This window comes from Falco punctatus (assembly GCF_963210335.1).
Source record: "Falco punctatus genome assembly, contig: scaffold_128, whole genome shotgun sequence".
Lineage (NCBI taxonomy): Eukaryota > Metazoa > Chordata > Aves > Falconiformes > Falconidae > Falco > Falco punctatus.
In genome coordinates, this window is record NW_027660213.1 from 42,599 (window position 1) to 113,883 (window position 71,285).

Consider the following 71,285-nt stretch of genomic DNA (forward strand, 5'->3'; position numbering starts at 1 on the left):
AAAGACAAGACTTTCTAAAAAATAACAGAAACAGATCAGAAGAAAATACGTATAGTCTTAAAGAGGACAGATCGACTCAAATCATGCATTTAGTTTTGACGGGGGGGCAGGCGGACACATGATAGGGACTCAGAAGAATTTACCACAACTTCTGGGCGCAACATTTTTTCCTGAAAAACATGTTGCACAATTCAGCTTCTCAAAGGGTAGCATTGCATACCTTGGAGCCAACTTAATAGCTCAGGTCCACTAAAGGATGAAGAATCAGCTCCTCTTCAAAACCTGAACCCCTCCTTCCTCCCCATGCACCAACTTCTAGTTCCGCATTAAGCCATTTTTGGTGCTCTTTAGCCCTTGTGCTAAGCTGATCCAGCTCCACAATCTGGCAAAGAACTGTTCTTTTGTCTAATAGTTTAGCGAGCTGCAGCATCTTAGAGCATTCGGAATGAAGCTTATACAAGGGGAGGTGGAAGGCACACCGGCAGAAAAGAGGAAGATTTTTGTTTGGCACTGTTGAGCTGTTAAATCAGCTCAGCTATCAGTGCAACTTCACCTACACATTTCAAGCTACTCTTTGGCAATATTTTATTAACAAGTGTAACAAACAGTGCCATCTAAGTAAGATTCCTAACAAACTCGGCAGGCAGGTTGTTCAAAAAGACCATACTCAAATGCAGCAATAAAAAACTCCCTGCACTTTGATTCTTTCCTGCCCACTAACAGGGAAAAGGGGAAAAAACCCAACAAAACACCACAGCTCATTTCTGTAAATCACATTCAACTGTAGTACTTTGAGAAAAAAATATTACTTACCATAAAAATTGCTACCATTTTCACAAATGCAGTAACAGTAATGTTTTTCATCTCTTAGCCACAGTATTATTTGGTTTACATTTTTTTTTATCCTGACTTCCCCCTTGAAGTCAGTATGCCTAACTATTTAAGTTCTTGCTTGTAAAGCTATATGTAACTCTACAGTTCCTGTTAACCTTTTATTCTGGATTACTGACAAAGAAAAAAAGATAAAATGGAGTTTCATGGAAGTCTGTAAGAAAGAAGCTGCTTGCGTAAGACAACAGCCTTTGAGCCCCCTCCCCACAAACGTTTCGTGTGGGAGAAACGCCAGCTCTATTCCTGAAAACAGGAGAAGTCTTGTGTGGGCAGCACCGAATGAGGACACAAAGCTATTACAAGGAAAGGAGAGAGTTTGTATAAAGCAGCTTAAACTGAATTAGGTTGAAACAGCAATTTAAATGCGGAAGAACTCTATAGGCAAAAACAAACCAGATGGTGTCACTGCACAGCTTGCTTTGAGACTGGAACAAAGTTCAGCAGAGGCATAGAGTCTCACAGGCTCTAGAGGAATTACTAGACAAGTTGACCATGATATCTGTGTAAACATTATTATAAAGCAACTTTAGAAAAGAAGCCCAATAGTACCATGTACAGTTTTGGGCTCTATCCTTTAAGAAAGTTCTGAGAAATATGGAGGTAGGGGAAATACCAGGAGTGGTGATCACAGTTTCTAGCTTTAGGAAAAGATAGATAAATTGAATTTAACCAGTTTATCTGAAGAAAGGAAAAAATTGGAGAGAGATGTGATGTGCAAATGTGTACCACATGTGCAAAAGGTTGCTGCATAAAGCGAGAGCAATTTTCATGTCCACAGTGGATAGGACAACTAATAAGCTTAAGGGAAATTTGTATTAGCTACTAAAGACATCAAAAGAAGATACTCAGCCTTATGAAATCCTTTTTAGTAGTAAGGACAGTAAAGTATTACAAGTGGTGTTGACCGGGGCTGTTTTAAGACCTTAATCATAGAGGTTTTAACAGAAAATATTGGCACCCATGTAGAGAGATAAGCCTGTCCTTAGGCTGGTGTATAGAGCAGGTGACCTCTTGTCGTCCCTTCTCCTCCTGTTCTCCAAATCTACATACACTGTTCTAGAAACACACATAAGTGTTATAAGTAAAAGAAATAAAACTGTACTTGAACCAAAAAATGAGAGTTTTTATGAAATGACAGAAGTTCCTTTGGTAAAAATAAGCAGACAGAGGAGTCCCCAAGTTTCCCACTCAGCTGCCTGTTTTGATGGAAATGAAGACAGTGAGAGATTCTGAGCAAGAAAACGCAGCTAATGAGCAGATGAAATCAGGTATGATTTAGGTGATAATGGTGACTTCTAGGTTACATCACAGGCTAGCATATTTGAAAACATACATTTTTAGTCATACTGATTTTTAGACTCTAGGCAAACATCAGTAAGTGAAAAATCTCTATTGCAGGCGTGCTGGAGGTTAGCAGCTGCATCACTTGCATATGCTGAATTTACACCTGACAGAGACTGAGTACATGCCAGTCTCTGTATAATGGCTGAAGAGTTCCAGGAATTCTAGTTAATACAAGCTCTTGAACTGATCATCATTAAAAAGCACACCTAATACCTTTCACCCTCAAAAGAAGCATATGCATCCAAGTACATTGATCACACACCACCAGGTTTCCTTTCTTTAAAGAAAATAACCTAATGTGTGTTTACACATGTGTATAATCTCACGCATACACTCTGCTGTATGTTTATCTCTTTAAGAAATAAAGGTCAACAGATTGGGAGTGTTGGACCAGGCGCTGAAGAATTCTCAAGTGGTTTCTGGAAGAGATGTTCTCTAGACTCCACACAGATGGAGATAGATCATCATTTCTGTATAGATACCCAGTGTGCTAGAGCAGGACACCTATGACAGAACCGACGTTTCTTTAATGCTGGTAACTTCATGCCACATACACTGAACTGCCACAGTTAAGCTGAGAAGCGATGAAGTAGGAATGAGAGGATCGCTATGACCTAACACAACTCTCCCCAGTCAACTAGATATGATCTTACATATGTCACTAGATCAGATAAATTAATCCAAGAATATGTTTTGTTCATAGTGTAAGTAACTAGTTGTGGACTTGTAACCTCCAGAGGAGACAAATTTAGGACACTGTTCTTCAAAATTCCTCCATTGACCACAGCGTCACTTTTTACTTGCAAAATGTGTTTCAGTCGTATTTCAGTTGTCTCTGATGGTACCAAATAACCAAGTCATGTTGCTGGATGGCTCCATAAGAGACTCTTTTCCTTCAACAGCCCCTTAAAAGGGTTCTACAATCATCAAACTGAAAAGGGAAAGCAAGAGAATAGAGCCCATACAACTGCTATTTACATATGGAAGGAGTAAGGAAATGAGTAGCATTGGAAGCTGAAAGACTACACTCAGCGTCCAGCTGCAGACATCAAATGGGAACAGAAGCCAGGCTGTGCAGCATTTGAGGAGAGTTAAGCATCACACTAGTCTACCATTCCCAAACCAGTTTGGGCAGTTTGAATACGGTACCAAGGAAGAGCTACTTTTCTTTTAAGATAAAATAAGGCAGAGTATGTAGTCCTCTGACAAACCCTTTCCCAACTTGGCCAGGGAACACTGCACAGCTGATAAACCTTGTAGTATAACACTTCTTAACCAAGAAACCTTCAGTACTTTGAAGGCTGTTGAAGGAACTGCAAGGGCAACAAACAGTAGTTGTGCTTATTTGGTATTCTCTCAGCAGTTCTTTTCCTCTACAAAAAACCCCAGAAGTATGATTCAGAAAAAAAGAACAGAGAGACCAGAAGAATGCAAATATGGATAGGAACTCCAGGAAATATGATTGCGGGGTGGGGATGAGAGAGGGAAAAGTAAGTTTGAAGAGTTATGGGATGGGATTTGGCTTTCGGTGCTCTGTTCCTTCAAGCCCTCTGTTTCCTGCAACAAATGAAGCTGACATGTTTCAGTATTATCATATGGAAAAAGATCAGGACACAAGAACATATGGTTTGATGACTTTATGCCTGTGTATTTCCTAAAGATAACATCGAATCCATGAGTGCTGTTTTAAAAATTTTAATATAGAATTGTTCCAGATAAAACTGACTTACTTCCATTTGTAAAAATTGCTTTACTGAAGACATTCCAAAACACAATTGTACATACACATATAAATCAGCAGTCCCACACAGCATGCGTTTAAAATATCCCTCTTCACCTCCACAAAGCAATCTGAAGGAGGAACAAAAGTTTAATTCAAATATATTGCTTGCAATCTTGAAAAAGGTTAGTACCCTGTAAAAATCTGAGTCACTGCAGTACAATTTTTCTTTCTTTACTGTAGAAAAATTTCACTTGCAAATTTTATATCCGAGTCTGAATTGCAACACTTGTTCAACATACTGCAACACATCTTCAGGTTACATACAAACAACAAAAAAGCAGACATCACATTCATGCTTAAATGATTTAGTTCTACATGTAAAGTCATTATACAAAACCTTAATCCATGAAAAAATTTCCTCAGAAGGTTTTTTGTTTTGTTTCTTTTGTTTTAACACTTTTTTGTTAGCAGCAAACACAAGACAATCCTGTGAAGTGTAACAAGGAACTTAAATGTATTCACATTTTAAATGTGTTTAAATGCTAGAAGCATTCTGAAGACATTGTATAGAAAGAAACTTAAAATACAAAGGAAGACTAAGTACAAAACTGTTCTAAGCAGAGACAGGAGTAAACAGGAACACTCTCATACTTTACACCTTGGACATTAATGTTGCCCCTTTATTATGAGTGGCACATGTTCAAGGTGATTTTCAGCGAATGTGTCACTTGCAAATTGTCATGGAAAACCATTATTCAGGAAGAACCACAAAGATACATTTGTTCTGTACCTAACTTACTTTAACCTTCCTACCCACAATACTTCAGGAGCTTTATACTTTAAAAGCACTTTCTACCACCCCTCTTCTACTTTAAATAGCTTTTGAAGATCCTTAAACAATTTTGGGGCGGGCCATAAAAAGACAGATCACTTCATATCACGTTTGAATATACTTAATGAAAAATACAGAAGCAAGTTTGTCGATATTTCTGAGAACTAAGCACAGTATTTCTCTGCTTTAAAACCTAAATCTTGCTGTTAATTTCTAGATACAACATAGCAGCACATGCTTTTAATTTTAACTTCTAAAACCATATCTGGTAACTTTCATACTAGAACATTGAACCTGCAGCGTTCCTGAGGCAGGGAAGGGCAGGCTAAGAATGGCACAGAAAGGGACAGAACTTTAGGTGACTAGTCAGAGAAACAGATACGCTGTTGTAAAACTGCTATCCACTTACTCCTGGAGCGTGTTACTGATAATAGTCAGTATCAACTCCTTCACAAGAAGGAAAAGATGAATAACAGACAATTAGAACTACTGTACAGCTACAGGTTTTGTTGGAAATGTCTGTATTAGGGTATAAAATTAAGAGGTAAAAAAAAATCTACCTATAATGTGAGCATTGGTGTGGAGTAGAAAGACAAGTAACAAGCGGCGCCATAAACAAGCTCAGAAAACCCGTATGATTTGCCTTCTCCTAACGCTTGATGATAAGGCCAATAATTCTTTAAATATAAAAATGAGCCTAAGTGTAGATTTAATCCAACCTTAAGGAATAAATCTTGCTTGAATAAAGAAGCCATGCAATGTAAATAAACAAAGCTAAGTGCCTGTTAGTTGAGTAATACTGACGTGCGGAATTAGACTCTATAACTCGAAAGTTATATGAAGTAGGTATGTTTATTGCGCACAGATGCACGGGGGATCGCTCCTCCACAAGCGTGCATACCCGAAGTGACGAACCATCCCACATTTATACAATGAAACAAATGAATATTCAATTAGCGCCTATACATATTTGTTACCTAAACCCCGCTTCGTATGTTAATTAGCTTATCAGTCCGTTTCCTGGAATGTGGTGGTCTTGCAGGTTTGTAGGTGATTCATGTCCTTGTGACCATCCCATCTAATCCAGCAAGGAGACTTAGCACTCCCTCCCTCTAGATAGCATTGGAATATCTCTCATCCTTTTCTCATTCTTTTTTAAATAGCCCCTTTGTTAGAGGAAGAAGGGCAGGCGTCTCCTCAAAAACTGTAGTTGTCTCCTCAAAGCTGTGTGCCTATGTGACCAGACACCGCACCCATGACTAGTCACCATACCCACATTCCTTGAGCAGACATATACAATCACAGTCGGTGTCCATCGTCCCCATTTCACACTATTTCTCCATATCAATCCCCCCTTTTCTATCAAACTAAGTAAATTCTTTTACTTAAGCAGCCTTCCCGAATGATATAAAGCATCATACTTAAGTGTTACCCTTTTAAACATTCTCCAAACCCACAAATATAACATAATGGTTAGTATTAAGGAAATTCCTAAACTGATCAATAAGATCACAATGGGGTGTACCATAGTGTTAAGAATTCCTGTTGCAGAAGGTGACCAGCCAAAGAAAGTATCCCACCAATTATGGTTTCCATCCTGTTCTACCTTTTTTAAAACTTTCTTGATCCCCTCTACATCATGATGGATCATAAGAAGAGTTTCATGTCCCTTTTCTTTGGTTTCTTTCAGTATACGTTGTAAATCTGCATGTTTTAATAGTTCTTTTATACTACTTATATTTAGTTGTATGGGGGTAGGAATTATCATCTGTGATAGGGTAAAGTTGGATTTTAAGAACTGATGAGACACTACTGGGGCTGAGTAACTAAAATCGCATCCTGTTATAGTAGTAAAATTACAAATACAATAATTTGAATATTGTGCAGTCTCCTTTACCTCCCCATCTACGGTTATTGTGTTACACTTAGTTCTCAAACACGCACATCCTTTCCCTGCATATGTAATTACTGTTTTCAAGTTTGCATTTGGTCTGGCCTCGAAATGACATATTTTCTGATCTGTATCTAAACAAGTATCCTGGGCCATTATAGTATTGCTTTCACAGAGGAAGCCCTGCTGTTCTCGCATAATACAAGATTCTAAATCTACTGTTTGCCACTTGTTGCCTATCTTTCTGGCCCATGTTCTATGTTCAAAAGGGTACAGGAGCACCCCATTATGGTTAATTCCAAGGGCTACAGTGGGGTGTATGGTAATTATTACTGCATTATGTATGGTTAATACAAAAGCTGTGATTGTGTGTGTGTTGGCGTCGTAGGTAAAGTTCACCATATTCCACCATGACTGGAGTTTTCTTTCTACTTCCGTACCATTGTCCCAAACCATCTTTCAAATTTCCGTAGGAAATATGCCTTCCTCTCCTTCTCTTATTATGGATGCAGCTATTGATTGCATCCACATTTGGGCTTGGATACAACTTAGAGCCAGGGCGACGTCATCCTGTAAACCACCTAACGCCTTAGTGATGAGTTGATGATATTCCATGTTTATTTGTTCCCACCTGGGGAGTACCTTTGATATCAACCATTGGTGCGCCCCTAATGCCAATAATGAAGATTTTAGTGGTTGTTGTAGTTTTGATAGATCGGCTGGATTTGGTTTAGTTAACTTAAGAGCAAGCGTTAATGGGGTTGTTGTAACTGTGGTGGTGGTAGGAACAGTGGTTAGCATGATTGTTATTTTGATCTTATAAGTCAGAGCTGGTTTTGGGGATTCCTTTCCTAGGCATATTATAAAGATGGGCTCGGTTAAGGTAAAATTGTGCCAACATTCCCGTGAATTAAAGCACATGGCTGTATTTAGAAGGGTAAATTCCTTATCTACCTTTCTGACATTAATCAGGGTGTCTCCTGAAATCTTGGTGTTATCTTTTTCATTATACGTTTGACACCCTACTTTTATCCTATCTCCTAATTTTCCCCATAATCGGTCGACTTTGTGTACATCCTCCCGATCCCATTGATTTCTTTGGTACACCTCATTTTCAGAAAAAACCACCATAGCTAGTTTCGTCTTTGAGTCCACCTTTCCCATTATTCCAGTGTGTTTTTTCTGGGCATGATTCCAAGGCCAGTTATCAGGCTCTTGGTTGTAGGCAAGAGAGAGGGTACAAAAAACCACAAATGGTTTAAACCCACTATTGATCATTTTAAGAATCTAAACGTTCCTCATATATACATATAAAATCTGTTTTGATCAAAAATATCTTTGTTTGAGTTGGGGCTTACTGATAACAAGTTGGGCAAGACTGGCCACTGGCTCAGTCCCAGACTCTTTTGTTCTATATTGTTTGTTGTGGTGCCCTTCCCATATGGTGGATCCACAACTGCTCAGGTTCACTTACTTGCCACCCACATTGTTCCCATTTGTCCGAGTAAATTTGAGTTTCAGTTCTTTCTTATCTGGGGTTACTCTCCACGAAGTTGCAGGGGCTTTCTTGATCCGGGTATGGTGAATCCAAGAATTCTGTCCCTCAACCTTGATTGCAGTGTAGGTGGTGAGTAGGACTTGAAAAGGTCCGGTCCACTGTGGTTCCAGGGTTTTATCTGCAAAACACTTAACGTATACATAGTCCCCTGGTCGTATATCATGAACAGGTCCATCCAGACCCCTACTGCGTGTTCCCATCACATGCTTCTCAATTCTCATTAATTGTTTGTTTAGTGCCACCATATAGGAGGTCATTGTTTCTTCACCAATCTGTGAAGATGTCCCCTTTTGTACCCCATAGGGTCGTCCATACGAAATTTCAAATGGGCTAAGCCCCTCTTTTGCTCTTGGTCTAGTTCGAATTCGTGTAAGAGCTAATGGCAAAGACTGGGGCCAAGTTAGATTTGTTTCTTGACCTAGCTTGACGATCTGTTGTTTGATTAGATGATTCATCTTTTCTACCTGGCCACTCGACTGTGGTCGGTATGGGGTATGTAATTGCCAATCTATTCCTAGATGGTGGCTGATCTGTTGCGCTATTCTGGACACAAAATGTGGTCCTCTATCCGAGGACATTACCGCTGGGACTCCAAACCTAGGTATTATCTCTTGGAGCAGTATTTTGGTCACTTCCCGGGCTTTAGCAGTTCTGCACGGGAAGGCTTCTGGCCAACCTGAAAAGGTATCTGTTAGTACCAATAAATATCGATACCCCCCTTTTTTAGGAAGTTCCGAGAAATCAATCTGCCAATGTTGCCCTGGAACATTTCCTTTCCCAATTTTTCCCAACTTTGGCCCCTTGGTAATCTTGGGATTAGTCTGGAGACAAAGATCACATTGTTGGGTTACTTGTCTAATAGGAGTATACAAATTTCGTGCTATTATGTTTTTAGTGAGATCCTTATAGAGAGCTTCTGCCCCCCAGTGCCTTTTTCTATGTTCTTCCCGAACTACTGACCATACCATGTAGGAAGGAATCACTATTCTCCCATGTGAGATTACAGCCCACCCTTCCTCATTATATGATCCCTCTAGGTCAGAAATCAGTTTGCGATCTTCTTTAGTATAGTCTGGTTTACCTTCTAGAGATATTTGTCCATCGGGTATTAGCGCACCCTCTACCTTGATTGCTTTTCTGGCTGCCTGTTTTGCTTCCCTGTCCGCCAGTTCATTTCCTCTTTCTAATTCTGTGCTCACTTTCTGGTGTGCCTTGATGTGCATAATTGCCACCCTTTCAGGAAGCTGGACCGCATTTAGGAGTTTCAAAATTTCTTCTGCATGTTTGATGATTTTTCCTTGGGAGTTTAACAGTCCCCTTTCTTTCCATATTGCTCCATGAGCATGTACCACTCCAAAGGCATATTTAGAATCAGTCCAAATATTTATAGGTTTTCCCTGAGCTCTCTCCAGAGCTCGAGTAAGGGTTATGATTTCAGCCTTCTGTGCCAAAGTGTCCGCTGGTAGCGGTCCCGATTCTATCACTTCTTCAGAGGTTGTAACAGCATATCCGGAATGTCGCTTTCCATTCAGCATATAGCTGCTCCCATCCATGAACCAATGTTCAGCTCCATTAATAGGAACATCCTTGAGATCTGTCCTACTAGAATAAGTGGCTTCGATTGTTTCTAGACAGTCATGATCGACTGATTCGCCAACATTCCCATTAAGAAATGAGGCCGGATTGACGATGTTTGTAGTCACGATCTCAACATCATCTTGTTCCACCATTATGGCCTGGTATTTTAGGAATCTCTGTGGGGAGAGCCAATGCCCCCCTTTTGTTTCAAGGACTGCAGACACTGTGTGGGATACTAAGACAGTCATTTTCTGGCCCAAGGTAAACTTCCGGGCCTCCTGGATGTTTAGGACGACAGCTGCTACTGCTCTCAGGCAACCAGGCCACCCTTTTGCAGTGGCATCCAGCTGTTTAGAGAAGTATGCCACTGCCCGTCTGTATGGTCCCAAATCTTGTGCCAGTATTCCTAATGCCATTCCCTGTTTCTCACGGGAAAATAGGAAAAATGGCTTACTCACATCAGGAAGTCCTAGTGCTGGTGCCGACATCAAGGCTTTCTTCAGTTCATGGAAAGCTCTGTCTGATTCAGCATCCCACTGAAGATCCTTCTGATTAGCTGCTATCAGGGAATATAATGGTTTAACAAGCAAGCCATAATTACATATCCAAAGCCTGCACCATCCTGTCATTCCCAGAAATGTCTGCAGTTCCTTTACAGTTCGTGGTCGGGGCGCTTGGCATATGGCTTCTTTTCGGGCCTTCCCTAGGACCCGTTGTCCGGCACTGATCTCGTACCCTAGGTATGTGACTTGTTGTAACACCACCTGTGCCTTCTTCTTAGAAACCCGATATCCTTGTAGTCCCAGAAAGTTCAGCAGGCTCACAGTCCAAATAATACAAGATTCTTCGGTTCTGGTTGCAATAAGAAGATCGTCTACATATTGTAACACTTTCCCTTCTCCTGAAGGTGGTTCCCATAAGTCCAAATCCTTTGCTAATTGGTTTCCAAAAATTGTGGGGCTATTCTTAAACCCCTGTGGCAACACCGTCCATGTGAGCTATTGTTTTCCCTTGATTACTGCGCCATTTAGTATTTTCTTGATGTCGGCGTTCAGGGCATTCGTTTTTCCAGTGTCCTGTCCTTTTGCATATTGCACACTGATTCCTACCCAGGGGTGTTAGCCCACGCCTTGATTTAACTTTAGATTTTTGATTCTCATTTTCTCTTACTACTGCTAGTATTTTCTTTTGGTCCTGCTTGTAACCTTCTTCTCGATTACTAAATATTCTCCATGCTTCCTCTACTAATTTTTCCAAGTCTCTATTTTCAGGAGGTCTCAATTTTTGCAGCTTGCGCCTAATATCCCCCTGTGATTGTCCTAAAAAGAGGGATATTAGTTGCTGTGCGCCCACCTCCGAATTTGGGTCCAGAGACGTGTGCCGGCGCATTGCATCTCTTATTCTGTCTAAGAATTCTGAAGGTGTTTCAGAGGGACCCTGTCTAACCTCATATAACGCTGCCCAATTTATTGTTCTAGGAATTGCTTTCTCCATTCCTCTGAATACCCATTCCTGGTATGCCTGTAATCTTCCCATTTCAGCGGCGTGGTTTGGGTCCCATTCCGGGTCCAACAAAGGAAACCATTCTCTATAATTATCTCCCTTTATATTATAGTGTTCCTTTGCGAGATCCCCCGCTGTTTTTATGACCAATTGCTTTTCAGTTTCAGTCAAACAATCTAATAATAATTGTATATCACTCCAGTCAGGATTGTGCTGTTTTATTAGAAATTTAAAATTCTGTGCCGTCTTTATTGGATCATTACGGTATTCTCGGGCAGCCTCTTTCCATTCTCTCAGATCAGCACCCGTGAATGGAACTTTTATTTTCATTTTTCCTCCGTCCGGATTCACGGCTTCTCGGAGGGGTGCCTGTAAAACAGACTTCTGTCTGGTGCGTGAAGACACCGGACTATTTGGAGCCGTAATGGCAGTTTTTGTGTTTCCTTGTGTGGCAGCGGGTGTTTGGCTTTCTTTATAAATAACTTGTGGAATTTCTTCCTCTTGTTCGCCTGGGGGTGGACTGGGAGCCCCGGCCGAACCTTGTCTCTCCACTCTATAAGGTGGATTAAATAAATCATTTAATTCGGGCTCTTGTTCTCCGTTTAATTTGATACACCTTTGTCCAATACTACATGCTGAGCAACATCTTTTCAACTTTCCTTTACGCTCCCTCCTATCCTCTCTTTCTAGTGCTAGTACCATAGGATCCCGAGGGGGTACTAAGCCGCAGTCCTTTTGCCACTCGGGTTTGTCCCGGAGGACGAAGAACATGTCTGCATACGATACTTCATCCCACTTTCCCTCTCTCCTCAGAAACAACATTAATTGCAGGAGAGTGTTATAATCTAACATTCCTCCTTCCTGAGGCCATTTCGCATCACTCTCCAATTTATACAAAGGCCACCACTGATTACAATATTTAATCCATTTCCTTCTATTTTCGGTACCACCATGTCCTACGATATCACTCCAAAGTTTTAATATACAACCCAAGGGCGATTTTTCACAGGGCTTACTCCTTCCATTTCCCATTTTGCAATTTTAATTACTTTTTCTCCGGCCGCCTTAGCCACCCAAGGTCGGAAACACAGACAGAGCTCCTTACTTGTTTTGCACTCAAACGCGCGTCTCAAGCACTCTAGCACTCACACTCAGTCAAAATAATTAAGCTATACATGGAAAATCAAAATGCGCATCTCAATCACACCATTCACACTCTCCGGGCAGCCCGCAGTCACACAAGCAGTATGTTATACGGTACCGTGCACTTATGTACAACTTTTAGGAACACTGACAGTTCACAAAGTATGCATTTCAATGAACAATTACCAACAAACAAAAAACAATTTTTCCTGGTCTTAAGCAGAGTGTTAAGTTTTCCGCTATTTGCCACGAATTACCAGAATATTAATATTTTTCAACATACATTTCATAACACCAAGTTTTGAACATGTAACAAGACAACACATAGAACAAACAAGACACAGAGCGCTATTTCAGTTGTTACATTCTAGGAATTCCCCAATTCTTAAGACAATCCAATGGAAGTTTTTAGCTTCCTTTTTTCCTATGCAAAAGTTTCCCTTTTACTTTTGCTATGAGGTCCCTCTTGTTCCTGTGAGATTCCGCCTTATTCCGTCCCGCCCCCCGCTTTCCGTCACGAGGCCTCCGGGCTTTTAGGAATGGCAGTAACCTCGGGTTTGCTCGATCTGCCCTCAAGATCGCTAGCGGCCACCCCTTGGTCAGCAAACCCCCTCCCAAGGTACCTTTCCTCCTGGGGACTACGCTGCGCACCGGACGTCTCTGTGCGTCTCACCAGCCGCCCCGTTACTAAACATACCGTTTTATCCGTGGATCCAGGGGTTTCTCTTCTGCTCCCGGGTGAACAGCTGAGAAGAGGAGGCTCCTCCGAGGAAATCTCCCGGGACACGCCTAGGAGCGTCCGCTCCGCAGCTGGTCCCTCAGCCGAGCAGAAATCCTCCTGCCTGGCTCACCAAACTGACGTGCGGAATTAGACTCTATAACTCGAAAGTTATAAAGTAGGTATGTTTATTGCGCGCAGATGCACGGGGGATCGCTCCTCCACAAGCGTGCATACCCGAAGTGACGAACCATCCCACATTTATACAATGAAACAAATGAATATTCAATTAACGCCTATACATATTCGTTACCTAAACCCCGCTTCGTATGTTAATTTAGCTTATCAGTCCGTTTCCTGGAATGCGGTGGTCTTGCAGGTTTGTAGGTGATTCATGTTCTTGTGACCATCTGATCTTCTTCAGCAAGGAAAGGTGATTCATGTCCTTGTGACCATCCAATCTTCTCCAGCAAGGAGACTTAGCACTCCCTCCCTCTAGACAGCATTGGAATGTCTCTCATCCTTTTCTCATTCTCTTTTAAATAGCCCCTTTGTTAGAGGAAGAAGGGCAGGCGTCTCCCCGTCTCCCCTTTGTTAGAGGAAGAGGGGCAGGCGTCTCCTCAAAAACTGTAGTTGTCTCCTCAGAGCTGTGTGCCTATGTGACCAGACACTGCACCCATGACCAGTCACCATACCCACATTCCTTGAGCAGACATATACAATCACGATCGATGTCCATTGTCCCCATTTCACACTATTACTCCATATCAATAGAATCCCTCAGGCTGAAGGAGAACTCAAGGCATTTCATAACAAGAACATTGAACCTCTAGAACAAGTGAACCTTTAAATATTATTACTGCACCGTGAGTTTACAAGAGTGGATTAGGACTATTTCTCCAGAAAAATGTGTCTATTTTATGTCTGTTTCACTTCAGGATTAGCCTTTATTAGTACTACTCTGCAACTGCTAGCACTAAGAATTTAACCCAGTTTTTGTGCCAACAGGTTGTTTTAGCCTAACTTTCACTACAGGTTTTCAGTTTAGTATAAAGTGGTTACAGGGGAAACTGTTTCTGAGTTTGGCCATTTGACCAGCAGCCTCTGATATGGAGAAATAGTGTGAAATGGGGACAATGGGCATCGATTGTGATTGTATATGTCTGCTCAAGGAATGTGGGTATGGTGACTGGTCATGGGTGCGGTGTCTGGTCACATAGGCACACAGCTCTGAGGAGACAACTACAGTTTTGAGGAGACGCCTGCCCTTCTTCCTCTAACAAAGGGGAGACGGGGAGACGCCTGCCCCTCTTCCTCTAACAAAAGTGGGGATGGGGAGACACCTGCCCTACTTCCTCTAACAAAGGGGCTATTTAAAAAAGAATGAGAAAAGGATGAGAGATATTCCAATGCTATCTAGAGGGAGGGAGTGCTAAGTCTCCTTGCTGGAGAAGATGGGATGGTCACAAGGACATGAATCATCACTCCTTGCTGGAGAAGATCAGATGGTCACGGATGGTCACAAGAACATGAATCACCTACAAACCTGCAAGACCACCACATTCCAGGAAACGGACTGATAAGCTAAATTAACATACGAAGCGGGGTTTAGGTAACGAATATGTATAGGCGTTAATTGAATATTCATTTGTTTCATTGTATAAATGTGGGATGGTTCATCACTTCGGGTATGCACGCTTGTGGAGGAGCGATCCCCCATGCATCTGCGCGCAATAAACATACCTACTTTATAACTTTCGAGTTATAGAGTCTAATTCCGCACGTCAGCCTCAAAAAGACTGACTGAATTTTGCTTTTTACAACTGAGAAAATTAGGAACAGGAACCAGTTTGTTCTCACACCCCCACCCCCACCCCCCTTTCATCCCATGATACATTGACACTTTGCAGCGTTGGACCAACATTTTTGGAGACCTTTAGCGTTAATACATTGGGGACAGTATTGGGCTACTGGACAACCAATGCAAATATTAATAAACCAAGAGAAATCCTTAGATTTGATTTGTTGAGGGTCATTTGTACATACGAGCTACATCTCCAAAATGTGCTTTATTCTACCAGACAGCTTCCCTGCAGTTAGTGAAACCCTTGCCTAGACTGGTTGCTTTACATAACTGATCTATTAAAACATGGAATGTGCGGCGAATGAAGAGACGGGACGCAGCTTGATGCAAGCAAGTTGCCGATTTATTGTACACAATCATGAGTTTATATATGTTTTCAGAAGCTGCGTGCTTTAAACAGATTGGTTCTTTAAGCTAAGAATTACATACTAGGCAATCCCCGATTGGTGGTTAACTAGCACCAATTAACAGCAAGGTGTTACCTTTCCTTGGCGCCATCCTTGGTGCCATCCGTCTCCCACTCCCCTGTGCTCTGCAAACATGCCTCATCATGTTAATTGTTGTCCAGACAAGCTCGAGCACATTCCCCTCAGCTAACTGATTGCCACGCATAGTCCTAGTTTCCAGCCCGCTCCTGCAGGAATGCCTGTAGAGTTGTGGCACTGCATGACATCTACACGGGACGTGCTTCAAAAGCTACGACCAGGGAGCCTCTTGGCTTCTCAGCAGTGCAAGCTCGGGTCAGGTCCTCTGGCCCATTTGCTTGGCATTCATGCTTTATGCCTTAAAAAAGAGGCAAAACACTCAATGTGGTATTCCAGCATGCTAGTAATCAATCAAATGTACTTGGTAGTAACATTAGAAGAGGCAATCGGGTCACCAAGCAGGTAAGCCCTGCCTTGGCTTAGGCATTTGGATGGTTTTCTCTGATGTGTGTCAGAGCAGACATCTGGCTACACGCCAAATAGCAATGCAGAAATACCGGGGAGAACGTTTTCACTACATCCGTGCTCAGACTGTTCCCCTTTTCACTGCAGGCTCTCTCAGGAGCGCATCTCTCCTTTCTAGGGCTACCCTGGGTATGGCGGGTGAGGAAGCTACACGCAGGCAGGCTCCAATGGCTGACTCAGCTCCCGCTGGCTCTGGAGAGGTGGGTGGAAGAATCAGAGTGAGAATCTGGGCTGTAGAGACCAGAAAGGCTTTGCTGCTCCAAGGGATCAACAATGGATTCTTTTTTTGGAGATCAGGGAGCCCAACCCAAGCCCATCTGATGTGGAGAAAAGCTGAATTTCTTCAGGATTTCTTTTTTTTTTTAACTTCCACCTGTGCAGCGCAGCCTCCCTGGCTAGTTCGAGTCCACTGGCCAGCTGTCGTGTGAAGGCTGGCACTGCTGCACAACGATCCTGTCTGTCTTGCAGGCTGCAAGATTTTGGCCCAGTGCAGCAGGAGGAACTGAAGGGGGTCAGCGCTCTCTGGCTACAAGCCACGCCGACTGAGCATGAAATCTCTGAATGCTGCAGCAAGATGTTTACTCCTTGGTTAACGGTGTCTGACAGGCTGAACAGAACTTTGCTTCTCCACGTGGAGATGCAATGCCCTTTGAAATGAGTAATCACAACCACATCTCTAAATCAAGCGCATTGTTAATTACTACTGTTGCACAGGATGTTTGAGATCATGTCTTTCAACAGACACAGGCTTGAACGTCCTCTGCCACAGCAGCAGCTCTAGAAGGAATCTAATGGTTTCTAGCCTGTATGGTGCAGATGTGCTGCTCTGCATGGTACAGCTATGGTGTCACAGACACTGCAAAACCTGCTCTTGTCCTGCGCACAGATCTAATGCCTCTAAAATTCAGTCAGACAGTGTAAGTTTTAGCCAGAGCTCATTTGAGCTGCATCACGGGGCATTTCACTTGTGAAGTTCTCATCTCTCACTAGTATCTCAAAAAACCCAGCCATCCACAACCAAAAACCAAAGGCCAATCCAGCATCCAGCTGCCTTGGGAGGTGGCGGGAGCAGCTGACGGGGCTGGAGAGCATTTGCCAGCCGTCAGTGACGCCCTTGCCCTAAGCTGGAGTGGCAAATTTTGATCTAAGTCTGACGTGGTGGCAGTGTGAGGTCAGCAGCTCTGTTGGTACCAGCGCATTGTTGGGGTTGCTAGGTGAGGAATGCAGGGCGCTCAGCTCCGCCCCGGTCAGCTCCGGGGCACATTGGTCTGGCCCTAAAGCCAGCAGAAGGACGTGGGTACATGTTCTCTGGACCCTCGTTTCTGTTTCCTGCCAGGAAGAGGAAATCCATCCCTTTTCACCCTGCAGGTTAGGAATAATCCCTCTGTCCCGATGGGGACCATCCCAAAGTGATGCTGCGTTGTCAGGAGGGAGGGGGCTGGCACCAGCTGTGCTGGGATGGAGCCGGCTGAGGCCGCTGAAATCCCAAACGACCGGGACGGACCAGGGTAGCGATGCCTGTAGTATCAGCTGGGATCTCGCGCGGTGCCCTGGTGTAGAAAGTTGGTCCTGCCGGGGGGGAGGCTGGTTCCAGCTGGCGTTGGCAGCCTGCCCGCCTGCCGGCTCTCTGCTGCTTTGTCTGGGATGCTTGGTGAGGCGGGCAGGGAGAGCTGGGCTGCTGATTGAAACAGCCCTCAACAACCCCCCTGGGGGCTGGAGACGACGTTTCCATTGCACTGTCACCCCCTGGCTGCACCAGTGCAGATTCGGCTGTGAGTGAGTTCGCAGCTGTCGGCTGTGAGAAAGGGAAAGGCTCTGGGGTCTCTCCCTGTGAGCACTGAGGTTTTGAAAAGATGCTGATCTCCTTAGTTTTATTCTTATTTTTGCCTCCTCCCTTTCCAGCCACTCCCTCCGTCCCCAGCCCACAACCTCTTAAAGAGGAAATTCAATGATGTTTACAGTTAAGCGCGGGGATGGGAACTTCTGACAGCCGAGGGCTTGATGCATTGATCACGAGAAAGCGCAGCCTGGCACCTCCTGGGGAGTGCCCCTGCGCAGATGAACTGCCTGACTGCAGCATCGGGGGGGTTGTGAGCCACGTGGAGGTGATGCTGCCCATGGGGGAAACACAGGAGTGGGACAGCGGGGAAGAGACTGGCTTCCAGACTCGGGACGGGGTTCGGTTAGCGATTAAGAAGAGTGGAGGCAGCAGCATCTTCCTCCGCATGGGGCTGCACCCTGCCTGCCAGGTCTCAGACCAGGCAGTACAGTCTCCGTTGTGGCTCCGTGTGTTATGGGTGGAGAACCTGAGCGTGGAGAGGAGGGTGGGAACGGATGCCCGCCAGTTAACAGCAGAGGTGGAAAGAGAAGCACCACATCCAGTGCTCCCTTTGCAAGTCTCGTTTCTTCCTGTGGGCATCTGCTGGGGAGATGAGATGGTTAATGACCACGCTTTTGCTTTTTTTTGGCTTGAACTTAGGCCTTTTCCTGGTGTTTGCATTGCAAGGAGATGGTAGCGTCTTGGTTCTCTGTGTGGCGTCTGTAGCATCATTGCTGGGGTGGTTCTCATCACTGGAGGCTGGGAGCAGTGACCCAGTGGGATGTGGTCGCTGTGTGTCCTCCCTGCCAGGCTGGGCAGAGGCCAGCAGTGCCGCAGGGTGCGGGTGGCAAAGGGAGGCGGCCAGGGCTGTTGCAAAGCTTGGGAAAGCTCTCCCGTGCATGCTTTCCCCTTCCAGGGGGGTGTTTTATTCCAAAGCTGAGACCCTGGATGCACTTCCACCTGCGCCTGGGTGCAGAGATAAGGCCAGGTGGCCCAGGGAGAGCCCAGGGCTTGGCCAAACTGCACCAGGCAGTCTGGAAACGGGCTCTCTTACTGCCACAGGGCTGCAGGTATTGCCCAGGGTTGTGCAAAAGCGTCCCATTGGACATGGCATGGGCACTTTGCTCGTGGCTGTCTCTGATTGCATCCCTGCTTTTTTCTTCCCCCTCTTTGGTTCTTCTGGAGCTTGCTGCAGCCAGTGCAAGCAGCCCCTCCGGAGTGGCTGGAGCACCGTGCGCAGGCAGCGCAGTGGAGGAGCGCAAACCTGGGAGGGGGCGGGGGGTGTCAGCAGGTTGCCCACACAACACAGATGGACATAGGAAACTCGCTGCTCACAGAGAGGCCGTTGCGCCTCTTTGTTTTCCCCACTAACTGTTGTTCTGGTGTCTTGCAGGCACAGAAGAATAAGGCAGGATGGATGTCTATGACCCTCAGATGCTGAAGGTTGTGCTCTTTGGAGGTTTGATGGTGGTATCGGCCATCGGGATCTTCCTGGTGTTCACCTTCATGGAGAAGGTCCTCCGTCCTTCTGAGGAAGCCTTGGCCAAGCAAGGCAAAGGGCTTAAGAAGACTCAGCAGAAGGAAAAAGAGAAAAAGAAGAAAGAGGAAGCTGTTGAGAAAAAAGGAAAAGGAAAGAAAAATCAAGAGAAACCTAATGGACAGGTCCCAGAGGCGCACCAAAGTGCTCCAGTGGTCAGCTCTGTCACCATAAAGAAAAGCAATGTTCTTCCAGCCCATGAGGAGCAGAAGCATAATGGACCTGTCAAGAAGGTGGCTGCATCCAAGAAGAAGAGCGAGCCAGGTAAGGCCAAGTTCCTCTGCATATATCCCCGTCGGGTAAGCCGGCAGAGGGATCGGAGAAGGGCTGGAGTCATCTCGTTCCCTTAGCAAAGAGCTGGAACGAACCTGCCTGGTGAAAGGCAGGAGATGACCTTGCTGCTCTGCATCACTGGCACCGCTGCGTGGAGCGACAGTCCCCCAGCGAGGCTGTGTCACGATGGAGTCCAGCTTCTGATGCCCACCATGTCTCAGCTCCCTGGCATTAGCAAAGCGTGCCCAGCTCCGTCTGGAATCGCTCAGTGTGATGGAGGGTGGTGGCAGGGCGGCAGGAGCAGTAGCAGAGCCAGGCAGAGGTGGCAGCTGGCTCAGGGAACACTTGTCTGTGGTGGGCGCCGTCCCCAGCACTCGTCACGTTGCTTTCAGTTAGAGAGGTATCAAACTTGGCTGTGGAAATCTGGGCGGTTGCTGGCGTGAAATGGCAGTTATGGGGTTGAAGTCAACTGAGGTGATGCTACTCAGCCCTGCCGTTGGCTCGAGCGCTCCCAACCCCTCCTCTCTCCTCCCCAGCACCTGCGGACTCGGATGGGCCCCTCTACCTGCCCTACAAGACGCTTGTGTCCACTGTCAGCAGCACGGTGTTCAGTGAGGGGGAGGCCCAGAGGCTCATCGAGATCCTGACGGAGAAAGCGGGCATCGTCCAGGACACCTGGCACGCGGTAGGGCTGCCAGCAGCGTCGTGTCCACCAGGGCTGGGCCAAGCCTCCGGGGGTGCGGAGGGGCGAAGGCAGCCCGTTTTCGGACAAGCTGTCCCCCGAGGGTCAGCCTTAGAGACGGGAGCTGAATTTTCCCCTGGAGCAGAGGGCAGGACCCTGTGCGTGTGGGGTGGAGGGGTTGGATGCGGAGGTGGTGGTCCCCGCTGATGTGCCACCCTGTGCCGGCAGGCCAAGCAGAAGGGTGACCCTGTCACTGTCCTGAAATGCCAGCTGGAGGAGAAGGAGAAGCAGCTCGCCACTAAGCAGGAGGCTGCAGCCGCTGCCAGAAACAAGGTGGAGGAGCTGAGTCAGGTAAGTGCCGCGCAGCCCTCCCGGCACCCCTGGCACAGGCTCTGCGCCTCACGGCTCGCCGTGTGCCTCCCTCTCCCCGCGTCTTACCCGCCCTTGGAGGTGAAGCCCAGGGGTTCTCTGGGCCCTTCATCCATTTGCTGTTTTCTCCCCAAAAAGGGGAGGAGATGGCCCACCTGAGCTCCTCTCCTGGGCCTGATCCAGCCCGGGGAGGCACGTGCCCTGTTGGCAGCCGCAGCAGGAGCGGGCTAAAACCGTGCCCGTAAGAGACTGCAGCTTTCTGCTGCTCTACGGAGGACAGTAAAGCCCTTCTCATCTCTTGGCAGAGCCCCTGAGCTGAGAAGGTGTTGAACAGTCCCTTTTTAAGGAGCCTGATCCTATTTACAGCCCCCTTGCCTGACTCAGCCCCTTGCCTCCACCTCTCGTTGGGTGTTGAAGTTAGAAGGGACCCCCGCCGCGTCGTGCTCAGCACCTCCTGCCCTGCAGCCGCCAGGACCCTGCTGCAGCAGGTCCATCTGCCTGCAGGCAGGAGAGGAGAGGGCAAAGCCACCCTGTGCACTGAGTGCTGCGCTAAACCCCGGCCTGTGCAGGCAGCCCAGGGCAGCGGCACGCCATCACCCAGCCGGCCAAGAGAGCACCCCTGCCTTGGCAGGGGGCGGAGGGGGAGTCTGTGTTTCATTTGTGGGGGTGTTTTCTTTTTTTAGTTTTCCTGCTTTGCCGCAAACTTGATGTGATGATGTTGATCCTGGGGCCGGGGAGGGGAATAAAATTCCAGGCCCTCACTCCTGTCTCTTAGCTGGCCCAATGTGGAACAACAGTGGCATCCAGTGGCCACTGAGCCCAAAGCTTAATGCAGGAGGAAATGTAAGTGCGGAACGGTGTAGCTGGGCCTGGGGGCAGCGCCGAAAGGGTTACGCTTCTTAAAGTCTTCTGAGCTAGGAGGCCACTTGGTTCGAGTCCCCTTAAAGCAGGGAAGTTCCTACGCTGAAACTGACCGGGTGGCTTCTCTCCTCGAAGGAGCTGGCGGCCGAGCGGGCCAAGGTGACAACCCTGGAGGGCAAGCTGAAGGAGCAGCTGCTGGCTCGCGAGCAGGAGATGGCAGCAGTGCAGGCACGCATGCAGGCCAGCTACCAGGACCATGTCAGCGAAACGCAGCAGCTGCAGGGCAAGGTGAGCCCCACGCGGTGCTCTGCAGCTTCCTCCGCTGGCTGCCGGCTGGCCCTCGGTGGCAGCTGCCTGGTCTTTTGGAGAAGACCGAGGTGGACGAGGGGACCAGAGCCTCGGGGAGGGGCGAGTGCTCCTGAGCCGTGGTGCTCACACTAGAAGAGGGATGTGGGAGCATCCTCACGGGATGCAGCAGCCGCAGGGGCTGTCAGCATCAGCAGACACCTCGCTGTGGCTTCCTTGCCAGTCCCTCTTGCCCATGGAGTGGGCTCCTCAGGGGAGAGCTGAGGGGCTGGCAGTGGCGGCATTAACCCCTGTTGGTCTCTCCCTAGATCCGCACCCTGCAGGAGCAGCTGGAGAATGGCCCCGACACGCAGCTGGCTCGCCTGCAGCAGGAGAACTCCATCCTGAGCGATGCCTTCTGCCAGATCAGAAGTCAGATGGAGAGCAAGTAAGACTAGGGGTGGGGGTGGGGGGCAGAGCCTGGGGCCGCCCTCTGGCAAGCCCTGGGGGTGGCTGTCCATCATGATTGGCCACCCCCTTTCTTGAGGGTGCTTCTACAGATGCCCCAGCTAAGTGGAGGTAGAGGAGGGAGTGAGGAAGAGATTGCCAAATGGCTTTTGTGGGCCTGGCAGGGGAAACAAGGATGCTTTTCCCAAGTGGAAGGGCAGGGGAAGCCCTCTCTGCTTTGGAGTCACCTGTGCTGATGCTAGCAGAGGGGGCAGAGGGGACCAGAAGGCGCTGCAGCATTTCTCCACACTTTGGAGAGCTTGTGCTCACCAACTTCAGAAGAAATGTCGCTGGCTCTTTGATGGAAGTGGTGCTGCAGAGAACCGAGACCTGCCTGGTGCATACAGAGCAACCAGGAGCTAGGGGGAAGAATTTGGCACTCTCTTTTTGTAGAAAGTCTGAAATGGCTGGTGATTAACAGTGGTCAATTAATTACAGAGAAGACTCCAGCTGCTTAGAGTGCTTTCTCCTGTGTCTGGGAACACAGACCCTTGCGTCTTCTATTTCATGAGAAAGGAATGTCTCCTGTGATGGAAATGAAGCTTTTGAAATTGACGTATCTGCTCCTTCCACCCCATCCCTGAAGGACCAGGCGTGTCCGAGAAGCAGGCCAACACAACCGTTGAGATGTTTCAAGCCCTGTTATCAGGCCCACAGGAGGATGTGTTCCCCCTGGGTAACGCCAGGGATGCTTGACTGGCCTGTGGGCTGCAATAACGCTGCTTCTGTTGGTGCAGGCAAAACGCTGAGGTGGCCAGGTTACAGGAGTGGTGCGGCAAGCTGATGAACGAGCTCTCTGAGAAGTCAGAGGTGCTGCAGCATGAGAAGCAGCAGAGGAAGAGCTGGAAGATGAAAGTGGCAGCCTTGGAGAGGCAGATGGAGCAGCTGCAGGTCAGGCAAGCGCCTGCAAACCTGCTCCCCCCGGGTGTGAGGGTGGGGGGGAAGCCTAGGTGGTGCACCGTGCTGAGTGGTAGCCTCAGGTGAGAGAGGAAACCCAGTGGCCCCTGCCAGCGGGTGCTCACGAGGACGTGGGTGCTCCCTCTCGACTCTGAAGCCCTTGGTGCAGGAGGTAGAGCTTGTGGCTTTGTTATTGTCACCGGGGTGTGGCTGGATTTGGGTTTTTTAGGGGTGTTTAAAGGACACCTCCCAGGTAGAGCCTCTGAGCACGCCGCTGGAGCAGTGGTGCATCGCTGGCTTGTGGCTACCGAGGCAGCTCAGTGGAGACCTGAGGTGACCCGAGATGTTTTGGAGGGGGGAGTGTCACCAGACGGCCAAGGGAGACTCAGGCAGATGCCTTCTTTTGACTCCCATGTAGGAAAAACTAGGAAAAAAAAAAAGAAAGAACCGGGGCCAGGCAGCAAGCGAACTACAGGAGCGGCTGAAGGTTACCCAGGACCACCTGGCCAAAGGGAGAATGAAGAAGTGTAAAGAACAGCTTCAGGAAACGGTACTGGTGGTAGCCACAGCCATCCCTCCCCTTGGTGCTGGTGGAGGGCAGGGGGAAGCGCGTGTCAGGCAGCGGTTGAAAACCGGAGACAAGGTGGCACTTGCTGCCAGAAACCATCTGGGTGGCTTTTGGGAAGCTCTGGGAGCACAGGAGATGGTGGTCATGGTTCTCCCTTCTCAAAAGGCAGGACCTGGCCCATCTGTGAAACGCTTTGATGCTTGAGCTGCCACGAGAATAAGGTCGAGACCCAGTTGAGTGACCCACCTCTCTTTTCCTTCTCCAGGGGGAAGAGGACAGTTTGAAGGAAGGGACTTCAGGTTGATGAGTCTGTGACCTAGACCTTACTGTCAGCTTACCAAAATGCCTTACACATTCCTAAAACTAAAACTAAAAATATATGCCTGATTTACTGTAGAAAAAAGTTGCAAGCCATTCATGACCTAAAACCTAGTTTTGAAACTTAAAAAAAAACCCAAACACAAAACCCCAACCAGTAAACACTGCAGGCATATGTTTGGAAGAAAATCTTCATACTGTTTTGTACAACTACCATTTGTTCCCAAGGGCACCGCACCGACCACATCGGGGCAGGCAGAACCCACAGATCTGTGAAAAGGGAAGACTCTGTTTGTACATCAACTGGTGAAATTATTTTTTTTCTTTGTTTTTACTTTTTTTGGTTTGTTTTGGGGTTTTTTTGTTTGTTGGAGTGCAAGAAGTGTGAAAGTGAGACCCAGCATGGAAGGAAGCCTCTCTTTGATGGGTGGCTCTTGGCACGTATCTTTTTGTGTATTTCTGGGTGTCGATGCATTTACAATGATGTAGTGAAAAGAGCTTATCCTTGCTTCATTTTCCCGGTTATTATTTACTAATTTTTTATTAAGTTTGCAAGCCAGCCAGGTGTTTGGGGTCACTGAAGAAGGACCCTGCTGTGGCCGGGAGCAGATCCTTTATTCCCCGCCTTGCTTGCTGTGCTGCAAACAGCCATCCCCTCTGTTTTTTCTCCAAGATACGCAAAGGAGAGAAGCCTTCCCTTCCAGCCACGAGTGTCCTCACACTGGCTGCACCCCGAGGTCCCCTGCCATGGGGTCAGGCTGAGCGTGGGGACAGGGCACAGCAGCGTGAGTGTGGGGACAGGGCACAGCAGCACAGCCTCGCCAGCCCAGCGCAGGCTGCTCCTGCTCTCTTAACCCTCAGCGCACCCCTGAAATTCTGTCCCTGCGGGTGCTGTGTGGTGGTGGTCCTTGGGCACTGCCTTCTCTCTCCCCTTCTTGTGGCTTTCCTTTTGAAACTCCACACAAACCCACCCTTTTTTCCCCAGGTTTTCTTCTTTTTAAATAATTTTTCTTTTTTTTTTTTTTTTTTTTTTTTTATTTCAAGTTGGTTTATTGGGAAATGGCAGAGACCACGTCACAGCTTGGTGCCTGCCTCCTCACAATAAAGCTGCTGAGCCTGGCGCTGACATCAGTGGGATTTGAGGAGCTGGTGGGGGGAAAAGGCCCCCAGAGTACTTGGTACCTCTGGGGTGTGTGAAGAACCAAGGCCAGGAAGGGGGATGAAGGCCAGACCCGCCTCCATTTTGTTCCCAGAGAAGTCTGCGTGTGCTCAGCCTCTATATTAGACACACCAGAGATTCCACGCAGGCAGGACTGGGTAGACACGTGTCCTGTCCCCCCAGCACTGCAGCTTTGGGGGTCATGATGGAGAAGGGATGTGCAAATCACACTTGGGCTGTGCGGTATGTGCATGACCTGTCTCTGGTCAGGCAAGAAAAAGGGGTCCTGCTGAATTCTGGCTGAGGGAATGGCAAGCTGAGAGCCCACCACCCACCACCACCCCTACTGCCTGGTGATTAACAGTGGTCAATTAATTACGGAGCAGACTCCAGCTGCTTAGAGTGCTTTCTCCTGTGTCTGGGAACACAGATCCTTGCGTCTTCTATTTCATGAGAAAGGAATGTCTCCTGTGATGGAAATGAAGCTTTTGAAATTGATGTGTCAGCTGTTCCACCCCATCCCTGAAGGACCAGGCGTGTCCGAGAAGCAGGCCAACACAACCGTTGAGATGTTTCAAGCCCTGTTATCAGGCCCACAGGAGGATGTGTTCCCCCTGGGTAACGCCAGGGATGCTTGACTGGCCTGCGGGCTGCAATAACGCTGCTTCTGTTGGTGCAGGCAAAACGCTGAGGTGGCCAGGTTACAGGAGTGGTGCGGCAAGCTGATGAACGAGCTCTCTGAGAAGTCAGAGGTGCTGCAGCAAGAGGAGCAGCTGAGGAAGAGCTGGAAGATGAAAGTGGCAGCCTTGGAGAAGCAGATGGAGCAGCTGCAGGTCAGGCAAGCGCCTGCAAACCTGCTCCCCTCAGGGAGATGGGGCGGGTGGCTGAATTGTGTGGGATCCGTGGGGCTGGCCATGGGGAGAGCTCGGGGGGGGGGGAGACGAACGTCTGCATTTGGATAGCGAGCTGCCTGACGGACCTCTTCATTGCCTCCTGCCCCCTGTCAGTTTGTCACATGCAACGAGCTCTATTGCACATCCCCGGCAAAGCCCAGGGGGCACGCTGCCCTGGTGGGAGCCGTTCTCGCTCACCTGTGAAGCTCCCCAGCTGGCTGTGAGGGTGGGGGGGGAAGCCTAGATGGTGCACCGTGCTGGGTGGTAGCCTCAGGTGAGAGAGGAAACCCAGTGCCCCCTGCCAGCAGGTGCTCACGAGGACGTGGGTGCTCCCTCTCGACTCTGAAGCCCTTGGTGCAGGAGGTAGAGCTTGTGGCTTTGTTATTGTCACCGGGGTGTGGCTGGATTTGGGTTTTTTAGGGGTGTTTAAAGGACACCTCCCAGGTAGAGCCTCTGAGCACGCCACTGGAGCAGTGGCGCATCGCTGGCTTGTGGCCACCGAGGCTGGTAAGATGCATGGAGACGTCAGGTGAGCAGCGTAGTCCCCAGGAGGAAAGGTACCTTGGGAAGGGGGTTTGCTGACCAAGGGGTGGTCGCTAGCGATCTTGAGGGCAGATCGAGCAAACCAAGGTTACTGCCAAATCCTATTAAAAGCCCAGAGGCCTCGCAATGGAAAGCGGGGGGCAGGATGGAATAAGGCAGAATCTCACAGTAATAAGTTAAAAAAAGAGGGACCTCATAGCAGAAAGTAAGGGAAACTTTGCGTCGGGAAAAAGGAAAACAGGGGAGTAACAAAATCTTAAATAATTCATTACCAATAATCGTTTTTATTATCTGTTACATAATCTGCACAAGGCACTCCAGAAGCAGCCATGGCCCTCACGGAGCCTCCTGGCCAAAAGGCTTCAGTCTTGAGGGCAAAGGCTGAAGAGTGCACGAAAGTGAGAGAGACACAGGGGCAAGCACTTGTCCCACCTTGTAACATCACTTGTCGGCATCTTCTCATCTGACCCCAGGCTGCAAAGGGTTGCAGCTCCGCTTGTAAATGACTGGGTACCATTACAGCGGTATTATCAAGCAAGGAACAACGTTACAGTAGCAAAAAGACACGGCTTTGCCCTCGGCTGGGGAGGCACACTGGGACAGCCTCCAGCGCCAGACCATTTTTAGCAAAACAATCACAAATACAATTAACTTCTTAGCTGACTTGTCTACAAAGAGGGAAAGGCTCCATACGATAAGCAGCACTCACTATTACTCTGCTGCAGAATTTAGTTCTTCCAGAGGTAATACACTCTGTTTTGCCAGCATCTAACAGCAAACCATGTAACACGAAGATGCAGAGTTAAGGTACCTGTAAATGCACTGGTTTTGTTTCCTGGCTTTTGTGCTTCCCAGGGCTGTCCTGTGTTGTGCAGCTCTGATATTTTCCAATTTTTTTATATTTGGATATAGTAATTGCTAACACAGAGCCTAAGGCTAGCAATCATAACATCTATTTACAACATGCACACTGGCTGTGTGCACCTGTTCCACCAGCCTCCCATTTGCTTCAAACATGTCAGTCTCCCTGAGGACACGTTCAATGAGAAACCACCCCCCTACCCTGCAGAGCCCTGCTTTACTTGCTGCCAAGCCTCCTGCATCCCCCTGGGCAGATTACTTTTGGAAGGCTGGCCAGGGAATATTTACCAGCTATTGAATCAACAGAGTTCAGCCACATGCCAACATTTCATGCTGTTACCTAAACGGTGTCGGAACTCTCAGAACTCCATCAAAACAGAAGTGGTTTGCACTTTGGTATTAAAAGTTATGTCCAGGCCTGAACACCTCGTTGGGAGCTGGGCCACACAGCACGCTCCTCTGGGCAAAGATTTCTTTTCTAAGCAGCCGTTATGCAAGTACCAATCTGTGAAAAAATTTTGAAACTCAAAGAGAGAGAACCTTGATTTGACATAGTGCTCTTGCTGCACGTTCCGTAGAAGGAAAGTCACCCACATCTCTAGATCTAACGGAAAGTAGGAAAGAGGCACCAAGTGCCAGGTTCTGCATGTGGGCTGGGGCAATACCAAGCACAGGCACAGGCTGGGCAGAGAATGGATGGAAAGCAGCCCTGAGGAGAAGGACTGTGGTGTGTTGGTGGATGAGAAGCTCAACTTGGCCCAGCAACGTGTGCTTGCAGCACAGAAAGCCAACCATGCCGTGGGCTACATCCCCAGCAGGGCGAGGGAGGGGATTCTCCCCCTCTGCTCTGCTCTGCTCTGCTCTCGTGAGACCCTCCCCGTGCAGTGCTGTGTCTTCTCTGAGGCCCTCAACATAAGAAAGACATGAAGCTGTTGGAGCAAGTCCAGAGGAGACCGTGGAGATGCTCAGAGGGCTGGAGCCCCTCTGCTGTGCAGACAGGCTGAGGGAGTTGGGGTTGTTCAGCCTGGAGAAGAAATGGCTCCAGGGAGACCTTAGAGCAGCTCCCAGTACCTGAAGGGACTGACAGGAAAGCTGGAGGGGTGTAGAGGGATTTTTAAAGGACCGAGGACATATGTTACCGTTGTCCAGGTTGGACAACCAAGGCCTGTTAGTTGAAGCTGCAGAGCAACTTTAAATTGTCCTTGGAACAAGCAGTGTGAGAAATAAAACAAGCTATGCGTGAACAAGAAGCCAGGTGCAGAGCAAGTCCTGGGAACCGCAGAATCGACACAGTCATTGGCACACTCTGATCAGGTGCCTGCAGCATGTGACACGGGTGCCCGCATGGCCAGAGTCTTTTATCCAATCACCTGTGTGTAAAGTCGGGTGGGCGGCCGGTTTAAGTTATAAATACGACCTGTTTGTTTAATAAAGTGAGCACGGCACGTAGCCGTATTGGTGTGATTGTCGTGAATTGGCTGACTCTCCACGGGGGACCTTCTTCGCCTGGTGTCACCCGTCTGGAGATGCACCAGGATCCCTGGAGCTCCTGACCCCCCCCCAACCCTCCCATCTGTTGCCCTCATCCCCACTCCCAAGCAGTGCAAGTATGTCCCAAAAGGCGTTGCCTCCAGTTAATGGCGAGAGGAGAAAAGAGACCGCTATAAACTTGTAGGATGTGTCAGGGCAGCGACTGTTACAGGCAGGTTTAGAGAAACGTGCATGGAGGGGCCCTTGGTACTCTGGAGGCAGAGGGGACTGCACATGCAGGTGGGGAGGCCGGGGGAAAATGCTAATGAGTGAGAGGTGGTTAGCAGCAGTCAGAAGCTGCTGATTATCCCACGCTCCAGCTTGTTCTCAGGAGAGCTGGGAAACTCTCTCTTTGATCCTCCTGCATTTCATCTGATAATTGGATGGGGGTTCCAGATGTTACTGCTGAGCATTTCAGAGAGCTGATGGAAAGACATATCTTGAATCAAGGGGCCTTGGACAATCCCAGAGGTATTTTCAGTGCTTTGCTAAAGGAGTGGGACACCATTCACCTTCTTGTCCCTGTTGAGTTATTGCTAGGGTTCATTTGTATTGTCCCCTGAATGGCCTTTTCTTTACCATATACATCCATAAGCTTCCACCCTTTTTTACTCAAGTTTCACAGAGAACAGAGCTGAATCTTTATTTCCTTCTGCTTAGAAGAGCTTTGAATTGGATTGAGTTTGTGTGTCATTGCTGTAGCTCTGTATGACTATTTCAATAAATGGATTTACTGATTTAGTGGCATTTAGTGGTAGCGACTGCAGCAGCAAGTCTGAAGATGCCTCCAAGAACATCAATGGAAAGGGAATTTTGAATTTGTCATTGCAAATATGCATGTTGAAAGCCTGATTCTGGCACCTAGATCTTTTCATGAACAGTACATCCAACCAAAGCAAAACACCTTGAAATACAAAGATGTAGGTTTTGTAATAAGTTGCTCATTGATGGGCCACAGATCAAGGTTTTAGCAGAAATCAGCTGGGGAAGATTTTTCCTGTCTATTCCAGGAGGAGACAAATCCAATCCCAAAACACCTGGTCTGACAGAAGCTCAGATTACAGACTGTCATTGCAGGTTTCTTTGGATTTCCAGAATTTCTCCTGTGGCACAGTACTGGATGAATGGAGAATGACAGAGACTGAGAAAGGTCTGTTGGCTTGAAAAAAAGTTACAACAGTTATCAGCGTAGTTAAAGTACTGTAGGTGTAACAGCATGATCTCCATTATTATTCCAAATAATAATGCCTTTCCCCAGTTGAGTAACACAAATAAGATCAGAAAAGTGCCTCTTTTGGAAAAGCATCCCGAGTGGGAGTTATGCAGTATGAAATGGCTGTATAATTTTAATGGTAAATTTCTTAGTGCAGACAAGCCCCGCTCTTGTAACAGTCCCGGGGCATGTCACAAAAGAGGGCATTAGTGTTACTAAAGGGCCAACAGTCTTCTAGGGAAATGTTTTCCATAATCAGCTATAATGTGAAATTATACAGTGCCTAGATACCATAGTGACATAGATAGATAGATGGGATGTGTCAGCTACTCCCTGTAACAACGTCTTGAAGATCTCTTTATGGATGAAAACACCCAGTCACACACTTATCGTCAAGGCTTGTAGCTCCAGATGGAAGAAAAAGCTGCATTCACCCAGGCATGCCCATTCTTGTCTGTTTTACTTGGCGGTTGACCACGGGCACTGCATGGAGCCGTGTCCACTTCCAGGACTGCTGATAAGCAGGAGACTGGGACCCTCATCCCTGTGTTCTCATGAGGCAGAACAAGAGCACAGAGGGGAGAGAGTGTCTCTGTCCTCTGTAAAATGTTGTGTTTGCCTCCTGAGATAAAGGTTAAAATGCACAGAAGAATCCTCAGCAAGGGGTACCAAAGGTAACATCTCTGGTGGTGCTGAGACACCCAGGGAACAGGGATGGGAACCTCTCAGCCCTGAGCCACTCTGGAGTTACAGTTGAGGAGGCAAGTGGTGGAATCTAAAACTGGTTCACACTGCAGAGTCTGTGAACGCACTATGGGTACCACAGTCCTTGACTTCTTGAATACGAGCTCTGCTCTGCAAAGAATGTGACAGGAAGCAAATACTGAGGAATTTTCAGCATGGATGGCTGGGAGTTAAACAGACTTCTGTGCTGATCTCCATAATCAAGGGCAGGCTGTCTTGCTCCTGCAGCTGAGATTTGGGGCTGGTTTTATGCATTTTTTTGGGAATCTTTTTTTCTTAGATGATGTGAATCTTCATGTCTGGGCACTGGAGCACAAGCTGTTTCTAGTAGGTCATGCAGATCTCTTTCCCTGCTTTGTCTTGATACAGGCGTTCCAGCTGCTGAAGCCATTTTGGGGCTTTCATGCAGCAGTGGCTGCCATCAGCTCAAAGTGAAGATAAAACTGCACTGCTGAACGGGTCTAAAATGTGCAAAAAGGTGTGGGGCATGCACAAAACTGTATCTTAGTTTGAACGATGTGCTTGCTTGCTTATTTTCCTGCCACCACAATAAGCAGGATGGGGCCTATGCCTGTGCTTGATGAGACTCCTCCAAAGAAACCCCCTTGGTGATTCATTTAGTTTAAACCCCTTTTTCTCTCAGTAGAATTAAGGATCTGGACAGATGTCAGCCGTTTTGGAAAGGACTCCTGAGTTGCTGTCCCAGAGTTGGCCTTACGACTTCTAGTATCTAGAACCTCCTCCTACTGTACCACACCAGACGTCCTGACAGCAACAGCATAGGGTGTTTCTTCTGTGAGGATGGAAGCAAACGGTAGGGGCATATGCAGACTATGAGCATTAGCCATGGGGACCAGGAAACTAAGGGAGTGAAGGGAGGAGAAAGAATGGAGGCTCAGCCCAGAATAAAGTGGATATAACATCCCTAACCAAGCCCATTTACCTGGATTTGCACTGTGTCCTGGGCTTCTCAAGGTTGACGCTAATAGGGTCACATTCATGTTACAGAGAGAAATGAGTGGCCTGGTTTGCATTACTGTATTTCATGAAGCAAACTACAAATCTAATCAGAATGAGGTATAAAATTGCAGATGTATATAGCCTCTCTGTGTGTTTATGTGCACGTGTGTACAAACACACAGATTACTTCCAAGAAGCACAATGTATTTGTGGTAGTCTGAAGGTTAATCCAGACTGGGACTTGATTTCCATATTCATTCACTGAGAACCAATACAATCTTTGTAGTAAACAACAAAACCCCCAAATATATTGGAACAATGAGCATTCCTGCAGTCAAATACAGCAAATTCCCTGATGAGTTATGCTAGGTCTACTCTCTCAGGTATTAGCAGGAGAGAGAGGGAGAATCTTGCACTCAAAAACTTAAAGATCCATAAAGATGTTCTTTTTTTTAGCAAGTAATAATTCTTTGGAAATTAAGGCTATTTAAAAGCAATACCATCCCAATAAATGCATTCAGTTACTTTGTCAAGACAATTTTATATTTGTTTCCTATGATGTTGCCATGTGCATCCTAATCAGTGTTTTGCTGTAATTGTAATTAGAGACCATACCTCAGAGGCAGACTCCTTAAAAACTGAATGAAAGTAGCAAGCAGTGGGTGGTAACAGAACTGAGTGTCTTCTGCATATTTACAATGGATTAGGCTTTTTTATTTGAGGGTCAGTGCAGCCTTAACCTATATGCAGTGGTTTATGGCTAATGCCAGCATTGCTTCTGGGTGCAAAGCATGTGTGAGAAATTTCTGCATGCTTGATGTACTTAAAAGGGAAGACAGGAACTTAAGAAGATCTCTTTCCTGCCCTACTCATTTTCCATAACTGGCCCCAACTTCCTCCTAAGTCTTTTCCAGGTAGTGAAAAATGAAATGTGTGTTGGAACCCAGCTTTTTGCCCCTTCAGCTGTTGGCACATCTGTTCATCTGCTGAGGATGAGATGCACGTTACCATACGGCTGAAATGTTAGCGACTGAATTTCTGATGACTGCTTCCATAAAGCCAAACTAATGTTTCAGTAGCATGTCTCTTACCAATTGATATGCACAGAACCTCAGGTTTGATATTTTAGCTCTTCCTCTCTTTTTCAGGGCACAAAAAAAAAGAAAAATTAGCCTTCTTGTTTACCCAGAATCTATTCTCTGAGTGCACATGCCCGTGCATCTCTGTGTGTCTGTGTCTAACACGGGATGGCCCTTGGTGCCAGGCTGTCACTACTACTGCGTGTGTCAAGTGCTACAGGACTGTAGCTGTTCCCCTCATTTTATCCGCAGCTATGCCTAACTCTGTGCTACAGACAACAGACGAAAGGAATAGTTTTTGCAAACAGCACAATGTTCAAAATGCCTTTTTATCCTTTTCTTTTGGTGCAAAACTTTAAAGTTTTTGACTATGTACAGAGTAGTTTTCTAAGTGTGTGCTGACAACGTATTTATTTGCATGTGTGCCTGTTGAGTGTGAAGAGTGAGTGAAAATGCTTTGTGCCATGTCTGGATGCAGATTAGTTTTGGCTAGGAAAAGGAAGATGTATGACAAACAAAATCTTTTTCTCCTGCTGTGAACAAAATAGTTATTTCTAAGTATTTTCCAAAGAGTTTAGGATGAACAATTTTAGGCATCAGGCATGAAAATTATGCGCAAACTGCATGCTCTGACATTTCTGCATTTGCTGCTTGTGGTGCATTGTGGCTCATAATTACTTGGTTTTGCTCAGTGACTGAGCTATTGAATTTGAGAGAAACAGAGCTATAGAAATCTATAGTATGAGATGGAAATGAATGAAGAGTGTGAGCACCTGAAGAGCAGTACTTCCCCGCTCTGCTTTACAGAGATGTTTTCTCTCTGTTTCATGAGTGAAGAACCTGAGTTTGGAGTCACTAGGTGAATTGCTGCCGTCACACAGTGATGCAAAATAGGCAGAAATAGAAATGGGAATGCCTGACTCCACATGTAGAAAAGTTCAGGTTTGGAAGTCTGACAAACAAATAAAAGTTGGTGCTAACTAGTTGCAGCAGGCAGCTTCTCTTGTCCACAAGCATGCTGCATTTGCTATGAAGCAATGCAAAGGAAGGAGCAGAAAAGTTGCTCATCTTCCAAGGAACTCAAATCCCCATGAGAAGATTCAAACGTGTAAATGCCTGCTTACGTATTTTTTTTGAAATTCCCTTTATTTAGTTTTTGTTATTCTTTTCTTAATCTCATCTAAGTTTTTGTTTGATTTAAGCACTCTGTTGCAGTGTAGTCACAGCAACAAGTTTACTTCATTGAGTCTCTTTTTTAGGAATGTAAGATTTAAAAGAAAAGAAAAACAAATTCAGACAAGATAAGCCTTCATGTGGTCCTGACCCAGCATTTATTCATAGTCATGGAGGAGGTGTGAGTGAGGAGTGAGTGCAAAGTTGTTCACGTGCATTTGTCTCCTTGAGTTCACTGGAGGCTCTGCTTGTGCCTGTGACTGTTTGTAGGTATGCCTTTGAGTATGTTGTGTCCAAATACGATGTACATGGTAGAAGAGACCATGTAAGAGTTCTGGTCACAGTGACGCTGAAGTTACAGTTGCCTGCCTGTACCGGCGTTGATCTAGGTAGTCCATGAAACAATCACAGAGAAAGCACAGCAGCACAAACTTCAGTGAGAATTCCCTACACAAACGTAGGTCCGCGTTGATGGAGCTCCTATGTGATGTCTTCTCAGAGTACCAGTGTTAATTTAGGAACATTGAACTATGGCAGACGGGCACTTGCAGTCATATCTGAAACTGCAGTATAGACACAGCTCTGACTAGGGCCTATCTGTACACAGTTTCACATTGCTGTAACAGTAATTGTTCAGAAACATTCCTAGCGGCATTTGCACAGCTCTCTCCTGGGGTGCAGTTTTACTAGTGAAGAGGTGATGCATGCTCATCCCACCATTAGTAGGGCAGTGACTACACTACATCAGTTTCTAGAAGAGGAGAATAAGAACAATACAAAACCTGTCTGCAGAGATGCCCAGTGAACGATTGAAAGACTTCTGAACGTGTCAGCTCTAATTAATGTGTTTGACAGCTGTAAGCCAGCTCAGGTGGTGTGTACTTTAGCACCCCCTAAATTGGTCAAGGCAGGTTCTACCTAGTGTTTAATTTGATCTTTCTAGCATGTATTAAAAGCAGTCACACCTTGATTGCACTAGACTCTTCTGAAACACTACTTCCAAAGGAGTAGCTAACAAGGTTCACCTGCCTATCCTAAAAAAAGTGCTGTTTGTCCACATTTGTATATGCATGTGAATTAAGGGAGAGACCCATGGCTTATTTGTCTGTGGCACTGTTTGATGTTGGGATGGCATGCCTAATGTTATCATCTTTCCAACGGTCACAATTTTTTAATTGTTTTAACCCAGCAACAGATTCCAACCATACCCAGATTCTTGGATAACCAGTTTTTCAGTGTATCTTTTTGTTACTGTGATTGTAGGAGGGAAGGCAGGCGGGAAGTTAGGGAAGTGGAGTAGCACAGAGTATATACACAAGTGTTGGGACACAGCCAAGCTTTAGATTAATACGTGACTGTCGTTTCACCATCTTTTGATACACGGAGTTTTTCTGAGCAGTGGTGCAGAGTGGAGTAGCACAAACAAAGGCTTTAAGGGAAAGAGAGAATCTGGTGGAGGCTTTCTTCTGCATTACATCTCTGGTATCTCAAGTCTTTCACAACAGTTATGAATTAGCAATAAATAACCTCTGAGGACAGAGGAATAGAGAAGGATGCATTTTTAATTGCAGGATGCACAAAGAAGTATAGTAAATGCAGAGAGAAGTACAGGGAAGCTGTCCAGCAACTGGGACTCCAAAGGTGGCAGCTCTTGCCTTACAATGGTCAGAGAGAACAGTTACTATAACAGCAGCTTTGATACTTAAAGCCTTATTCCATTAGTGATTTCTGTAAATGTGTTTTTTACATCATAGAGACATCACTTGAGTGTAGCTAAACTTGTTGTTTCCCAAAACCTTTGCAGAGAAGGGCAATCTCTTGCTCTGTTGTGGAGGACTAGAACACTGGAGTGTCACGTCAGTAAAAATTTGCTGTTGGTTTTAAGGGAAATCGGATTGTGCCCTTTAAACTTCTTGTACAGATCTCAAGGTTGATTCTGATCTACATAACCCCAAGACAGATGAACTTCAACCAGTAAGGAAGAGCGGCGCATCAGTCCTCCTACCATCTCATAGGTTTTCCAGTGCCATGTCCTTTGACAGCACATCACAAAGCAAAATGGTCACTTGGTGCACAGCCAGCCTCCCAGGGCAGTTGCAGGGTGATTCTTGCTGTGCAGTATGTGCAGCAGCGTACAAAGGTCTCTGAGCTGTGGGCCAGGTGACTGTTTACAGTGTAACCAGTATACCAAGTCAGAGAGAGAACAGAAAACGCGTTCCCTGCATGTGAAGTTATTCATGATTTAGAAGAATGGAGCAGCTAGTTTAGAGTTAGTCCTTGTCTCCCAGATAAAACTTCCTTCACTTCTCCCCGACATTTAATTCCTCTAGGGTTAGAGTACTGATCTACTGAGACTGGTCACAGAGCTATACAGGGCACTTGTAGGGAAGGTGGTTTGGAGAAGACATTTTGTGAAAATAGTTTGATGAGGAGAGAGTTCCTTAAAGCACCATTGACCACCCCCAACCCTGACCACGCCCAACGTCTGACCCTAAACCCGACCCCGACGTCTAACCCTAACCGGCGCCTAACCCTAACCAAGCGCTCCAAGCGCGCGGCTGCAGTACCCAGTTTCTGGCCGCCAGGTGGCAGCAGCGCCCCACCAGCCCCGTGCTGAGCAGGGGCCGCGCGAGCACTGGGCGGGGTCTCAGCCCAGTTTACGCCACCGGAGCCCGGGAGTGCCCGCTGCGGCTGCGGGGTGCCCTGCGCTCTGCCCTTCGCCCGCTCGCAGCCCAGCCGCTATTACCCCTTGCCTCCGTACTAAAAAGCACCCGCGTGGTTCGAGTGGCTAAATCCTTTGCATCTGACAGCTTTACAGTTGGGTGGCTCTTTCTGCCCGTGCCCCCGGCCCACCAGGAGGGAGCAGCAGCAGCATGGGGAACCCCTGGCACAAGGTGCAGGGGGGGCGGTGCATGGTGGGGTCCTACGGATAAGCCCCGGCGATTGCTGTTGTTCCAGGAGAAATTTAAACAGATGCGGGTACCACTGGGCTTGCTTTAGTCACAACTCAGAGCCGGGCTGCCACCCCAGCGAGTGGCAGGAGCAAAGGGATACAGCACGGCTTAGATATGCTTCTCAAACCGTTGGGATACAGCACGGCTTAGATATGCTTCTCAAACCGTTGGTCAACGTCTGAAGTTTTTAGGAGTTTCCTTTGGTCCTGTCAGTTCTGCAAATCCATCACCTGACTGTCCCAGGTGATTCATCTCCTCAGTTCCAGGCTGCTCCTCAGATCTTGATCTTCTTTCTGCCTGCTTTAACTCACACACTCCTTCGAGTACACTTAAGTCTTTGAACAAGCAATTACTATTCCAGTAGACAAATTTTTCCAAAAACACCTGAATTTGAGAACACCTGTGTACACAACTTGATCATCTGTTGTTTCTCTGCTCTCCCACTGATTAACTGGACTGGGCTTTAAACCAGCCTTGGATTAGGGCTACACTAGGGACAAGGCGTGGTTCTGCCACTTAGCTGCTTCAGCACTTCACATTTCCTAATTCAAAATACTTTTTCTCTAACAGACAACACAGAACAAAATGCTAAACCTCCAGGTTTTACAACAAACAAAAAAGCCCCAAACCCTAAACAGTGCCTCTGAACTGTTTCCCTTTCCATCCAACGAGTGGAAACTTCCTCAGTAAATGACAAGTGTCCATGACCACCCAAGTGACCTGTGCTTACTGAGCAGGAAAGCAAACAATACCTTTTCAGCTGGCACATGTATCCAAATATATACCCAAAGAAACTCCGTCAGCGTAACTTGCAAAGAGCCCTGCGATCTTACAGCCTTACCTGTAGTGAGTGCCCCTCTAGGGAACTGCAGAGCTGTGGACTCTCAGACGTACTGGAGCACATCTCTTGCCTGCCTGAAACGTTCAGGAGGCTCTCGGATATCCAGGCAGCAGCAGAAAGCGTTCTGATTTTACAGCAAGGCTGACCACACTGGCGAGTTTTCTTTTGCATGCTCACACCTGGAAGCCAAACCAGAACAGCTGCACACACAGCAGAGCAATTACTCAGCACACCTACACCAACAGAGCTCTCCTAAAGCACACCTGGAGCCATTCATACCCCAAGTCAACATCTACAGCGGAACTTGGCCACAAGCTTTGACACAATGTCATTTTGCGGTCAAACTGGTGCACATCAAAAAATTAGTAAAACGCACCTCCTTCTCTGCCACGTCAGGTATTGTGCTTCTTCAGTTCAGCTGTAACTGTTACATTATTTCCCAAATGCAAAGCCAAACAGAGAAAAAATAACCACAGCATGCTCCTTAAAAAGCAACTCTGCGCAGGCAACCGTTCATTGTGTGTGACCAAGGGAAGATGTGACCACGGCCCTTCAAACTTTCGGGATGCCTAGGCAGGACTAAACGGTGCTTGCGAACACAGAACATGCCTGCTCGTTAAGACAGGCTGGTCAAGTTTACCACCAAAACTCTACATCAGCATTTGCCACCCCTGTCCAGCTTTGGGTAGCCAGAGCTGCACTCGGATCACTTGAAAGCGTCTCCCAGTAGCGGCCAGTACTAAGCTCAGAACTGTACCTCCCTGACACCTGCATGGAGGAAAACTCAGACTGTGCCCCCTTCTCCTTAAGGTGCCTTAGAGCTTGTGACAGGAATTTCATCCACTGCTTGGAAAAGCTCCAAGGTTGCAGCTTAAGGGAACCAGAGTTCCCTGGGTCTCAGAGTAATTCCAGAGCTAAAGCGGTGACAGACATCAGCTCTAGGTCAGATGATACATGCCAGCACTCACCACTGACCCAGGGTGGCAACCTGCTCCCATCCGCTACCTCCTGACCTAGGAAGCCCCTTAGGGAATTACAGCAGCAGTTTGCCAATGGAAAAACCACAACAGCACGACACGGTGACTCAAAGATCTAAAATAGACCCCTTGCGCCTACAGAAGCTGGTGCTAAAAACACAACAGGTGAACGAGAGAACATTAACTGCCATGACTGATACTAGAGCAAACCTCACTGGGCACTTAAGGAGAACAGCAAAACCAGAATAGTAGCAAAAGCCTGCATGCCCAGGACTGTAATAAAAGAAAAAACCCTGCCTGGAGATTGTTATGAGCACAAGTAATACACATCCTCTTCAGTTGCGATCTGAGTTAAGACAGACAACAAATATCACAACACACCCATATTGATTAGTTGCAACAGCTCGCCTCTCACCGTGTCTGTTATGGGTCACAGGTTCTCCCGCTTGTCTCAGCTACATTGGGCACCAGTTGCTGTAGCTGGAGCCCAACTCAGGCAGCCTCACAGAGGGCACCCGCTGCTGCAGCACAAGCAAGCTATCAGGCTGCAATAAGGCTTTTACCATCACTCAGATTCTACTGTCTGTGCTGTTTCTCCTTCCTCCAGGGATCGGATCAGATCAGATCGGATCAGATCGGATCGGATCAGATCAGATCAGATCAGATCAGATCAGATCAGATCAGATCAGATCAGATCAGATCAGATCAGATCAGATCAGATCAGATCAGATCAGATCAGATCAGATCAGATCAGATCAGATCAGATCAGATCAGATCAGATCAGATCCACCCAACCCCCTCTCCCACACTCCTCAGGGCTATTTAACTACTTAGCAGGAACGAGCTACAGCTGCTCATCATCCATGTCCCTCAACCCACTGCCTTGGAGGCAAGGTCACAGCTGCATGTTATCAATACTCATCAACCCTCTGCCTTCACTCCTCTGCACTCCAAGAAATTGCGGGGAAGACAGTGACAGAAACCTGTGTTGGAACTAAGTGCCTGGTCAATGCCTCCAAGTAACAGCATCTGTGACATCCAGACAGACTGTGAAGGGACAGATGGATCCAAGAATTAAATTAGGGAATGAGGTAAGTAAAAGGCACAGAGAAACAGAGACCTCTGAGTTCTGGAGAGTATATTTTGATGTACCCAATTTCTGGTTTTGTGGCTCAGAAAGAACAGAGCCCAGGTTTTGTCGCAGCAGTTATATGGCTGCAAAGGGAAGGCGAGAGCCAGCAGCAGAACTTCCTGGAACCTTCTGTGTAGGAGCAGCGGCCAGACGTTTTCAGTTTCGGAGCAGGGCTCCGTGGGAGTGACAAAGTGAGGGGACTGTTTTGTGGCCGAGAAGGAAAACCATGACACCACCATACAGGAAGCAATTCCATTTTAATAGTCTCCAAAGTGTCACGGTTCGAAAGGAAGAACAATAGGGTAAGAGCACGAATATGCAGCCAATACCGACAGAAGCAGCGTTGGTAAGCTTCTCAATATTGCTTTTTGGTATTTCACAGGGAAAAACATTGAGCCTAATATTTCTCATCTGTAGAGTTCTTGGGGGCTTTGGGGAGAAGGAAACTGACACTCTTACTAGGTTGTCTGAGAATCACAGTTTACGGTTACTCAGTGTCTTCTGGTCTCACAGGATGAGGCAGAGGTATAATTGATTTCTTCTCTGTAACTCTGCAAAGAGCTTTCCTCGTACCTATGGCAAAAGAAAATAATGCTATTATGAAAGACAGTCATTGCACAAAGCCACATTAAGTGACTTCTCTATTACGTTAAGATCATTTTTCAAGAAGATTTCCTAGAATATCTTGAGTTGCAAGTGACCCATAAGGATTCATCAAGTCCAACTCCATGCTCCTTGCGGGACTACCTGAAACTAAACCATATGACTAAAAACATCATCCAGATGCTCCCTAAGCTCTTGACAGGTTTGGTGCCCTGACTGAACACCCTTTCAGTGGATAAGATTTTCCTAATGTCCAACCTGAACTTCCCCTGACGCAGCTTCATTCCGTTTCCTGCAATCAAGTTTCCTAACTGATGTACTCTTCAGTAGGAAAAGCTATCTAAAGCAGAATACAGAATCCCATTCATCAACGACTATCTGAACTTGTACAGGCCCAGGAACCCTCAACACAAGAACCTTTCCATTCAACTTAAGGCACAACAACCACTTACCGTAAGCATCTTCATCTGGCTCTCCACTGCTAGCAGAGTAGCGCTCCGATACTGTCCGGTACACACTGCAGCCGAGCTGCTTATGCATATTTACTGCAACCCGATTTGATACTCTCACAAAGAGATCGACGAAAAATCCACCCTTTCTTTGGAAACATAAAACCAAAGAAAAACCACAGTAAGGAACAGCAGGTGAATGTATTGCTAAATAACCCATAACTTGTAATCTGACCAAGAGCAGGTCTGACGATGTCATATGCTAATCAAACACCTTTCACACTGCAGTAACAGATGCACTCCTTTCCCAAGGGACAAATCCGGTATAAGTTCAGATTTTATTCTATTTTTGTCATATAACCATTCTTTTATACCAGCCTGTACGTTCAAAATTATGAACAGGAAGAACAGGGCAAGCTAAGCACTCGCACAGGTCTCATATACACATAAGAAATCTTTCATTAAAAAAAAAAAATCATCTAAAAATCCACATTTTCAATTGCATTGGCTTAGGGACTGCCTCCTTCAATGTGTGTGGCAGGGGGCAGTGGCGGAACGGGTCACAAAGTTCAGTCACCTAACACAAGGCAGCCCTTCTCCTCACAAGGCAGATTCCTCAATGTGCAATTTTCCCATTTTACCGATTACAATGGGGTTGCCCTACCACCATGAGTTCAGGACATTTCCCTGTGGGTTCATTTGATGCTCAATTAAATCTTCAGCAAGTACAAGCAGCCAAGCATGACAAAAAGTAAGCTAAGGTACTGTCTGCCATACAGAATTGGTTCCAAGGCTGCCTGCAGGAACTGCAAAAATCTCACGATCACTGAACAAGCACGCTGGAGACCCTACGGGAAAGTGTTGACCCTCCATGAAACTCTCTTGCTGTCAAGACAAGGACCTTTTTCTATCCAGTATCTCTATTAGAATTCAGGCTACACCCTACTCATTCTGGCAAGTTAGCTTTCATAGAAACCCTGAGATCTTACACCGCCACATGACAGTTTTAGTCTTGTTCTCTAATTACAGGGAATCCTCAGCGAATCAGAACACTACTTAAAGCAAAATTCCCGGTCTCTTTCATGCAAGTCAAATACCTAAGCCATGTCAGTTGAGAGGTTACTTTTAGAAGATTAAAGATAAGCATGGTACTCACACTTCTGAAATTTCTCCCAGTAGTTCCATCAATTTAGCAGCCAAACCCAGCTGTTGAAATTCCGGTGCAACAGAGAGAGCAGTAACATGTCCGTGCCACTCTTCCCCAGCCACAGAGCCTTCCGCTTTACCCAGTACTGCGAACGTACAGAGCATCAGAGCAGTAAGGAGCACCCTGGGAATAATGCACCACACGCAGCCACACGACTTTACAAAAAACCAAGCAGTCTACAAACAAACATTGCAATGATTGTGGTAAAGGCTTAAGCAGCGATTCTATGCTATTACTCAGTGATTCAGGAGCCACTAAGTTTCATTTTGATGCAGTATTACAGTTTTTTCTTTGTTAGTATAAATAAATAAATGGATCTCCACAAATTCATTGTTTGAGGCGTGACTTCCAAATGCAAGTTTTAAGCAATTCTCTTGAGTCTTTAACTGAGCGGAATTCACGACTGAAGGAACGGAGGGCTAGAAGCCCAAAACTCACTCACCATCCCAGCAATTACTGAAGACTTTTTTTGACTATGGGGCAATAGAGCTTGGGACACTTTGCCAATGTGGCAAGAGAAAGCAAAGGCCCAGGAAACACTGGACGTTTAAGGAAAAATAAAAAATAAAAGCAGGGATGGGTGTGTGTTCTTCATAGTTCCTCTCCTTTCTACACAGAGCCAAGCTACTGTTAGCTCGTTAATGAATATGCAGACTTCCACAGGGCACTCTTATAAACATCAGGCACTGCTAAATAAGCAACTGATGTGGTGGGTACAGAGAAACCTTCCGTACAGCAAACGCTTTAAGCTTTACTGTTAAACACTTCATTTCCTGGGTCCCTACAAAGACTCCCATTCTGTGCCCACCTTCTCAAACCTGCCAAAAGAAGGGGAATAAAAACAACTGGAAGGAACAAATACATATATATACATATATATATATATATATATACACACACACATATATATATATATATATATATACACACACATGTAAAAACACGGCGAATCTCTGTAATTAAAAAAATTAGGAAAGGATGCAATCATCCAAGTAATGAGGAGTTAACTGATGCGCTGCATCGGACAGTCTTGTCAAACTCATGCTGGTGAAACTAAGCTCATACCAGTTGGTTTACTGAAACACTTGTCATTTTGATTCAAGTATATGTATGCTAAGACATTCGGCTATAGAGTGAGTGCAAGAAAATACATTTTTGCACACTACAGCAAGAGACCTGCAAAGGGCCACGGTATAATATGCTTCAAAAGAGTCTGTGGTACAAGAAATTCAGCCTCATGGGCTGCTGGCTCAAACACACTGGTGGAACACTCTGTATAACTGGCCATACGCACGGTTTACACGGAGTGTTGTATGCAATGCACATGTTTAACTAGGTATTTATGGTTTAAGACCTTTTTTAGCTCCTAAGGCAGGCAGCCAGCAAAGATGTTTTCAAGAGTTAACAAGGAACAGAAATTAAAGGAGTTGCTGGTTTTAAGAAGCTGACTCATCATTGTTTTGAAAAATGGCACCATATGGATCACTGTTAATGCGCTTGTAGACAAAGCGAAAGACCTTGGGTTGCGGGCGGCTGTGCAGCTCTGTCTTAATCTTCTGAGGGTAGGTATCTTCTGTCAGTTGCTGCCGGGTGTCATCAACAAAAAGAAACAGGCTATAGTCTTCTGGATTCTCCACTCTAAACTTTTCAGCACAAAGCTGACATACATCTGCGGTAGTGATGTAGGGTCTTACTAGTAAGGTCTTTCCTGTACACGCACTGTTAACTTCCTGGAATGCAACACGAAGGTAGTTCTGTAGAATGAGAAAACAGACATCAGAAACAAAACCTCCAAACCTCATCCTCTGAAAACAGGAAGCTCAGCAACAAACAGCAATCCTCTCTATGTTCTAGTTGTGAAACGCACACCAGTGATTCCTGTACATTACAGCCACCTTGTGAATTGACGTTGGTGATAAGACTGTGGCAGGCATAACAAATTCGTAAGTTGACATCCTCCTTTCCTTGGCTCACATTCTAACCCTGCAATTACAAACGAACAGATAGCAGTCTTAAAGCCCCATTGAAAACATCAGTGGTTTTAACGGGACTGGGTGTTTGGCCTTACTAGGAAACTAAATGCTGTGAAGCAAAATAAACATCAGAGGCTGTAGGACAAGGCCTCAAGAACAAGAGTCCAAGTACTGATAGCCTGATGCATAGAGACTTGTTAGAACTCATAGGGCACAAGCCCTGGGAACCAACGAACAAGCTAACTGCAGACCCCTGAGCCGTTACAGCTGAGGAGGCAGCCAGACGGACAGAGAAACAAGTAGCCGGATAAGGGAACGCATAGTGCTGATAAGGAACTTTGCCAATCACGAAAGCTGCGTAGAAAGAAACCCCCTAATCTTAGAATAGGAATTGTTGCTATGATAAGGTAAACTAATCAGTTCCTATTGTTTAAACGGTGTGTCTTAAATGTCAACCAATCAGTGTGTAATATGTAGAAGGTAGAGACGTATATAATTGTAAGAAAATCACTAATAAACTGACATCTTGCTTGCATCAAGCTGTGTCCCGTCTCCTCATTCGCCACAAATTGGTGACCCTGACATGATCCAGTGAAGGATCCGACGTGGAGGGGCTCTTGAATCACCTGAGCGACTTGCAGCGAATCCCACAGAACTTTGAATGATCCGCTGAAAGGAAGCGGGAGCCGGCCAGCCTGAAATCCCTCCGGAGTTGAGAGGTGAGCTGTGGGAAATCCGTAATGGGGAATCGGGCTTCGTCCCCAGAAAGAGACGTTTATGAGCTTATGAAAGGTCTCCCTAACAAACATGAGAAAAGTATTTCTGGGCATGACCTTAAAGCAATGCTCAAGTGGGTGCAAGTAGATATGCCCGCAGTGACTGCATCTACAATTTTTGCACGGGAACTTCAGAACAACACAGGGGTGAAATTGTGGGATTCTGTGACAAAAGGCAATACTGAGTCCCACCGTCTGCTCTCTTCATGGAGAGTTATTTTTGAAACTATGAAAGCACAAGAAGAAAAGGCAGAGGAAGGAGAGGAAGAGGAGTCGCATGCTCTTTACCAGCCTCTAAGTCACAGTGCTCTAAACCCCTGGGTGTCAATGCAGTTGAGTATCCGTCAGAGGAAGATCCCTTTGACCCAGGACTGACAGACCCTGAAAAAGGACCTGATTTATACTCTCCTGATCCACGCGATCTGTGGGCAAAAATAAAGAAACAAGCTTTAAGGGAGGTGGATTTAGAAATGGCTAAGACTATAGTTGCTCCGGTCTTGTACACTCAGGGTCGGGCAGGGGGACCACGATGGGAGGCTCTTTCTTTTTCGGTTGTTAAGGAACTGCGCCGCAAGAGGCAGCATGCCCAAGAGATGATGCTGCAACTGCTGGTCAATACTATTGAAGAGAAGCTTCACGCAATATGTTCATCATAAGGAAAAAGAAAAAAACCCAACCCTCTGCCAGCAACACACAAGGGTGTTGATCCACAGGTTGCTGCACGATAAACCATTCACACTCTTTATGCTGCAGCATGCAAAAGGCAATCCATTTTCATGCAGGACATTTCCATCACATTAACCGATGGCAACTTAGTGTCTGAGCCTGATGTAACCAAATTTCATCTAACAGGCTTAGAGGGAGGCAGAAAGAAAATTTACTCTGCAACATTAAAGTAAATCCGTATGATCATGAGGCAAAAGCTGGATCTTTTTTCTCTGCTGAAATTCACACATGTGCACAACTGATAACATAGATTAATTCTAAACAAGCCCTACAAGGAAACGCAGTTCTATCTTTCAAAAAGTATTTAAAAAGTAAAATAAAAAGCAACTGGAAAAAAACACACCCAACCACAAAACACTTTTGGACACATGAGCAAAGCAGCCTGCCATCACGTGCTTTTTTGCAAAAAACTAACTGCAATTAGAAACTAAAAGCAGTAAAATGAAAGGAGATGGGAAAAATGACAGTAAGAAAGACCTGTTTATTTACTGAGCTGATACTTATGTTTGTACACTGAATAAATTAAGCATGCTAAATCACAATGGCAAAAATTCACGTTTCCTAAGAACAAGCTGTTAAAAGCTAAGACTGAGAAGAATGCTCATATGACTTCAGTTCCAAAGAGCACTCTGGGTTTTTAATAAACTTTTGATAGCTTGCAGACTGAAACACTGGAACTTTGCAACAGCTTTTAAACCATTAGGACTGAGCAGAACTAATCCATTTTTGTTAGCTGGTGTGAAGAAAAAATAAATAAAAAAAATCAAATCAGCTCTAAATAAGGCAAAGCACACTACAGTTTCAATTTCTAACGTAGCTAACACAGAGAAGACCTGTTTTTCGATGCTTCTAGATGGACAGGATTGCTTCAAGGAGAGGCTGAGGTTTGTGCAAATGCCTGTAACTCATATAGTAAGTATCAAAATTCTTTATGCAGTATCAGCAAGTTGTATTTCATCATCATCAAAATACCGGATTTTTTGCTTTTCCATCCTTTTGAGGGAGGGAGGATGAAGGCCTTTCCAGGACCCAAAAGCTGGTGGTAAGGCTGTGAGACAGCACCACAGACATGTAGTGACCACATCCTGGTTCAATGTGGGAAAGATGAGTTGAGCTGAAGCTGTGTTACACATACCTTGTAGGGAAGGTGCTTCATGTCAGGACTGCAGATGTGGAGAAGGGAGATGGAAAACTGGCATTCTGGGCAGGCAGCAAAGTGCTTGAATTTGTGCCAAGCATAGCCTGGAAGCGGAGCGACCTTACTGATTTGAGGCTCTCTTTCAAAGAGTCAAAGGAGCAGCCCTGGACACACCTGGTGCCAGCTCTTCCTGTGCTCCCCTGCATCTTCCAGCATCCAGCACGGCGTCCAGCTGTACAGGTAGCTTGGCTGAAGTTCAGTTGCTGAGGAAGAGAAGGTGAAACTGAATACAAGATCCTGCTGAAAAAAATCTTCTGTCATTTAGTCATCCAGCAGAAATACAAAGGTGATTAATTTTCCTATTAAGCGTAATATTTTGCTAGAAAGAACAAAGACTCAAGGTACTTGAATGTGACACCTAACTACAGGTAAGCAGAATATAAAATGGATCCCAGTAAGATGGACTAGCTTTGTGCGCTTGCCACAGTTTGGAATTTCTGTTTGTCAGTTCTCCTGTTCCTAAGAGAGGCATATTGTGGGAGACTGCTGCTTTTCCCAGCTCCTTCCTGTTCAGTGATGTGCTGTGGTTGTTTGCATGGACACTGATAAAACAGAAGGAGCCGCAAGTGAAAGGTTTAATTACCTCCTGATGACCCCATACCTTCATTTATCAAGCTCTTAGCTCCATCATAACTTATTGACGGTTGTTGTTAGCCTCTCCAGCAGCTTTGCACTGTGGTATGGACTGTAAACAACCAGACACAAAGGAGTAAATCCCTTCTCGATTCCAACATCCTCCTTGCTTCAGTTCGCAAACTGATGCATCTGGACAGACAGCAGCACGCCTATCTACGTAACAATCTTTTCCTATATGAAAGGCATGCAGACTTGGTTTTAAAAGATGAAGTAATCCCGACTGTTTTGTTATTCTTCAGTTGGAGTTACTGCCCTACTCTGAAAGAGCAGTAAGAAATGGGAGGGGGGAGAAAAAAACCCCACAAAACAAACTACAAACATGAAGACATCCACAATACAGAACTCTACTCCTTGCTTAAACTTTCAAATTGTAGGCAAGCTTTTCTGCCAAGTCTCCTCTCTATTACCCACGGTAAGCCACCAATCGCTACTGGGGAGTTGTGATGATTTATACCACTGGAAATCTGGGTTTGTTCTTTTTAACAGCAAAGCGTACAAAGAAGCTGAATCGAAAATACAATTTGGTCTGTCCTCGCTCCGCACGACTTAAATACAAAGGACAGTGGGAAAGCTCCATTATTTAGTGTTTCCTTTATACCATCATAACCACACTCTGTTATGAAGTGGAAAGACTTTGAAACAGAGGCAAATTTGCCAGCCATCTTCTCAGCACTGCTTCACACCACTTGTGGCCCCAAGGAAATCATTATGAATCATACTTCTCAAATGGAGATTTCCAACAAAACAACCATCCCCTGGGCTTTTTTTCTCTTCAGCCTAAAGCTCTACCTGAAAATCATCAACTGAAGGCATTGTTCTGTTAGTTGTCCTCCTCTTGTGCCATTGCCGGAGAGTATCTCTAGCTTCTGAACTCAGCAGCTGGGCAGCCTGGTCTTCCTGGAAGTTCTTGATCAGCAAAAGTGCTCCATAAGCACTTGCCAAGGAATATCCTCCTGTGAAGGACAGCAGGGGAAGAACAATTCACAGTGGTTGCAAACACCACGCCAGTTCCAACGGGTCACAGTCAAAAGTACAAACGATTTCTGGGGTTTTTTTTTTTTAATAAACAGATGCACACATACACGAAAGTCACTGCATTCTATGGCCAAAATATTTATACGTAAAGAAAAACAGCTTACTTGCCTGCAAAATACTGGACAGTGTGTTCTCAGCTGCTAAGAGCTATGCAGTGGTTGCCTGGGCTCCATATTATCAAAGTGGTGCAACAGTATCCATCTCTGGGTCCGCTAGCGCTGGGGGTGGCCGGTTATTTAAATGACCAGTGTCGCTCCTTTACTCCTGAGTGTTTTTACAAAGGTGGAACATGAGTTTTCTTCTAAACAGTTTCCAAACAGCGATTTGTTTTCGTCCTGAGCTTCAAGCAGGGATCAAACAAACACAGCTGTTTAAACGACATAAAAGACCATCTACCACTGTTCAGGAACTTAAAAGTGACCCCCTTAGTGGCAACAAAGCAATGACCGAGCGTGTGATTTGTACCTGGAAGCATCCCAAAGGTTTTGCTTTTGTTTTTAAAAGGCAGGCTGTGTTTGTTCACCTATGTCCAACACTACATCCAACTAGTTCAGGAGGCAGCGTGTACAGCTCTCCAGACTTCACCTTTATTACATGAGTGGAGAACAAAGTACAGCCACAACAGAGTTGCCGATGTACAAAAGGAGCTGCAGGTCACAAAGGAAAAGGACTCTCAGCAGGAGGCAACAGTCCTCAGCAACCAGGAGAAACAGAAGACAGGCTATCATATATTTCTCTTGCTCTTTAAGTAAACTATTTGAGTGGGAGCGTTCAATTAAGAGGCAGCACGGTCTATTTGTGGAGTCATTCAGAGATGCAGTCTATGCTCACAGTAGTGCTTTCTGTATTACCGACAGCATCCTCTCGCTTTCAGCTCTGTGATGAGTTCAATACATGGAAGACACGCAAGACCCACCAGACAAACTGGAAAATACATTTACATTTGTACCGCACAACCCCAAAGCACTAAACAATTTTTCCTGCACCGTACAGTTTAACTAGTGCACAGACAGGGCCAGCCAATAGATGAATGACTTTTACTACATTAAAAACGACACGACTTAACAGCCCAGTAAATATTTCTGCCTTTCAAGCGTGTTAATGATCTCCAGCTTCACATCTCAAGTATTTTCTGTCCTAAGATTCCTGAACAATGCACCCTGCACACAAAGCAGGGAACAGACTAGTACTGAACCGGAGGAAACCCGACACAGTTCTGTCATGCATATCGGCATGTAAAAGGATACAGCAATTTCAGCAACCCAAGAGATAGCAGAAATGGGACGTATACACATATACTTAACTCACAGCTGAGCTTGGTCACAAGAACCTTTGAAACTTCCTCATAAACTGATAGATTCTGGGGCCTACCAAGGGCTGGCAGAATACCTCTTTGTTAAAACCACCACCGTGAAAACAAAGGAGGGAGATTTCCTTGCCTCTAGCAGACTTCAGCCATTGTTCAAGAGTGCCTTAAGAAACATATTCCTAGGCCTCATAAAAATACTCTGTGAGAAGCAAGTATCGGGCATAAACCAGGATCATTAAGGGGGGCACCATTCTCAAAAGCACTCTCCCCAGAGGGGCAGAGAATTCCCCCAAAGATTTTACAAAGCACCTAACCTGGGTCCCATTCCAGGTCTCACAACTCAATTGAATGCTGCAGACCCAGACATACTCTCGGGACATTTTCAGGCACAGAAGGATAACCACAGTTGGCACCTGCACAGCCTATGTTTGCTTGCTAAGTCAGGGCGCCTCCTCCTTCTTGGCAGAAAACAACATACTCCCTCCTAAGACGTCGCTAGATTCCCAGGTCACTTGGGGCTGTAACTCTGCAAGCTAACCAGCCTTCTCTTATTTTAAGGTGGAAATAATTACGAGGTTCTCTTGTTACACTACCGCCATCACCGACTACATGACTCCGTCAAAAGGGTTTCTACTCAAACGAGGTGAGGAAGAATCCCCCTTCCCCAGCCCTCCACTCAGTTCTAATAGCAGTTGATTACCTTCTCCATGCAGCAAAGATGGGTCCAGCAATTCCACCATGTATTCAGTTTCAGTATCCAGCTCCAGCGTATCACCCTGGGCCAGCACATATGCCAACACAGGCAAGAAGTCATCAGCTCCAAACAGCCTCCCTGGGTCAAAGAGAACAAAGGCAGCGATAGACAAATCACACCCTTTTACCAGTTTCGGTGTTTGAAAGGAAAGTGTTATTTTGCTGCCTTTACTGACCAGGTTTGTATTACTCTAGAGCCTCTCGTTACGGATGTGCAGCAAAGAGAACATCATCGGACACTTGGTGGGCAGCGTCCAGCTTCATCTTGTACTTCTAACGAGCACAAACTGGATGACGCAGACCTTGAAGCACACAAGGGAATTTAAAGACTGGGCTCACCTTGGTGTCAGCTCAACTGGTGAACTCACAAGAGGTAGCCATGCCAGTCTGGCCTGACCTCCACCCGCACTTCTGTCAGTGGCTAAAAGAAAATCAATGGGCATTTTCTTTATACGTGCACGGACGACGTCCCCTTTCTGGAAGGATCCAGCCACAAGTATCAGTTCCTGAGTCCGAAACCCAGCAGAGAAGCCTGTATATAAAAGCCTATTAGATTTTACATGAAAACTCTGCGCATTTCCTTGATGGATCATGGTTAGAAACACCAGTGAGCAAAGCCTCACGTAACTCCCAACTAGCTGGTGAAGCATCATCAGTAACAACAGCACGCAACACAGAGGCTCTGCTGTACCTAGGTCTGTATGTGTTCCTCTTACCGCATTTAAACTTTCTCTTTAGAAAACGCTATGTGGCTAGATCTCTGGGTCTGGCCAAACTGTGCTCATTGCAGAAGCGGTGTGATGGTCACTTGAAACATCAAGATCGGGAGCCAGTTTAAACTATGGCGAAACTCCAGAGGACTGAAGGGCTGATATTGAAAGTCAGACCAGCTAAGACATACCCTCCAGGTATTACACTATTATATGGCTGAGATTACAGGACAAAGCAGGTACTGGAAACAGGTGCTGGCTCGATGCCACATTTTAAAACTTTACACGACAAAGCAAGACAACCCCAAGGAGCATTTGCTGCATCTTAGCCCAAGCCCCTCAGTACAATGGTTCACCAGAAGCCTCTCAGTACTTTTCTTTTGCATGTTGGGAATACCTTACTCAATGTGATAATACAGTATGGAGAAAAAACCAAAGTTTACATCACTTTGGGCAAAGATTCCTATATACATTTTAAAATGCAGGATTTTGCACAGAAATAAGCCAGGTCTAAGCTCCTGCCCAAATCTTGCCAAAGTGCCTGGGGGTCTTTTACAGCCTCAAGCTTTCACCATTCACCTCAAGTCTCAAAAGAAAGCAAGCATCCTGATCGGCACAGAGCCCAGCTGCAGATTCAGCGCTCGAAAGAAAACTGCCAACCACCTGCAGCAGCTTATACTTTATTAAGAGAAAAAAATCTTCCACTACCACCAGCATTGCTTCACCTTAGCTCGTGACCTACCACGGCAGCGTATGATAAGATGTCAGGCAATAGAGCTGCACCTATGAATTCATGCTGTCCAGCACAGCGTTTTAACTGTGCCACTGACTAATCAAGCGGGTCTTAACTGGTCTGTGGTTCCATTTCACCATCTAGGTTTCAAGTCACTTTGGGACTCCTGCTACAGCGTAAAAATAGATGTTATTTCTCTTGCAAAAACACAAAGAAATTGTCCAAATGAGAACGTTCAGAGGCACAGCAAACCCAAAACACTGGATCAGGGGCTGCTTTCCTCCAGCCATTAACACAGAGCCTTTGTAATTGTCATATTGCATACACACTGCTGAATTACTACAGCTAGATACTGGGTGCATCCTTTATTACGATTTCCAGGAAAATACTAATTTAGAACCAGTGTCAAATTCTAGGCTTACAGGACAGCCTTTCTGACAGCCAAATTCAAATGCCTACAGTCAAGCAAAGCTGGTGGTTGTTTTTTTTTTTTAAGCTGCTCCACAACTCTGCTTCACACTGAATTTGTAAGATGTGCTGCCAGATGCAGAGAGATCAGGAAGGAAGCAGAGAGGAAGAATCCCTCTCAAAAGGGCAAGGAGATGCTACAAGAGCTCCAGGAGGAGGAGACAAAGCTGCAGAATCAGGTGGTCTCATCTCCTCCACCAAAACACAACCCCAGGTTTAGAAAAACAATGACCTTGAACCACAAGAAGCATCATACCAGAGTTATTCTCCATAACAGTATAAATCAATTTGCAAACTCTCAGCAGCAGCATGACTTTCTTTTCAGGTGAATACATCTTCTGCGTGGTCACAGACTTTCAACATCCACATAGTCTGGTGTTGGAACAAACACGCCCAGTTCCTGAGGATTCCTCTGCCACACCACCTGAAGGTTTTCCTTCAGTTGTTTCCAAAAACCATCTGCAGCATGAAACACTTTCAACATTGCTTCATTATGGCTCTTCAACGGCTTCAGAATGCACTTATGCATGGCCTTCTCCAGGACAACATCTGCAATGGGAAAACACAAGTTGAGCTGTCTTCCTCCTCTAGAGCAGAGCCAGTAGTAACAACCACTCCCAAGAGACACTGTAGAGCAAGACCTACTTGCTAAGGCTTAGTTATTACAGAAGCTGAGTCTCTAGAGTTTGTCAACAAGAAAATAAAAGGCAGAACAGAATCTGTATTCCATTTTCATTTCTGACAACGTGGGAAGTACAAAAAAATGCACAAAGGCAGACTACAGATTGTCACAACAACAAAAAAAAAAAAAAACAAACAAACAAACAAAAAAAGAAATAAACCCCAAAACAAAGCAGCAAGCAAGCAGCAGCTCCAGTTAACTTTTTCTTTTGTTGGCCAGAAGTGTCCTGGTTTTATTTTACTTTGAGCTTAGACTTTAATTCTGAAACTTGAAGCATAACACAGTCAAAACCCTAACTTTTATCTGCTTTGGCATGAAAGCCCATCTTTTTTTGCATGGTTTCCATCAGAAACTATAACTCACCCAGGGTCTCCTAAAACTTGGCTCAGCTTTAAGATCTTTATGATGCTGGACAGATGACGGGCACTAAACTATAAATGAAAACCAAGCTGCGTTTATCCAGCTTCAGATTTCATCATGCAAGCTTATATACAGCTTTGTCATCAAGTCTGAAGTTCTTTGTTTGGCAATAGTGTGCACATGGCACAGTAACCTCTCAGTTATTTTTCTTTTATTCTTGTTTTACTCAAGGTTTTCTTTAACAGTCAGTCTCCATTTCCAAGGTACAGAACACATCAACAGAGAAAGCTCTTTGGTAAATATTTTCTTTGAAAACCTTTACTTTGTAAGTGAATTTTCTCTCCCACTCAGCCTCCCTATGACAACATAGCTTACATTAATAATTAGCTTATATCCATTATTTGTACTATAGTGAACCGCCACAAGCACAATAGAAACTAAGGACCCTTCAGCCTGGCCACAGCACAAACACCCTGGCGATGGGGCAGGACGCGAGCCCAGACTAGGCAGATGTATTAGGGGAGCACAGGGACCGAGAAGAGAAAGAGGAGAGGCCGTGTCACCACTAGATCACACATTTATACAGGCTAACAGTGGACATCCCTGCTGCTAGTGGCAACTCAAATGTTTCGTTAAACCTCATGCCCTTTCCAGGTTCTTTCCCTGTTCTTACATGTTTCTCCTAGACCAGTCTCTTTTTTTCTCCCCCTGGCCTGCCCTTTTTGGGGGTGGTTTTTTTTTTTTTTTTTGAAATTGCAGGCTATTCCTAAGGCTTGGGATTTACACACACACACACTCCCCTCCAAATAAACATTACCTACTACTTTTGTTTTCTTGCTTTTGCTTTATGTTTTCATTTATTTTATCCTTGTGTTCAACCAATTTTCCTTTTGTGCCTTCAGACTGCTCTTTCTCATACAAACACACCCTTCACACACTCCTCACCTTACGGTGTCTTTGCTTCACATGTAGCATTTATTCTGTACTTGTCTGGCACACAATTCCCAAATGTCCAACCCTATTGGGAGCTCCCATCTCCCCTGTCCCAATTCTGCTGCGGCTTTGGTAGCTTCTCTTACTATTTTCCCCTTCCGAGATCCTGATGGAGGTGGCAAAGCCATGTCTGCTTCATTCCCAGACACGTCAAACACATCTAGGTGCTCTCTCACGGAGCCTGCAAAAAGGTGGAAAGAGTGAATGTGAGGAGCAGCACTTGCCCTCTGATTTTCTATAGCCACCAGTAAAGGCATAACCAGTCTGACACATGGTCTTGATGGCCTGTCACACAGCGTGAAGGGCAGATCTAGCTTCCCACCAGACCAAAGCCACCAATTATACATAACAAGCGGCAACATTTCAAATGACTGATCTGGTAGAGCCACACAATCACCATTGACAGCACTACCAAACCCAGCCAGGAAAGCAGAAGCATCACCCTTCTGCACAGTGATAGAAACTGCCTCTCCCTGCTATCAGAGCCATCCTCAGGGCTCACAGGGCAGAAATATTTTTCCACCAAGAAAAATGCACAAATCTCACCCACTGGTATGTTAGCTAGCTGAATTTCTAGAGCAGGAGTCCTCAAACTACGGCCCGCGGGCCAGATACAGCCCCCCAGGGTCCTCAATCCGGCCCCCAGTATCTACAGACCCCCCCTGCCCCTGCCAGGGGTTGGGGGGGGAGGGGGCGGGGAAGGGAACCAAGCAACTGCAGATGACTGCCTGCCACTTCATCTGCACGCCGCCCCCCTGTTTAAAAAGTTTCAGGACCCCTGTTCTAGAGGGTACACATAGTTCCTTGATAGCTTCACTGATTTTTATTTTATTTTTTTTTACAGTTCAGCTTGCTTCCTTTATTTATACTGCCTGTTCAGTTTTCTAAAAAAAGTGAAACGGTCAAATGCTTTGCTTGTAAGTGGAACATCTCTGCAGCTTGCATTCCAAGTGCCTATCTTATTTAAGTCAAAATTAAAGCAGTCTGTGCCACCAAGCACTGGATTAAAGAACTCTCTATGCCCACGTTAACTCCCACAGGCTTCCACTGGACATGACTAGTTAACATCAGACATCCTTCCCCTCAGCAAAGCGGGGTCATCACCACATCTGGTCACAGGAGGCTCAATAAACTGTAAAGAGTTCAGCACAGATCCCCAGAGCCCTTGGTCCAAAAACAAGGGAGCACCTAGCTTAGGATGGGACATCGGAAAACTCAGTACACTTCTCCGATCCTCTTTATAGGCTCCAGCCCGGCTGGTTCAGCTGCTGCCTGCAGCATCAGCACAGAGGGAGCTGCAGAAACCGTCCCTCCCCAGAGGCTACGGGAACTGGACGTGGCAGGCAGGGAAAACTCCTCCATAGAGCCCCAGTCCCTGGTTGGGGCCAGGCTTGTTACCTGTAGGCAAGAAGTAGAAGCCTCAAGCCTTCTGCCCTCAACCCTCGCTTAGTGCTGCTCCCACAGCTTCCCATGCAGATGAGCGTCGCAGGAGGCGTTATTTCACATTGGCAGTTTGTGACGGGCTCCAAAAGCAGTGCCTGCAAATTGCTCCGAAATGTACTTGATCACACTCCACATTTACTCTAAAAACTTAAATCTGAAGCAGCACAGAGAAACAGAGCAGATAACTCACATGGCTGTGCTCAAAGCTCTGAACAGGGTCTAAATACTTATTGCTGAAGGCTGTTCCTAATGGTTTCTGTGCCGTTAAGGCAATCGGGTAAACAAAAATAGGACAGAACATTGAGTAAAGCATCCTTCAATGCTGTCCAGTGACTCTGTTACAGCTAATAGGAATCAAATGAAATAAAGGACATAGCCTCTCTTTGGAATCGCAGCCGTAACTGCCTTGGCTCCGTAAGGGCAGACTGAGAGAGACTGTCATTTTAATGCAGCACGTTTGCACAGAACTAGAAAATGAGGAGGTGACTAAGACATGACAGTGTGTCTGAGGCGGTTGTTGTTCTAAAAAACAAAACAAAAAATCACAACCAAAAAAGCCCACCAAACCAAACAAAAAACCCCACCCCAAAACAACACACAGCCTTTTATTCTCCCTCGTGAATTCTTGGAATAGGCATAAGAACCACAGAGTTCTGCCCTCAAATTAAAAGTGGCAAATTCCAGCAAGTTGAAGCGGCCAACAACACAGCAAGATTGATAAACACTGGAATTATTTCTCAATGGTCAATAAACACCCCTACGTATCCTAATTAATAGAAAACCTATAGAAACGTTTAGATTATTATGAAAGCCTGGAAGGACAGCATTTCTAGTAATCTGGGTCCTAGACCAATATTCAGTGTCAGAAGACACCTATAAGCTGTTTATCCTTTCTACTGAACTGCTGTTACTGCTGCCTTTCAGAGAAAGGTGTTTCTGGATCCGATCCCCCAAATCAATTCCCAGCTAGCAGTTTTCACTGATTAAATAAAAAAAAGTATAGGAGGGTCATCCCCCCCAGGCAAATGAGCATCTAAGTTCTGAACTGAGGACTGATTCGTTGCATATGAACATCTCTGTATACTCCCCAAATCCAAACGGGCAACAAAAATTCTTGTTTGCTTCGGCATATGCAAAGTGTTTTCAGCTGTCCTCCCAGGTTGCTTAATACTCTTCAAGCCAAAACAGACACTCTTCGGGTTTTGTGGGGGTGGGGTTTTTTTGTTTGTTTTGCTTTTTAACTGAGCATCATTTGAGCTGAGCACCATGTAGTGTTCCTGAAGTGATACTTATCAATCATTAGCCTCTAGCCTCAAAATGGGAACAGGAAGTGATCTGATAAATGAATTGTAAAGGCAAACCAGCTCGTTTTGTCATGACTTGTGGATGCATCTGTATCCTGTGCTGACGTTTTGTTTATTTTTTATTTGTTTTTGACGTTATTTTGTTTTGCCACAAACCCCACAAGTCTGCATCTGGAAAGGACAACGTATTAGTCATCACCACTGTCCTTACACAGCCTCTTTACAGCCTCACTGCCTGAAACTGCAGGCGTGCTCTTGCCTTTTCCTGGCTTCAGTTTACCTGTTACCCACCACTGTTGCTCCACGGAGATTACCTGTCAAACTTCAGATTTACATACAAGCCCTGATCATCACCTACGACAGAAAAACCATCCATCCATAAAAGAAGGCTCAGTAAGAGACTGAACGAGCCTGGGAACCACCACAAAAAGGCACAGTCCTGTAAAGTAACGTTGCCTGGGAGGCTGAAAGCAGAAGGCTGCTTTAGAACACCACGGTGTGTGGTGTGTATGTGCAGAATACACGACTACGCTGCATTTGCTTTCTTATAGCTCTTCCTAATGTCTTGCACATGTATAGACTGGCATGACTGATACAGATCTATTTCAAGACACCTCATGTCAGGATGGCCAGGTGTCCAGCTCTTGGTGGACATCTACAGTGACACATGCCTCACCCCTTGTGCAGACAAGGGCATCTCCTCCAAAGAAGCAAGGCTCGAAAATCAAGACCTCACACAACCTATATGCCTTGATAATCTGCACAATCCTGAAAAGAAAGGTAGGACTGAGGCAGGTGATGGATAGGTGGTGGTGCCAGGAGCTAAACAACTAGGGAAGACAGGTCTCTGGGTAAACCTCCTCCCATTTTACCCGCCTAAAGCATGCCAATGAATGACAGAACTATCTGTGCTAGGTCTGGTTTGCTTTGTTCAGCTGTGGGTTAATTAAAACTCACGTTATGGCAGTGTGGTAAATACCTATCTTTTCTTAAAGAAGAGGTAATAAAGGACCATGGAATAAGTCACAAAGCAAATCAAAGGGATGCCTGGGAAAGGGAGAACCAAATCCTCTGCTCGGCACTTTTACCGCTTGTTTCTTACTTGCCCTATCTGCCTGCTCCTATAGCGAAAGGAGCAGTGGTGAGGGACACAGTGGTTGGCCTTGACTCAATATGAAAAGATACTAGGATGAACCACAGGGTAAGGGAATGGGACACCAAAACAAATGTACAAGCACCTAAAAAGTAACGCAGCACTAGAAAACAGTCCCTTTTTTTTTTTTTCCCCAAGAGCCAGTAGTGTCATACCATTCTAATTCCTTTAAGAGGATAACTGGATCAGCGAAGTAGAGGGAAGTAGGGGATGGGCTGTATCCTAACCTTTTTAAAGCCTAAAACCCTATTCCATGCAAATCTCCTATAAGCAAACAAGGGAAATACTGTCATGGTGTAATTACCATAAGGTGGGTGGCTTGAACGGGTGTATAAAATACTGCACTTGGAGCCCAAGACAGGTATTTGCACAGGGGTCAGCCATGATGTCAGAGCAGAGACTTTACATACAAAATCTGCACATGACATCACAGCACGGGTGGAAGAAGGGCAGCCCCAGTCCTTCGCAGACCAGGTTTAATTAATAAGTGAGAAACGGGCCTAAAGCTAACGTGACAAAATCTCATGAGAACAAAAGTAAAACATTGCCTCTCAGCAAGAGGAATACAAAAGCAAAAGCGCTGCTCAAAGCAGCCTCCCCGGAGCAGCCGGCAGAGTGACTCAGCGGGGGACGGGCTGCGCCCCTGCACACCGCAGCTCTGCCCGCCCGCAGACCCCAGCCCCTGCCACAGGGCACGGCCTGCCAGCCAGGGACCAGCACAGCCTCTCCAAGCCTCCTGCAACACCCAACGTTTAAGAATCCATTACAGATGAGACATACCAAAGCAAAGAACAGACAGTATTGTTTAGGCACCTTCCCACACAACCAGTTAATACCTTATGGCCAAATTACTGAAGCAGCCAGTCGTTTCTTGGGCTGGGCCCAGGCTTGGGCATTGAGACCGAAGCTGTTCGGGTGTCCACCCTGCCTGGTAGAACAGCGACAGTCGGCTTGATTCCCTTCTCTTCACAGACAAGATGATGCAGTATTACCGTTAGATTGCAACACTACCAGAATCATTCCCGGTTTGTGTTGAAGTACAACAGTAAGTGTTATGACACACAACATGTTAAAAAAGCAGAGGAGAGGTTTACGTATAGCCAAGGACCACTTACTCCAACTTGTAACTAAACTGATAAATCAACTGAAATATATTTATCAGGTAAGCATTAACACACACAAAGTAAACGCAGTAAGGTGATAGTTTAGGCTTAAAGTTCAAGTCAGTGGAGCTTTCCCTGGAAAGAGGCTCATTCCTCTAACCAGCTTGTCCCATTTGTCAGCCTACCAGGATTTAAAGATTGGGCAGCAAACTCAAAAACAGATAAGCCAGCATTGTAGCCAATTACAATTAATTTAATACAATGACTACTGCAAACAATTTAATCTAACACAGTCTGTTGCCTTCACAGGCACGCGGTGACCTGGCTCAGGAACAGCACGGCGGCCGACCCCTGGCCGCGCGGTCCATCAGCTCACAGACACCAATGTGGTGGATGGCACATGGCGTTTATTGCTGAACGACGTGACACTATATAGCCTAGGTTTACAATGTCACTTCCGTCTGCTTACATCATAAATTAAAAGCTGTTGGCTAGCTGGAGGGGGGCCCTGTGTTTCCATACAGCGCGAGATCTTCCGGCCGCCAGGCCCTACCTAGCAACATTTCCCCCCACCCCATGCTTAACTAAACAGGCTAAAATAGTAAAAATATTTCTAAAAAAGAGTACAAAGATAAGGCACACTGAGCAATTGGCACTTGGGAAGCGACTGGGGGTAATGGAGTGTAGCTTGGGATATTTGGGGAGAGCCAGGGAGAATCGGGGGAAATACTGATCAAGTACATTTTTAAAGCAGTTGTTGGTGTTCTACAAACATGATGTTGACCCTTTCTAGCCGGCTCTTGACAAAGGACACAAGCCTGTTTAATATACAGGGTCCGAAGATCAGTGTCAGCAGGATTATTGCAATCGGACCTACCAAGGTGGATATCAGGGTGGCTAGCCACGGAGATTGCTTAAACCATGATTCAAACCACCCTTGGGCTTCCCTGTCTCTTTTTCTTTGAGCCAATCTCTCTCTCAATTTGGCCATTGAGTCCCTAACTACGCCGGTGTGGTCCGCATAGAAGCAACATTCCTCTTTCAAGGCGGCACAGAGGCCTCCTTGTTGCATAAACAGGAGGTCTAATCCCCGTCTATTCTGCAAAACAACCTCTGATAGCGAGGAGAGGGATTACTCCAAAAAGGTAATGGATTTCTCGATTTTTTGTAGGTCTTCATCAATGGCAGCTTGCAGTTGAGGCAGGCCTCGTCGCTGGGTCACTAGGGAGGTCACTCCCGTGGCCGTGCCGGCTGCTCCCAAACCAAGCAGCGTTGCTATTGTTACAGCTGTCAGTACTTCTCTTTTTTGAAGCCTGCTATTGGCTTCTCCCCAGTAGCGGTACATTTCTTCTTCTGGATGGTATAGGATCCTAGGAACAATCAGAATTTGTACACAAAAGTCAGCAGAATCGTCAAAAATTTTGAGGGACACACAGGGGGTTACTCCTGATCGATGGCAGATCCACATTCCGGGTGCGGATGGGATCACCCATTTATGGGTCTTGTCAACAGCAACGGTTCTTGTGCAGACAGCACTATCCCAGCTTGCTAGGGTGACATTACCAATACATACGCCCAGGCCCCTGACTTAGTTCAAGGTAACTCCTTTCCATGGTGTATCCCACCTGCACTGGGTTGGATTGCTGTCTGATGAATAATCAAAGGAAGCATCAAGGGCAATGCCCTCGTAGAAGGGGGGATACACGTCATAACATAACCAACAGGAATTCATGAGATCCGGGTTTGACTGATTCAGCGACCGAAAGGTGGCATCTAACACGCTAAAAATGGCTTGTCGGGTAAATGGTGAAGGTTCATGTTAGGTTGGCTTGAGGGAACTATCTGCTTGGTTAGTAAGGGATCAGCTGGGGCGGGCATGGCAGTCTGCAAGTTTTCTTTTCTTTGCTGGTTATCACTTTTGATCACGACGTTGGGGCCAATCGCTGTTCTGCTTTTTACTTCCTGTTTTTTAATAAAAAACAGTCCCCCCCTATCTGTGCCGGGTTGCCAGTATCTAACGCCCCAAGTTTTGCCGATGGTCCATCCTAGGTCGTTTTCATTGGTTACGTTTAAGAAAATATATTGGCAGTCACATTTCCCTCGGCATACTGTCCTTCCCATCCCACTTGGTCTCCTAGGGGTGCAGCCTGTTGGTCCCCAACTGGTTTTAAGAAACGGGTCTGGTTTCGCTACCTTCCAGCCAGATGCAATGGTTTCACAGCCCCAGCGAGAACAGTAATACTGATAAGGGACGTTACAGTAAGATTTGCCGGGGTTAGAGCTGGGACACATATAATACATTATAGTGTTCGAACAGGGGGTTGAGAGGATTAGGTCACAGAGATATACTTGAAAACTAGGGGATCCCGGGGTAACTATCCTTTGCAGTATCTTCTGGTCCTCCCATCTTGCCAGTACCCATTCCCATGGCTGATGTTCATACAAGCCGCTAGACGGCGTTATGAACCCCAAAATTGAGATCACACAAAAACATCGCAGCCCCGCCTTGCGGGAGCTGTTTCGCCGTTGTCTGGACTCCGCCGGTGCAGAGCTCTCAGATGCGGACAGGCCGCTTGCCGACTCGTCGTCTTCTCTTGTCACCAGGGTATACTGGTTAGGGGGGTGTCCGATGATCCGGTCCTGCAGATAAAAACTCACAGTTTTCATTAGTTTTATTCTGGAGGTCTGGCTTGATAGACTTAAGTGGACACCATTTGATTCTGTTATCTTTTCTGACCGCAGCATACCCTCGCCCTGTCAGAACTAATTTCCACCCTTGTTCCCACTCTCCTAGCTCATTTCTGATCATGACGTACGGACCTTCTTCTAGTGCTTGAGTGGCCCAGTGCTTCTGGGCAGGGCTATTCACTTCGTCTCCCCTGGGGAACTGGTTTAAAGCTAATAGGGCTGTTGCTAATAAGTGTGCCTGGTCCCTTGAGGGAATGACGTTGGTAAAACCTTCTGGTTTTGCTAATACCTCTAATTTAGATTTCAGAGTTTGATTTGCCCGTTCGACTATGGCTTGTCCTGTACTATTATATGGGATACCGTGTATCAGAGTAATACCCCATTTCAGAGCGAACGCCTGGACTGCTTTAGACACAAAATTTGGGCTGTTGTCCGTTTTGATCTGATTAGGGATGCCAAGCCACGCCATGGCTGTTAGCCAATGTTGGATGGTTGCCTTAGCGTCGGTCTTAAGGTGTTGTGTCGCTACGATCACCCCGCTATATGTGTCTACAGTTACTGCTAGCCATGCTCAAGGTTTTAGCAATTGGCAGAGCGTAAAATCTGTCTGCCACACCTCAGCGGCTTTAAGACCTCTGGGGTTGACTCTGCTAGACCACAATGGTGCTTTTTGACAGTGGGGACATGTAGCTACTATATGTTTCGCGTCAGTGGCCGAGATCCCACATCTCTTTGCTAACACTTTAGCTCCAGTGTGGAGGGACTCATGTAATTGGCGGGCATCTTTCAGTGTCCACAACCCTTTTGCAGCGGCATCTGCTTTGTCGTTGCCGATTTGGAAGAACCCTTTGATTGGGTTATGACTGTTGACATGGATAACCGATATAGTGCCCTTTCGGGAAAAAAGTGCTTCTTCTAGCATCAGAGCTATTGTGGATGTTGACACGCCGGGCCCTGACATGGCTAAGGAAAGCTTGGCCACAAACATTGAATCAGTTACTATGTTGAGATGTTCTGTTGGGAACAGACCGCATGCCAGCACTACAGCTGCTGCTTCCAGCTGTTGGACGGAGATCGCACGATCGGTCATTTTGACACAGTGCCATTCTCCTCCCGACTGCCATACTGCTGCCGCGGTTGAGGTCGCTGAGGATGCGTCTGTGAAGACCGTTGGTCCCTGTTGGGGCCGGTCCATGATTTTCTGTGGGAGGTCGACGTCTACAATAGCTAGCATTTGAGTCCAGGGGGGCTTTGTGGCATACCGGACTTCCCCCCCAAATCCGGCGAGGGCTATAGCTAGATATTCTGACATTGCCACTGATTGTGTTGGGAGCTGTTTGCGAAAGGGTAGGTATATTCTGGCTGGCTCAATGCCCAGATGCCTTAGGGCGAGTTTCCTGCCTTTCATGATGAGGTTACTGAGGCACTCGACTCCTGGAGAGAAAGCACGTGATGTTTTCCCCAGGACTATCCATTGTATTGGCTGAGCTTTTTCAGGAGGGCCTTGGGCCAGCACTCCTACCCTCCCCCCTTCCGTGAAGTGCACATACAGATCGAGTGGCATAGCTGTGTTCCACCTGGCGAGCGTGTTTGATGACACCTGTTGTTCGATAAAGTCGAGAGAGTTTACTGCCTCTGTCGTCAGAGTTTTTTGTTCCCATGGGTGTTTCCCTTTCAAAGGATCGTACAGGGGGGCCCTGATTTCGGGAGGGATCAGGACAACATTGCGGAGCCATTGCAAAGACCCCACTAACTGTTGCATATCATGGAGTGTTTTAACGGTTCGACGGATTTTTATTTGAGGAGGTGTTATATAAGAACTTGTGATTCCCATTCCCAAGAAACTGACACAGGGTCCTCTTTTAATTTTTGCACTCGCGATTTCAAACCCGTTTGTCTTGAGGGTTTCTGAAATGATTGTCACCAGGTGGTCTACCTGATTGCCTGATGGTGCGGCAATCAGTATATCATCCATATATTGAATGATAGTCGCAGTCGGGTCACTGCGCCGTACCGGTGCCAGTGCTCGATCTACTGTGATTTGACAGATAGTGGGTGAATTGATCATTCCTTGGGGCAGCACTTTCCACTGGAAGCGTAAGTTAGGGCGTTGGCTGTTTGGAGACACTACAGAAAAAGCAAACCGCTCTTTGTCCGCCTCATGCAGAGGTATTGAGAAAAAACAATCTTTAATATCAAGGACAGCACAAGGTTGTCCCTCCGGAACCATGGAGTTCATGGGCAACAGTGTTTGAACGGGACCCATTGGCTGGATTTTTTTGTTTACCTCACGCAGGTCGTGGAGGAGACGAAACCCCTCGCCTGCTCGTTTGGGTATTACAAAGACTGGGGTGTTCCATGGACTAGTGGAAGGCTCTATATGACCTCGTTGCAGTTCGCGGTCAACTAACTCAAGAAGGGCATCCATTCGAGGCTTTGACAGGGGCCACTGCTCGACCCAGACTGGGTCGGACGATTTCCATGTCAGTCTGATCGGTGGAAGTGGGTGTACGGCAGTGGCCCTTACTGTAAATTTGTCACCCTGGCTTTTAATAAGGCTAGGGCGTCCCTTCCCAACAGGGGTGGGACTCCTGACATGACGTATGGGAAGAGGGTAATGGTCTTTTCTGGTCCCTTTTCTGTGTGGAGCGTGATTGCTACCAAGTGAGCACTTTTCCGAGCTTGGGTTAATCCCCCGACTCCACCCACCATGGAGGCTTCTTCCAATTTCCAATGTGGGGGCCAGCTCGTTTCAGGAATGACTGTAACATCTGCTCCGGTATCAATCAAAAAGGGGATACTGAAGGTGGTACCATTTAGGGAATTATGGAGGGAACAGATCCCCCACACCACTGGCGGGTTGTCACACCTTACTGCCAGGGCCACCCAGGGGTCTCGCCCCCACCGGGCGGTCCCTGCTGTCCCTGGGACGGAGGCCAGGTTTGTGGGGTCGTTGGCTGGGCCATAAAGTTGGTTGCTTCCTGCGGGGGCAACGGGTTCGGGAGTGACCCCCCCTGTCTGGGGTTGGTGTAATGGGGCCGCCTGACATCCCAAGTGGGAGAGGGCTGTGTGCGGCCCGGGGGCCCCCTCCCCTTCCCGTTTCCCTGCTTTTTAAGTCTGCATTCCTTCGCGAGGTGCCCTCTCTTTCCACAGGCCCAACATGGTCCTTTAGATCGGTTTTGCGGGGGGAGTGCCGTTGGCGGGTCTCCTGATTGGGGGCAATTAATCATCGCATGGCCTGGCTGGCCACATTTGGGGCATATCATCACGCTAGCCAGTGCACGAACGGCCACTTGGATTGGGGCCAGGTGTTCCTCGCTCACTACATGTTTAAGCATGTCTGCGAGACTTGACCCAGGTGGCAGCGATCGCAGGATTTCCTTGGGTTTTAGATTAGACTGTTGCCGCAAACAGTCTGCGACAACCGGGCCTTTTGCCTCTGGGGGCAGGGTCGAGGAATCGACTGCTGCTTGGAGGCGATCTACAAACTGTGTAAAACTCTCGCTTTCTTTTTGTTTTATTGTGGACCATGGCGATGGCTTGGCAACAACTCTAGAGGTTATGCGAATAGCCTCTCTAGCTGCACGGGTGGTTGCCATAACTTCATGGGCCCGCAGGCCCTGGGCTTGTGCTTGGGGGGTAATCATTGTTGGGTCTGTACCCATCAACCGCTGTAGGCTGGAGCCGTGTAGCGGATGATCCGCTCCGGTTACTCGGGCTAACTGCCTCGCACAGTTCTCCTCCCATTCTTGTTTAAACACAATCATCCCTGCCCCGTCAAAAATCAACCTACAGGTCTGTTTTATATCGAACGGGAGCAAATCATCTCCCCCAAAAACCCCATCTATGAGGGTGGAGACCATGGCCGAATTGAGTCCTTTGTCCGCGATTGCTTTAACAATCGCTTGTATATCCTTAGGGCTTAAGGGCGAATGAACCCTCGGTCCCCCGTCCGTCACTCGGACCGGGAATGCTAGTGCGTCCGATGGGGCCCAATCGGCACATGCAATTTGTATTTTTCTCCAATCAGTGAGAGTAATTTCTGTCCCCTTCTGTTTTTCTTTTTCCGTGAGTGGTGATATTTTGGTCTTTGTATTTGCAAGCCAAGTCTCCCATGCAGAGTCTGAGCCGGAGTCAGAGCCCGACTGACTGCTCACTTCCGGGTGCTGGTGGTATGTGGTCGGGCTTCGGCCCCTCCCCTTTCTTGTGTAATTGGGCGGTTCTTTCCCTTTTTGCCCGCCCTGCCTTCCGCTTGGGGAGGCGCCTGCCTTATAAGGACGGTTTTGGGGAGGGTCAATCTGATTAGCTTTCCGCCCCTCACTCGTGCTCTTTTCCCTTTTTTGGTCATGCCAATCACTCTTTTCCTTCCCATTCTCCTCCCCCTCTCCTCTGTGTGCGCCTGTTAACTCTAGCGCTCCCCCCCTGCTCCCGCCGGGGGCGGTCTCGCCCCGCCCTTCTTCTTGCTGCTCGGCGACATCTTGGGGCACATATGGTGGTGGTTCAATCCGTGTATTTTCAGCCTCAGCTTTCGCCTCAGCGCCCCTGGCCTCTGCCGCCAGTTTGCCCCAAAAGGAGTTCACCGAGGAGTCTGTGGGCGAGCTGAAGATGTTAGAGTCTTTCGGACACTGAGTGGGCGCGTCACTTTTCTGTCGGCTTTGAGGGTCGACGGAACCCTCCTCAGCCGGGGGGCGTGAGGTTTGCGTAGCCGCCCCAATTCCCACCCGCGGGGTGGTTAACAGACAATCCCTGGCAGCTTTCCAGGTCTCCTGCTCGTGTCTAGCTTTTTGGAGAGCCTGGACGACTTTCCGCCACGCTTTCAGATTTTTCCCACTACCAGTAGACATCGTTTCATCGCATAAAGCGCGGGAACATTTGTCCCACACATCTGGGTGGAGTATATCCACCGGCTGGTCAATGGCCCCCAGCTCCAAAAGTCTCGCGACTGCGAGAGTAAAATCTTTGGGCTTACAGTCAATACCCCACTGCTTATGCAGCTGTAATACGACCTTCGCAAGAGCTTCCATCCTCTTGGCTGGTCCGGGAGCGTCCTCCCCACCGGGCTGGTCCTGCCGCTCCGGCCGCCGTTCACCCGACTCCAGGTGATTGTTCCCGGGTTTCGGCACCACTTATTGCCTTTACAGGCACGTGGTGACCTGGCTCAGGAACGGCACGGCGGCCGACCCCTGGCCACACGGTCCATCAGCTCACAGACACCAATGTGGTGGATGGCAAATGGTGTTTATTGCTGAACGACGTGGCACTATATAGCCTAGGTTTACAATGTCACTTCCGTCTGCTTACATCATAAACCAAAAGCTGTTGGCTAGCTGGAGGGGGGCCCTGTGTTTCCGTACAGCGCGAGATCTTCCGGCCGTCAGGCCCTACCTAGCAACAAAGCTCTTAGCCCTTGGTGCCTGTTTTCTAGTGGAAACATAGAAAGCACCCCAGATTTATCGCCTGTTGCAGTGGCTCTATGGTTTCAGGCCTCACAAAATTAAAAGGTCTCCCTACCACAAACCCTAGGAAAAAAAGGGTGGGCAGGGAATGCAAACAGTAGCAATGCCTGAACTACCATACAAAACTGCAGCTAAAATTTTCTTAGGAGGTATCTAGGACCTAATCTCCCTTGCAATACTCCTTTTTGGGTCAAAAGGGCCAGCTCAATGGGCCAGCATACATAAAAATGTGCAGTCCCTCCAGACTACACCTTTGTAAAACGACTGCAGCAAGGACACTCCCAGTAAGTTGAACAACGGTTTACATTTTAGCACTGTTTATGCTCTGAACAGTCAGAAATGTTCAGAATTCAGGCAGGAGCTCACTACGTTCCTTCTCAGTCAAAGGAAAGATTGGACAAGATATATATATATGTATCTTGTCTAATCACACACACATAAAGTCTGAAAGTCAGAGCACTGGTAATTCACTGTCCTTCCAGCCAAATCCATCAGGCACAGGTCACCTACTATCCTATCCTGCTACTCCAGGATAGGAATAAAATAGCAAACTTAAGTTCTGACTATGACCCAAGAATCTTTCTTTCTGTTCTTTCTAGACAGCAGGCCATGAAAACACTTGGCCCAATCCAAAAAAATGCAACAAATCAGCAAAAGGTAGTTAGAAGCAAATAAAAATCATGCCCATCTCTTTAGAGAAATAGCCTGCCAGAGGAAGAAACTTTAAATATACTTAACAGTTGTCCAGCAGAACAATAGAGATGTGAACTGAAAATACATTCCAGTAGGCACATCTTCCTTTCTGCTTCCAGTGTAATCCCACTAGAATACAGATTATTCCACACTGCAGCATCTAACACAGTTTATTAAAGGAACATTTGAATCCAGCCTCTCAGAGATACCAGCTTAGTGTTAATGAGAGCCCATTTAGATAAAGAGCAGCAATACTGGGTGAGACAAGAGGTCTCTTCAATACTTCAAACCACATAAATTCCCTCTGTCACTGGCAGAGTTATCTCTCCCCACAGGGACACCAGCTGTCACAGGCTTTACGGAAGCCAAGAGACAATATGCCACTCAGGCAGAGGGGTTATTAACTGCTGATGTGTTCAGATCTGTTGTGGGGATGTAACAGCTCTGGTACACTTACATCTACCACTGTAAGCATTTAGATTTGCTTAAGAAGGGAATTAAGTACAACAGTTAGTAAAGGATACAATTCCTTTACAGATTTGCAGGAGCTCCTCACAAGCATACCAAACTCCATAGTAACCTGCATCCTGTCACCTCAGCATTTCCCAGACTACTCAAGGCTGCCTTCCCTTTCATTGCATCTGTCGATTCTTCTACCTTTACCTTGTGGGATATCATGCTCCAGAGAGTCTAGAAAGTAAGTGGATGGGTTGAGGTCAGCCTTTTCCAGCAGGGTTTTATTCTTCAGCTTAACAGGCTCAGTGAAATGGAAATAGGAACTTAACTTTTTTGCCTCCATCAAAGAAAGACCTGCAAACAGCCACTGATGACCATTAACAGAGTGAGCTAGGCTAACGTTCGTCACACCATAGAGTATCATATCGTTTCTCTAATGCCCACAACATAGGAAAGAATCACAATCTTTCTTCAGTGGACTCCACAGAAGACCAAAGACTTGCCGAAAATGGGTGACATCAGTCATCAATGATGTGCATTGCACGCCATGCTAACTGCAGTCCTAGATGAGCAATGGGCACTGAGTTGAGACCAACCCTCTGTGCCCATTTGGTTACATCCTATATCTAGAGAACTCGCTGCAGCTATAAGTGCTAACCGCTGACATAAACTATGCACGGCAATGGCGGGTCCCACCTTCCCGGTGGCGCCGGCGGGCGCAGGCGGCCGGTGTGCCGGGGCTGAGGGCCCGGGCGTGCCGGGAGCTGCGCGGGGCCGGTGTACCTCAGTGCCTGGCGCGAGGCGGCGGCCGTTCCCGCGCGGTGCGGAGCTGAGGGGAGCAGGGTGGCCGCGGCCCGAAGGCCGTGCGCAGGCCTGGGGCACCGCGGGCTTCGGGGAACGGCGGAGAAAGCAGGGCCCTGGAGAGCCTGGGCAGGCAGGGCAGGCTGTGCCGGGCCTGTGGGGAGCCAGCCCCGGCCCTGAGGGGCAGCAGCCCGCTCGGAATGCGGTTAGGGGTGGCTGCCCTGCCTAGGTCAATGGCCTCCATTTCAAGAGGCCCAAATCCAAATGTTCGTCCAAAAGCAGGAGGGCATACAATTACACCACAAAGGATACCACAAAGGGCTCCACCTTCCTCATTTGTTACATGAACGGCAGCAAAAAAAAAAAAAAAAAAAAAAAAATCCAAACCTCTGAATCTCATTACTTGCAGTGTCTTTTTTACAGTTCTTACCTAGCTCGTGTACATCTATAATCAATTGGCTCGTTTATAAACGACAGCACTCTTTGTGCTTTCACTCTTTGTGCAAGTCACTCTTTGGGAGCTCATTTTGCTGAATCCCATACAGACAGCCATGAAACAGTCCCTGCCCTTGCAACCTGACTTAGTACAAAATGCAATAAATAATGAGATTGTGTGGCTGTTTAAACAAACAGAATTTGTTTGACATCTTCAGGAAGTTGAAGCTTTTATATGTGTGCATTATATAAATAAATATATGTGTATGCACTTACATTTAAATCCATTGTCACATCATAAATTCTTGGGTTTCTTTTTCATATGTTTCCTGTTCATTTCTAAGGAAAACAGTGATCCTGGAACTGCTGCCTGTAACAATCGTCACCTGCTGATCTGTCACGTGAAATCTTTAAGGAGCTGTGCAGCACACAATCTGACCCATTAGTTTTATGTACGCCACACAAAAAGCGACTCAGATTCCTGAAGATTAACCACCTCTCCTAGACATGAATCAGGCAGAACATGTAGGAGTGACTGCAAACTTTCTGTCCATGCTGTCACCTACCACTGTGCCATAGTCTGATTTTCTCTATGGGAATAGGCATTTTCAGGCTTTGTGAGCTCATTTAATCACTGATGTCTCTAGAATCACATGTTAATATGCTATGGCTCTCTGGCTAGTAAACAGAACTGCAAACCAGTCAGAGTCAACCTGAGATCTGAAGTGAATTTCTGCCACTGTCGACCACAGCTGGATTCAAACCAGATGCTAACAGCTGAGAGGCTCTTTAGCCTGTTATGGATCTTCTGAGCCACCCAGTGTCTAGTTTTTGCCAGTCCTGATTGAAGATTATCAAAAAGGAAATCTATAGCTTAAGGAAATTCTTCCTGGTTCAGTGAAGTCTGGTGGGTAACTGTACTCTGCTTTGCTTTGTCTTGACCCCAATTACTGAACACTGATAAGGATCGGG

At 46.6% G+C, this 71,285-nt stretch overlaps 2 protein-coding genes across 2 annotated transcripts; one reads left to right on the forward strand and one right to left on the reverse strand.

Moving 5' to 3' along the window:
• The first annotated feature begins 19,054 nt into the window (after positions 1-19,054).
• LOC308057591 (ribosome-binding protein 1-like) lies at positions 19,055-23,649 on the forward strand. Its single transcript, XM_080411663.1, has 6 exons — positions 19,055-19,615; positions 20,161-20,399; positions 20,535-20,657; positions 21,672-21,824; positions 22,151-22,269; positions 23,066-23,649. Exons 1-6 carry the CDS (start codon positions 19,228-19,230, stop codon positions 23,310-23,312), a joined length of 1,269 nt encoding a protein of 422 aa, XP_080267789.1. The 5' UTR covers positions 19,055-19,227; the 3' UTR covers positions 23,313-23,649.
• Positions 23,650-40,755: 17,106 nt separating this feature from the next.
• LOC308057590 (ras and Rab interactor 2-like) lies at positions 40,756-59,676 on the reverse strand. Its single transcript, XM_080411662.1, has 7 exons — positions 59,518-59,676; positions 53,003-53,295; positions 50,783-50,914; positions 48,528-48,691; positions 47,217-47,305; positions 44,124-44,183; positions 40,756-42,514 (listed from the first exon to the last, which is right to left on the reverse strand). Exons 2-7 carry the CDS (start codon positions 53,079-53,081, stop codon positions 42,505-42,507), a joined length of 534 nt encoding a protein of 177 aa, XP_080267788.1. The 5' UTR covers positions 53,082-53,295; positions 59,518-59,676; the 3' UTR covers positions 40,756-42,504.
• Positions 59,677-71,285: the final 11,609 nt, after the last annotated feature.

Coding starts and splice junctions, on each gene's coding strand:
- LOC308057591 (XM_080411663.1), top strand. CDS start 19,228: ATGGATGTCTATGACCCTCAGATGCTGAAGGTTGTGCTCTTTGGAGGT. Junction 20,658..21,671: donor AGGTGGAGGAGCTGAGTCAG/GTAAGTGCCGCG, acceptor CTCTCCTCGAAG/GAGCTGGCGGCCGAGCGGGC. Junction 22,270..23,065: donor AGAAGTCAGATGGAGAGCAA/GTAAGACTAGGG, acceptor CTGTTGGTGCAG/GCAAAACGCTGAGGTGGCCA.
- LOC308057590 (XM_080411662.1), bottom strand. CDS start 53,081: ATGTATTCACCTGAAAAGAAAGTCATGCTGCTGCTGAGAGTTTGCAAA. Junction 48,692..50,782: donor ATCTTTGCTGCATGGAGAAG/GTAATCAACTGC, acceptor TGTCCTTCACAG/GAGGATATTCCTTGGCAAGT. Junction 44,184..47,216: donor ACAGGAAGAGCTGGCACCAG/GTGTGTCCAGGG, acceptor CTCATTCTACAG/AACTACCTTCGTGTTGCATT.